Source organism: Triticum urartu, chromosome 7A (assembly GCF_056163025.1).
Source record: "Triticum urartu cultivar PI428250 chromosome 7A, HENAU_Tu73, whole genome shotgun sequence".
Classification (NCBI taxonomy): domain Eukaryota; kingdom Viridiplantae; phylum Streptophyta; class Magnoliopsida; order Poales; family Poaceae; genus Triticum; species Triticum urartu.
The window spans coordinates 736741013-736812478 of NC_141879.1; the positions used below are offsets into that span (position 1 = coordinate 736741013).

A 71466-nucleotide genomic window follows, 5' to 3' on the forward strand; every position below is an offset into this window, starting at 1 on the left:
TTTGGATCTCAATACAAAGTTCTCCTCGATCTTCTTGGAGATCTATTCGATGTAATCTTCTTTTGCGGTGTGTTTGTCGAGATTCGATGAATTGTGGGTTTATGATCTAGTTTATCTATGAACCATATTTGATTCTCCTCTGAATTCTTTTATGTATGATTGGTTTATCTTTGCAGGTCTCTTCGAATTATAGGTTTGGTTTGGCCTACTAGATTGATCTTTCTTGCAATGGGAGAAGTGCTTAGCTTTGGGTTCAATCTTGCGGTGCTCGATCCCAGTAACAGAAAGGGAAACAACACGTATTGTATTGTTGCCATCGAGGATAAAAAGATGGGGTTTATATCATATTGCATGAGTTTATCCCTCTACATCATGTCATCTTACTTAAAGCATTACTCTATTCTTATGAACTTAATACTCTAGATGCATGCTGGATAGCGGTCGATGTGTGGAGTAATAGTAGTAGATGCAGAATCATTTCGGTCTACTTGTCATGGACATGATGCCTATATACATGACCATACCTAGATATTCTCATAACTATGCTCAATTCTATCAATAGCTCAACAGTAATTTGTTTACCCACCGTAATACTTATGCTCTTGAAAGAAGCCACTAGTGAAACCTATGGCCCCCGGGTCTATCTTCCATCATATTAATCTTCCAACACTTAGTTATTTCCTTTGCCGTTTATTTTACTTTGCTTCTTTATTTCTATTTATCATAAAAATACCAAAAATATTATCTTATCATATCTTTCAAATCTCACTCTCGTAAGTGACCGTGAAGGGCTTGACAACCCCTTTATCGCGTTGGTTGCGAGGTTCTTATTTGTTTGTGTAGGTGCGTGGGACTTGAGCGTGATCTCCTACTGGATTGATACCTTGGTTCTCAAAAACTGAGAGAAATACTTACGCTACTTTGCTGCATCACCCTTTCCTCTTCAAGGGAAAACCAACGCAGTGCTCAAGAGGTAGCAAGAAGGATTTCTGGCGCCGTTGCCGGGGAGATTCACGCCAAGTCAAGTCAAGATTTGACTCCCAACAACGAGTCATTTCTGGCGCCATTACCAAGTCAAGACATACCAAGTACCCATCACAAACTCTTATCCGTCGCATTACATTATTTGCCATTTGCCTCTCATTTTCCTCTCCCCCACTTCACCCTTGCCGTTTTATTCGCCCTCTCTCTCTCTGTTCCCCTTCTCTTTCCCTATTTGCCTCTTTTGCCCGTTTCTTGTTTGCTTGTGTGTTGGATTGCTTGCTTGTCACGATGGCTCAAGATAATACTAAATTGTGTGACTTTGCCAATACCAACAACAATGATTTTCTTAGCACTCCAATTGCTCCTCTTATCGATGTTGAATCTTGTGAAATTAATGTTACTTTGTTGAATCTTGTCATGAAAGATCAATTCGCCGGCCTTCCTAGTGAAGATGCCACTACCCATCTAAACAACTTTGTTGATTTGTGTGATATGCAAAAGAAGAAAGATGTGGATAATGATATTGTTAAATTAAAGCTATTTCCGTTTTCGCTTAGAGATCGTGCTAAATCTTGGTTTTCGTCTTTTCCTAAAAATAATATTGATTCATGGAATAAGTGCAAAGATGCTTTTATCTCTAATTATTTTCCTCCCGCTAAGATCATCTCTCTTAGAAACGATATTATGAATTTTAAGCAACTTGATCATGAACATGTTGCACAATCTTGGGAGAGGATGAAATTAATGATATGTAATTGCCCTACCCATGGTTCGATTTTGTGGATGATTATACAAAAGTTTTATGCCGAATTGAATTTTGCTTCTAGAAATCTTTTATATTCGGCCGCGGGAGGCACTTTTATGGAAATCACTTTAGGAGATGCTAATAAACTCCTAGATAATATTATGGTTAATTATTCTCAATGGCATACTGAAAGATCTTCTAATAAAAAAGTGCATGCGATAGAAGAAATCAATGGTTTGAGTGGAAAGATGGATGAACTTATGAAATTATTTGCTACTAAGAGTGTTTGTTCTGATCCTAATGATATGCCTTTGTCTACTTTGATTGAGAATAACAATGAATCTATGGATGTGAATTTTGTTGGTAGGAACAATTTTGGTAATAACGCGTATAGAGGTAATTTTAATTCTAGGCCGTTTCCTAGTAATTCCTCTAATAATTTTGGTAATTACTACAACAATTCCTATGGAAATTATAATAAGATGCCCTCTGATTTTGAATCTAGTATTAAAGAATTTATTACTTCACAAAAGAGTTTCAATGCTTTGATTGAAGAAAAATTGCTTAAGATTGATGAGTTGGCTAGGAACGTTGATAGAATTTCTCTTGATGTTGATTCTTTGAAACTTAGATCTATTCCACCTAAGCATGATATCAATGAGTGTCTCAAAGCCATGAGAATTTCCATTGATGAGTGCAAAGAAAGAACCGCTAGGATGCGTGCTATGAAAGATTGCTTTGTGAAAGCGTAGACTTCTAGTTTTCATGATAATAAAGATGGAGATCTAAAAGTTATTGATGTTTCTACTATTAAATCTTTGTTTTGCAATATGAATCTTGATAATGATGGGACTGAAGATGAGCCACCTTTACCTACAAGGCGTTCCAAAAATTCGGAGTTTTTAGATCTTGATGCAAAAATTGTTAAAAGTGGGATTGAAGAGGTCAAAACTTTAAATATCAATGAACCCACTATTTTGGACTTCAAGGAATTTAATTATGATAATTTCTCTTTGATAGATTGTATTTCCTTGTTGCAATTCGTGCTAAATTCTCCTCATGCTTATAGTCAAAATAAAGCTTTTACTAAACATATCATTGGTGCTTTGATGCAATCTTATGAAGAAAAACTTGAGTTGGAAGTTTCTATCCCTAGAAAACTTTATGATGAGTGGGAACCTACAATAAAAATTAAAATTAAAGATCATGAGTGCTATGCTTTGTGTGATTTGGGTGCTAGTGTTTCCACGATTCCAAAAACTTTGTGTGATTTGCTAGGTTTCCATGATTTTGATGATTGTTCTTTAAACTTGCACCTTGCGGATTCCACTATTAAGAAACCTATGGGAAGAATTAATGATGTTCTTATTGTTGCAAATAGGAACTATGTGCCCATAGATTTCATTGTTCTTGATATAGATTGCAATCCTTCATGTCCTATTATTCTTGGTAGACCTTTCCTTAGAACGATTGGTGCAATTATTGATATGAAGGAAGGGAATATTAGATTCCAATTTACGCTAAGGAAAGGCATGGAACACTTCCCTAGAAAGAAAATTAAATTACCATATGAATCTATTATGAGAGCCACTTATGGACTGCCTACCAAAGATGGCAATACCTAGATCTATCTTCGCTTTTATGCTTAGCTAGGGGCGTTAAAGGCAGACCAATTTTATTTTTATTCCTTGATTTTTGCTCATGTTTAATAATAAATAATTTATCTAGCCTCTTTTTTGGTTGTGTTTTTTGTGTTTAATTTGTGTTTGTGCCAAGTAGAACCGTTGGGAAGACTTGGGGAAAGTCTTTTTGATCTTGCTGTAAAAAAACAGAAACTTTAGCGCTCACGAGAATCGCTGCCATTTTTATTTGGAAAGTGATATTTAGTTAATTATTTTTGAAGATGATTAATAGATAAATTCCTCACGTCTAGTAATTTATTTTAGAATTTTTGGGGTTCCAGAAGTTGCGTTAGCTACAGATTACTACAGACTGTTCTGTTTTTGACAGATTCTGTTTTTCTTGTGTTGTTTGCTTATTTTGATGAATCTATGGCTAGTAAAAGAGTTTATAAACCATAGAGAAGTTGGAATACAGTAGCTTTAACACCAATATAAATTAAGAATGAGCTAATTACGGTACCTTGAAGTGGTGTTTTGTTTTCTTTCGCTAACGGAGCTCACAAGATTTTCTATTTTGAGTTTTGTGTTGTGAAGTTTTCAAGTTTTGGGTAAAGATTTGATGGATTATGGAACAAAGATTGGAAAGAGCCTAAGCTTGGGGATGACCATGGAACCCCAAGGTAAAATTCAAGGACACCAAAAAGCCTAAGCTTGGGAATGCCCCGGAAGGCATCCCCTCTTTTGTCTTCATCTATCGGTAACTTTACTTGGAGCTATATTTTTATTCACCACATGATATGTGTTTTGCTTGGAGCGTCTTGTATGATTAGAGTCTTTGCTTTTTAGTTTACCACAATCCTCCTTTCTGTACACATCTTTTGAGAGAGACTCACATGATTTGAAATTTATTAGAATACTCTATGTGCTTCACTTATATCTTTTGAGCTATATAGTTTTTGCTCTAGTGCTTCACTTATATCTTTTAGAGCACGGTGGTGGATTTGTTTTATAGAAACTATTGTTCTCTCATGCTTCACTTATATTATTTTGATAGTCCTTTAGAACAACATGGAAATTTGCTATAATATAAAAACTTCCATAGAAGTGCATTGAATACTATGAGAAGTTTGATACTTGATAATTGTTTTGAGATATGGAGATGGTGATATTAGAGTCATGCTAGTTCGGTAGTTGTGAATTTGAGAAATACTTGTGTTGAAGTTTGTGATTCCTGTAGCATGCACGTATGGTGAACAATTATGTGATGAAGTCGGAGCATGATTTATTTATTGATTATCTTCCTTATGAGTGGCGGTCGGGGACGAGCGATGGTCTTTTCCTACCAATCTATCCCCTAAGGAGCATGTGCGTAATACTTTGTTTGATAACTAATAGATTTTTGCAATAAGTATGTGAGTTCTTTATGACTAATGTTGATTCCATGGATTATACGCACTCTCACCCTTCCACCATTGCTAGCCTCTCTAGTATCGCGCAACTTTCACCGGTACCATAAACCCACCATATACCTTCCTCAAAATAGCCACCATACCTACCTATTATGGCATTTCCATAGCCATTACGAGATATATTGCCATGCAACTTTCCATCGTTCCATTATTATGACACGCTTCATCATTGTCATATTGCTGGCATGATCATGTAGTTGACATCGTATTTGTGGCAAAGCCACCGTTCATAATTCTTCATACATGTCACTCATGCATCATTGCACATCCCGGTACACCGCCGGAGGCATTCACATAGAGTCATATTTTGTTCTAAGTATTGAGTTGTAATTCTTGAGTTGTAAGTAAATAAAGTGTGATGATCATCATTATTAGAGCATTGTCCCAAGTGAGGAAAGGATGATGGAGACTATGATTCCCCCATAAGTCGGGATGAGACTCCGGACGAAAAAAAGGCCAAAAAGAAAAAAAGGCCCAAATAAAAAATGAGAGAAAAAGATAGAAGGGACAATGCTACTATCCTTTTTCCACACTTGTGCTTCAAAGTAGCACCATGTTCTTCATATAGATAGTCTCCTATGATATCACTTTCATATACTAGTGGGAATTTTTCATTATAGAACTTGGCTTGTATATTCCAATGATGGGCTTCCTCAAAATGCCCTAGGTCTTCGCGAGCAAGCAAGTTGGATGCACACCCACTTAGTTTCTTTTGTTGAGCTTTCATATACTTATAGCTCTAGTGCATCCGTTGCATGGCAATCCCTACTCACTCACATTGATATCTATTAATGGGCATCTCCATAGCTCGTTGATATGCCTAGTTGATGTGAGACTATCTTCTCCTTTTTGTCTTCTCCACAACCACCATTCTATTCCACCGTAGTGCTATATCCATGGCTCACGCTCATATATTGCGTGAAGATTGAAAAACTTTGAGAACATCAAAAGTACGAAACAATTGCTTGGCTTGTCATCGGGGTTGTGCATGATTTAAATATTTTGTGTGGTGAAGATAGAGCATAGCCAGACTATATGATTCTGTAGGGATAACTTTCTTTGCCATGTTATTTTGAGAAGACATAATTGCTTAGTTAGTATGCTTGAAGTATTACTATTTTTATGTCAATATTAAAATTTTATCTTGAATCTTTTGGATCTGAACAATCATACCACAATAAAGAAAAATTACATTGAGAAATATGTTACAATGCATTCCACATCAAGAATTCTTCTTTTATCATTTACCTACTCGAGGACGAGCAGGAATTAAGCTTGGGGATGCTTGATACGTCTCCAACGTATCTATAATTTTTTATTGCTCCATGCTATTATATTATCTATTTTGGATGTCAATGGGCTTTATTTTACACTTTTATATCATTTTTGGGACTAACCTACTAACCGGAGGCCCAGCCCAAATTGCTGTTTTTTTGCCTATTTATTAGGGTTTCGAAGAAAAGGAATATCAAACGGAGTCCAAATGGAATGAAACCTTTGGGAACGTGATTTTGTCAACAAACATGATCCAGGAGACTTGGAGTGGGCGTCAAGAAACAACGGAGGAAGCCACGAGGCAGGGGGTGCGCCTACCCCCCTGGGCGCGCCCTCCACCCTCGTGGGACCCCCGTTGCTCCACCGACATACTTCTTCCTCCTATATATATCCACGTATCCCCCAAACATCCAGGAGCTCCACGAAAACCTAATTCCACCGCAACCTTCTGTACCCGAGAGATCCCATCTTGGGGCCTTTTCCGGAGCTCCGCCGGAGGGGGCATTGATCACGGAGGGCCTCTACATCAACTCCATGGACTCTCCGGTGATGTGTGAGTAGTTTACTTCAGACCTATGGGTCCATAGTTATTAGCTAGATGGCTTCTTCTCTCTCTTTGGATCTCAATACAAATTTCTCCTCGATCTTCTTGGAGATCTATTCGATGTAATCTTCTTTTGCGGTGTGTTTGTTGAGATCTGATGAATTGTGGGTTTATGATCCAGTTTATCTATGAACAATATTTGATTCTCCTCTGAATTCTTTTATGTATGATTGGTTTATCTTTGCAAGTCTCTTCGAATTATCAGTTTGGTTTGACCTACTAGATTGATCTTTCTTGCAATGGGAGAAGTGCTTAGCTTTGGGTTCAATCTTGCGGTGCTCGATCCCAGTGACAGAAAGGGAAACGACACGTATTGTATTGTTGCCATCGAGGATAAAACGATGGGATTTATATCTTATTGCATTTGTTTATCCCTCTACAGCATGTCATCTTACTTAAAGCATTACTCTGTTCTTATGAACTTAATACTCTAGATGCATGCTGGATAGCGGTCGATGTGTGGAGTAATAGTAGTAGATGAAGAATCGTTTCGGTCTACTTGTCGTGGACGTGATGCCTATATACATGATCATACCTAGATATTCTCATAACTATGCTCAATTCTATCAATTGCTCAACAGTAATTCGTTTACCCACCGTAATACTTATGCTCTTGAGAGAAGCCACTAGTGAAACCTATGGCCCTTGAGTCTATCTTCCATCATATTAATCTTCCAACACTTAGTTATTTCCTTTGACGTTTATTTTACTTTGCATCTTTATTTCTCTTTATCATAAAAATACCAAAAATATATCTTATCATATCTATCAGATCTCACTCTCATTAGTGACCGTGAAGGGCTTGACAACCCCTTTATCGCGTTGGTCGTGAGGTTCTTATTTGTTTGTGTAGGTGCGTGGGACTTGAGCGTGACCTCCTACTGGATTGATACCTTGGTTCTCAAAAACTGACGGAAATACTTACGCTACTTTGCTGCATCACCCTTTCCTCTTCAAGGGAAAACCAACAAAGTGCTCAAGAGGTAGCAATGGTCGAGACGTAAAGATTGATATATTGGAAGGCTATATTCAGACATCGAAAAGGTTCCGAGTGATTCGAGTATTTTTCGGAGTACCAGAGAGTTACGATAATTCGTCGGGGGAAGTAGTGGGCCATCATGGGCCTTGTGAGAGAGAGAGGAGAGGGCCCTAGGGCTGGCCGCGCACCCCCCTTGAGGAGTCCGAATTGGACTAGGAGGGGCGGCACCCCCTCCCTTTCCTTATCCCTCTCTCCGTCTCCTTCCTTCCCCCTCTATTCCCTTGTTGGAAACCTACTAGGAATAGAATTCCTATTCCTAGTAGGAATCCTACTTGGGGCGCACCCTATGAGGGCCGGCCGGCCTCCCCCCTTGCTCCTTTATATACGGGGGTAAGGGCACCCTAGGACACACAAGTTGACAGTTGTCTTAGCCGTGTGCGGTGCCCCCCTCCACAGATTTCCACCTCGGTCATATTGTTGTAGAGCTTAGGCGAAGCCCTGCGTCAGTAACTTCATCATCACCGTCACCACGCCGTCATGCTGACGAAAATCTCCCTCGGCCTCAGCTGGATCAAGAGTACAAGGGACGTCATCGAGCTGAACGTGTGCAGACAGCGGAGGTGCCGTGTGTTCGGTACATGGATCGGTTGGATCGCGAAGACGTTCGACTACATCAACCGCGTTACTAAACGCTTCCGCTTTCATTCTACGAGGGTACGTGGACACACTCTCCCTGCTCGTTGCTGTGATTCTCCTAGATAGATCTTGCGTGATCGTAGGCAAAAAATTTGAAATACTATGTTCCCCAACAGTCGTCATGCGGGGGTGTCAGTTCTGAAGTTCGATGGTGTAAGGGCATATTTATCCCTGGGTAGTTTTGGTGATTAATGACAATGCCTTTGCGGACTAATCATGTGCATTGAGCATTTCAGACATATCATGACTAGGCACAAGACGATTTGGTGCCTTTCCTTTGGCTCTTTGGAGCATCCTCCGTTTTTCCGTGTCTTTGCAATATGAAGGATTCCTAGTGTTGCTGATCTGGGGCATGCGGTAGTACTGCTCTCCCGAGCGGTAGTACCGCAGAGCCTTGCGGTAGTACCGGTCGTATGCGCGATAGTACCACAGGTACTCATGGTAGTACCGCTCCTCAGGAGCGGTAGTACTGTGGCCTCGGGCCAGGCTCAGCCGCTTGAGCACTTGTAGGGGCGGATGTAATTTTTTACATGCGCGCCCTACGCGGTAGTACCGCCCCATGGGCGTGGTAGTGCCGTGAGCCCTGGCCTAGCATAGCGACATGAGTGGAAGTAGGGGCGGATGTAATTTTTTACATCCGCACCCTACGCGGTAGTACCGCTTGCAAGGTGCAGTACTACCGTGTCGGATTTTTGCACCGATCCCAACTCAGCGGAAGTTTCCACGGATGTATTTTTATATGTCTGTGCCTTCCCAAACCTGGTCTATCCCTGCCTTGCGGTCGTACCGCAAGGGGGGCGGTAGTACCGCGCCAACGGTTCTACCGCCCTCTGCTTCATCGCATCAGGGCTGCTTTGGATTCTGCTGCATGGGCGGTAGTACCGCAGTGCATTGCGGTAGTACAGTGTGCCCTAGCAGTAGTACCACGTCTCCGGTGCGGTAGTACCGCGCGTCGCAGGCTGAGTTGGTGGATAACGGTTGGATTTGTTCTCTTACTATAGAAGGGGAGTCTTCTTCTCTGAGTTAACCACCTCTTCCACCCCCAAGCTCCATTGTTGCTCTAAGCTCCATTTTCACCCGATCTCTCTCCCTAGCCGATCAAACTTGTTGATCTCCTAGGGATCGGTTAAGAAGACCTAGATCTACACATCCACCAAGAGATATTTGATTCCCCCCACTAATCCCTCACAGATCTTGTTACTCTTGGGTGTTTGAGCACCCTAGACGGTTGAGGTCATCACGGAGCCATACTCCATTGTGGTGAAGATTCGTGGTGTTGTTGGGAGCCTCCAATTAAGTTGGGGAGATTTCCCCAACCTTGTTTGTAAAGGTTCGGTCGCTGCCTTCAAGGGCACCAATAGTGGAATCACGACATCTCGCATTGTGTGAGGGCGTGAGGAGAATACGGTGGCCCTAGTGGCTTCTTGGGGAGCATTGTGCCTCCACACCGCTCCAACGGAGACGTACTTCCCCTCAAAGGGAAGGAACTTCGGTACCACATCCTCATCATCACCGACTCCACTCTTGGTTATATCCCAACTCAGCGGAAGTTGCCAACACTGTCGGATTTTTGCATATATCCCAACTCAGCGGAAGTTGCCATGGATGTATTTTTATAGGTCTGTGCCTTCCCAAAATCTGGACTATCCCTGCCTTGCGGTAGTACCGCAAGGGGGAGCGGTAGTACCGCGCCAGCGGTTCTATCGCCCTCTGCTTCACTGCATCTGGGCTGTTCTGGTTTCTGCTGCACGGGCGGTAGTACCGGGGTGCCCTGCGGTAGTACCGTGTGCCCTTGCGGTAGTACCGCGTCCCCGGCATGGTAGTACCATGCTACGCAGGCTGAGTTGGTGGGTAACGGTTGGATTTGTTCTTCCACTATATAAGGGGTATCTTCTTCTCTGAGTTGACCACCTCTTCCATCCCCAAGCTCCATTTTTGCTCCAAGTTCCATTTTCGCTCGATCTCTCTCCCTAGCCAATCAAACTTGTTGATTTTCTAGGGATTGGTTGAGAAGGCCCCGATCTACACTTCCACCAAGAGAAATGTGATTCCCCCCACTAATCCCTTGCGGATCTTGTTACTCTTGGGTGTTTGAGCACCCTAGATGGTTGAGGTCACCGTGGAGCCATATTACATTGTGGTGAAGCTTCATGGTGTCGTTGGGAGACTCCAATTAAGTTGTGGAGATTGCCGCAACCTTCTTTGTAAAGGTCCGGTCGCCGCCTCCAAGGGCACCAATAGTGGAATCACGGCATCTCGCATTGTGTGAGGGTGTGAGGAGAATACGGTGGCCCTAGTGGCTTCTTGGGGAGCATTGTGCCTCCACACCGCTCCAACGGAGATGTACTTCCCCTCAAAAGGAAGGAACTTCGGTAACACATCCTCGTCTTCACCGGCTCCACTCTTGGTTATCTCGTGCCTTTACTTGTGCAAGCTTATTTGTGTTATATCCCTTGCTTGCTTGTGTGCTTGTTGTTGTTGCATCATATAGGTTGCTCACCTAGTTGCATATCTAGACAACCTACTTTGATGCAAAGTTTAAATTGGTAAAGAAAAGCTAAAAATTGTTAGTTGCCTATTCACCCCCCCCACTAGTCAACTATATCGATCCTTTCAATTGGTATCAGAGCCTCGTCTCTTTATTAAGGACTTTATCGTCCAGAGAGTATGGTTGACACCATAGACGTTGAGGAGGAGCACCCTGGTGTTATTCCGTCCTCGTCTGCGGCCAACGGGGGAACCTTGGTCTCACGTGAGGAGTTCAATGTGGCTTTGGACACATTGAAAACTTCCATGACGACCGAGGTCAAAGGCATGCTTAAGAATTTTCTTGATGGCCTTAAATTGTCCACGGCACCGTTGGAAGTGGTCGATCCCACTAACAAGGTGACGGATGCTAACTCCGACAAGGGGGAAGCTTATAGTGATAAAGTTCCTTTGTCTAGTGGCAAAAGTGGTAATGGCATCTTTGCCCATGTGGAACCTCCACTTACCTATGGAGGACCTATTCCCTCCACTCATATAAATCATGTCGGTTCTCCACCTAAGATTGTGAAAAATGAGGATTTTGACGCTTGGGTCTATCACTTTAAGCGTCATTTAAATCATGTTAATACTAACCTTTGGAGAATCATTGAGCAAGGTTTCTATCCGCATGACCCAAGCAACTTCACCCCAAGAGAAGTCGCGGATCATCAATTCAATGAGAATGCTATCTTCATCATCCAAGATGCAATTCCTTCTGAAGACATTGCGCATCTCCGACCGTTCACCATGGCAAAGGAAGCATGGCACCATGTTGTATCCCTTTACAAGGGAAGCACAAGCATTCAATGCTCCAACTATGAAGTGGTGCAAGATGAAGCCGATGAATTTGCAATGAATGAGGGTGAAGAACCTCGTGAGCTCTACTGGAGACTAACCACACTCGCAGTCTCACTCCGAGATCATGGGAGCAAGGATACAAATGACAATTGGATCAAGTGGAAGTTTCTCTAAGCCATTATGCCTTACCATAAGGCCATGTCCTCCGTCATCCGTCAAAGGCCGGACTTCCACACCTCGTCCTCAAGTGAAGTGTTGGATGAGTTTGTGGCAATGAGTATATTGGACAAGACCGCTGACAATGCGGTGTTACGTTCTCAAAGAGCAAAGAATCCCAACCTTGACTTGAAAGCCAAGGATAGTGTGGAAGAAGAGGAGGAAGAGGAACAAGAAGAGAGCAACCCCGAGGATACAAAATATGATTATGATGAGCACGTGGCTCTCGCTTCAAGACAATTTTGGAGCAAGAAGAACTCAAGGTCCAACTTCAACAAGAGCAACTCAAGTGGCGCCAAGAGCAAGAAATGTGTAAGGACTTGCTACAATTGTGGCAATGTGGGCCACTTTGTTGCGGAGTGCCCCTATGAGAAGAGAGAAGACAATGGTGGCAAGCTCATCCGGAAGGACAAGGCCAAGTCTTTCCCCAACAAGAACCAATTCACCAAGAAGGCTCCTCCCAAGGGATTGGTGGCACAAGAAGAGTACAATGAGGATGATGATGATGAAGACAGTGAGACGGTTGCAATGGCCTTCGTGGCCATTGCAACAACCCCACGGGCGTCCCTCTTTGATTCACCCAATGAGAACTTCACCGCCAAGTGTCTCATGGCTAAGGCCACCAACAAGGTAACCCCCAACATCAAAACTACCATCATTACTCATCCTTCTTTGACGGATTGCATTGATGAAAGTGGGGGGTCCAACATGGAGGAAAATGAGTTTGAGTCTTTTATGAGTAAGCTTAAGGGTAAATCCAAGAAGCACTTCATTGCTCTCTTGGAACAACTTGGTGAAGCCAATGACATGATCGAGGCTCACGAAGACACCATCTCTGAGATGGAGGCGCAGAGTCGTGACTATGCCGATGAGATATCGGATCTCTCTAACGCTCTTGAGGAAGAGCTTGGTCATCGTTTGGCTCTTGAGGATTCATACAACGATGATCATGCTAAATTAAAGAAAGATCTTGATCATGCTCTTGTTGTGTCTTGTGTGCTAAATTCCGAGAAGGCCAAACTTGGTGTTGATCTTGCTAGACTCAAAGAGGAGTTTGATACCCTTGACAAGGCTCACAAGGCCTTGAAGAGTACTCATGCTACTCTTAAAGAGTCTCATGATCAACTCCAAGTGAGGCTAACCAAGGAGAAAGCCACTTTTCCTCATATGGTTTTAATTGATAATGCAAATGCTACTGACCCTTGTTGTGAGCATGTGCATCTTGTTGAGGAGAATGAAAAGTTGAAGGAGCAACTTGAGAAAGGCCTTGTGCCGTGCATACAAGGTGATAAGAACCTCAACGATCTTTTGAGCAATCAAAAGGAAGTTGTGGCCAAGGAAGGGATTAGGTTTGCACCCAAGTCCAAGAACAAGAAGAAGAATGACAAGGCCAAACGACCTCCTCCTCTCATGCAAACTTTTGTCAAAGAGGGAGAGGGTGCCTCTAAGGAGAAGAAGAACAATGTGAAGGGTGGTGGTGTCAAGAAGGGCAATGTCGCCCCTTCCAACAACGTCGGTGACTTTAACCCTTCCTATGTGTTATGCCGTGCTAGTGATGGGCATGCTTATGCTAAATTTGTTGGTTCTCCTTATGAGTACATTGAATGGTCTATTTGGGTTCCTAAGACCCTTATCACTAACATCAAAGGACCCATTACAAAATGGGTACCTAAAACCAAGCATTGATCTCTTGTAGGTGTTTGCTTCCGGTGGGGGATCATGGTTGCTCGATAGTGGAGCCACTAATCATATGACCGGAAGCAAGGACTTGGTGGTGGACGTGCAAAAGATTCCATCTATGCCCACCAATGTCGAGTGGGGTGATGCCTCGTCCTCTAAGGTATTGGGTCTTGGCAAGGTTGTCATTTCTCATGATCTCACCATCGAGAAGGTCATGCTTGTTGAGTCCCTTGCATACAATTTACTTTCCGTTCGTCAACTTGCAATCATGGGCTTTGACACCTTATTTGATATTGATACTGTGGCCCTCTTGTGGAGCAAGACTCTTAAAGTAGCCTTTGTTGGGCATGTCTAGAACAGTCTCTATGTGATTAACTTTTCGGAGCGACCCACTAAGACCGCGACATGCCTAATGGCTAAAGTTGACGTGGGATGGCTTTGGCATCGCCATTTAGCCCATGTCAATATGAGATCTTTGCAAAGTCTTCTCAATGGGGACCATGTCCGTGGACAAACAAATGTCAGTTTTGCCAAAGATCGTGCTTGCATTGAAGGAAAGCTACATGAGAAGGCTCACCCTCCCACGACTATCATTTACTCAAAGAGGCCTTTGGAGCTCGTTCACTTGGATCTCTTTGGGCCTCAATCCTTTGATAGTCTTGGGGGTAGAAAGTATTGCTTGGTGATTGTAGATGACTATTCAAGATACACTTGGGTGTACTTCTTCAAGAGGAAGAGTGAGACCCAACAAACCGGCATTGACTTTGCAAATGGAGCTCAACGTCAACACAATGCAAAGATCTTGACAATAAGAAGTGACAACGGCACCGAGTTCAAGAACTACACCTTGGATGACTTCCTTAGTGATGAGGGGATCAAACATCAATATTCTGCACCTTACACCCCTCAACAAAATGGTGTAGCGGAGAGGAAGAACCGGACGTTGATGGATGCGGCAAGAACCATGATGGTGGAGTTCAAGTCTCCATACAAATTTTGGGCCGAAGCCATCAACACCGCGTGTCATGCATCCAATCAGCTTTACCTCCGCAAAGGCTTGAACAAGACTCCATATGAGATACTCACCGGTAACAAGCCCAACCTCAAGTACTTCTGGGTATTCGGGTGTAAGTGTTTCATTCTCAAGAAAGGTGTTCATTTGTCTAAATTTGAGGCTAGAGCTCATGAGGGCATATTTGTTGGTTATGCTACAAACTCTCATGCTTACCGTGTCCTCAGTAAGTCAACGGGACTTATTGAGGAGACGTGTAACGTGGAGTTTGATGAGAATAATGGCTCCCAAGTGGAGCAAAGTGGTACTTGTGATGTAGGTGATGAAATTCCTCCCCAAGCCATAAGAAGAATGGGTGTTGGCTTTATCCTACACATTGAGGAACCCCTTGTGGTCGAAGGAGAAGGACAATGTTCCACTCAAATGGAACCATCGCCAACTCAAGACCCACACGCCTCCGAAGAAAAAAGTGAAGGACTTCAACCAAATGAACAAGATCAAGGGAAAGATCAACTTCAAGATGGTGGTGAATCACCAAGTGATGCCCAAGATCAAGTTCTCTCCTCCGAGCTAGTTCCAGATCAAGAACAAGCTCAAGACGACGCTCAAGATGATCAAGTTTCCTCTCCTCAACTCACTCCCGAGGAGGAATTGGAGCGTCGTGCCGCTAAGATTGCATCCAAGCTATCCACCAAAGATCACCTCATGACAAATGTGCTTCAAAGCTTAAGAAAGGGGGTAAGCACTCGTAGACAATTAGCAAACTATTGTGAACATCACGCGTTTGTCTCTTGTGTTGAACCCCAAAAGGTCTATGAGGTGCTCGAAGATCCGGATTGGCTTAATGCTATGCATGAAGAACTCAACAACTTCGAGCACAACAAGGTGTGGAGATTGGTGCCAAGGCCAACGGGGAACCATAATGTCATTGGAACCAAGTGGATATTCAAGAACAAGCAAGATGCTCATGGAATTATTGGCCGCAACAAGGCTCGCTTGGTAGCTCAAGGCTACTCCCAAGACGAGGGTATCGACTACGGTGAAACCTTTTCTCCCGTTGCTCGCCTTTAATCTATTCGTCTGTTGATTGCTTTTGCTTCTCATCATAACTTCAAGTTGCAACAAATGGATGTGAAGAGTGCTTTTCTTAATGGTCCTATTAATGAGTTGGTGTATGTCAAACAACCCCCCGGGTTCGAGGATCCATATTTCCCCGATCATGTGTACCAACTCAATAAGGCACTCTATGGCCTTAAACAAGCCCCACGTGCATGGTATGACCACCTTACCGAGTTGTTGCAAGATCGTGGGTTTGAAATTGGGAAAATTGACCCCACTCTTTTTACTAAGAAGGTCAAAGGGGAGTTCTTTGTGTGCCAACTATATGTTGATGACATTATCTTTGGTTCTCCTAACAAAACTTTCAATGAGGAATTTTCCGCTCTCATGACCTCGAAGTTCAAGATGTCCATGATGGGAGAGTTGAAGTTTTTTACCGGGTTCAAAATCAAGCAATGAAGAGAAGGAACCTTCATCAACCAAGCCAAATACACTCAAGACATGCTCAAGATATTCAATCTAAGTGAAGTCAAGTCAGCTTCCACTCCAATGCCCGTCAAATGCCAACTTGACATAGATCCCAATGGTAAAGCGGTGGATCAAAAGGTATATCACTCCATGATTGGCTCCTTGTTTTACCTTTGTGCATCTAGACCGGATATCATGTTGAGTGCGGGAATTTGTGCACGGTTTCAAGCCGCACCTAAGGAAAGTCACTTTGTGGCGGTCAAGTGAATCTTTTGATATTTGACTCATACCCCAAACTTTGGCTTATGGTACCCAAGAGGATCAAACTTCAACCTTGTAGGATATTCGGACTCAGATTGGGCGGGAGACAAAGTGGATAGGAAGTCCACTTCCGGAGGGTGCCAATTCCTTGGTTGCTCTTTGGTGAGTTGGTCTTCCAAGAAGCAAAGTTGTGTGTCTCTCTCGTCTACCGAAGCGGAGTATGTGGCCGCCGGTAGTTGTTGTGCACAACTTCTATGGATGAGGCAAACTTTAAAGGATTACGGTGTCATATGTGACAAAGTGCCTCATTGGTATGACAATGAAAGTGCCATCGAGATTTCTCTCAACCCGGTTCAACACTTCAAGACGAAGCATATTGAGATTCGTTATCACTTCATCCGGGATCATATTAGGCGAGGGGAGATCGACCTCAACTATGTCAACACTCATGATAACCTTGTAGATATGTTCACGAAGCCCTTGGATGAAGCAAGATTTCGCGAGTTAAGGCATGAGCTAAATATCATTGATTCAAGCAATGTTGCTTGAACCCTTGCACACCCCGCCATACTCAACTTGTTATCTTGTCTAGGTGTAGGCATGGACATAGGGGGAGTGTTGTTCTCTCAATGAACTCTCCCTCCCCCCATTATGCATAAATTGATCAACTCTTTCACATCAACCATTGTTGATGGTACTTGTGCTTCAAAGACGAGTTTTGGTCATGGGCCCAAGGATAATTTTTCGTGGTGCCATACCAATTGACTCAAACATAGGTGGCTCCGGCCACCACCCTCTCTTTGGAGAGGTTCTGTTGCGTGTTTAGTCCTTGTTGTCTCTTGCCTTCCTTTCTTTGTGTCGAGCTTGCGTGTGTTGTCTCGTGAATTAGCTCTTTGGTGTGTCCGTTCGCTTGAAGGTTTTATTGCAAAGGATGTTTTTATCTTTTCTGAAACTTGCATTTTTCTTGGGTCTGCGGTACTACCGTGGTGTGCCACGGTACTACCGCTGGAGTTGCGCACGGTACTACCGCATTTTTGCATGGCAGTATTTTTTTACTGCCGCTGGACGAGCGGTACTACCGCCCAGTGTGCGGTACTTCCACCCGGGCGGGACTACCGCGGTACTACCGCGCAGATGCGAGCGCGTGGGGGTTAAGAGCGAGCAGGGGGAGTTCCAACTCCCCCATACCCATTCAACTCTTTTTCCCCACGAAGTTCTCTCTCTCTCTTTCCTTCCCAAGACCGGCACTGGAGAACATCGTTGGATCTCCGTCTCCGGCCGCTCTCCTCGCATTCCGTCTGGTGGGATCGTTCCCCACCACGCCCTCTTGCCATGGAACAAGGTTTCTCCCCAAATCCCTCTCTTTTTGGTTCATTCTTTCGTATCTAGGTTTTTGGGGAGATGCATGTTGTTCTTGAGATTTTAGGCCAAATCTTCGCAAGAGTAGGATGTAGGAGAGTACTAGTGTGGAGAGATGATATTTGGTATGTTGCCCCATGGTAGATTTGATCAACCGTAGTACCGCGTTGTCACTGCTGTGCTCAGATCCATTCGTGCTTCGGATCCGACCTCATGCGGTACTACCGCTCCTTAGGAGCGGTACTACCGTGCGAGGTGCGGCAGTAAAATTTTACTTTCGCTCCCACTGCGGTGCTACCGTGACATCCTGGCGCGGTACTACCGTGACTGGAGCAACACTAAAACTTAGTTCCGTGCATCCGTGCGGCACTACCGTTGGTGTCAAATCTTACATGTGGCAACTACCCAATGCTATTTCTACTTGTTTCACTTGTTTTGCTGTGGCCTTTGCATTGATCATTCTCGTTTCTCTTGCGTGTTCGTGTGTTTTGTGTCATAGGTGGTGGCTCTGGTTCCAATGTCCTCCGTTCCAATCCCAGCCGTGACACGGGTTCCAAGTGTCTGTGCAACCAAGGTGAAGCTCCAGAGGGCTCCAATGCCCCCCAACGCAGAACCAAGACCACCGCCACCAAGAACAAGGAGCCCTCCATGGGCATGGATGAGATACCACTTGCTGAGTTTGTCACCCGAAGGAAGATCAACCCCTATGTGAATCCCCGTGCAAACTTCAGAGGGAATGACATGTTCTGGACCAAGCAGCAGAATCTTATCTATCTGGATGTGATCAAGGCCAAGCAGAACATCTACGTGGATGTGCACTGGATTGACATGAATCATATGAGGGATGACAAGCACCGTGACTATTTTGGTGAGGCTTTGGACCTGGTGGAGCAGTTTGGGGTTGAGGACTTGATCATGTTCCACCTGGACTTTGACCCTGAGATTGTGGCTCAGTTATTTGCCTCGGTCCACTTCCACTCTAATGAGGAACGGAGTTTGACATGGATGACAAATGGACAACAGTTGACCGCCAAGTGGAAGGACTTCATGGATATGCTACATGTTCGTTATGAGGGGCTCGACAAGCCCGTTGGTGTTCGCCCTCATGCCAACTCCGAGTCTGCTAACAAAAACAAGCTCCAGCCATACTATGTTGAGAAGAAGCTTCCCAGTGGCAAGAAGACCTGGGCACTGAACCCATTCCTTGACATCATGTATCGGATCTTCCGCAACACCCTCTTCCCACGTATTGGTGACAAGGATAAGGTACATGCCTATCTCGTGGATATGATGCTCATTTGTGAGGAGGCGCGTCGTGTTCAGATGTAACCACTTGATGTCTCACATATCATGTGGTGTGAGCTTAGGTTTGCGGTGTTCAACCATAAGGTACCCATCTATGGTCCTTACCTGTTTCACCTGATCTCGAAGACTTGGGAGAAGCTCTATCCCAATGTTGAGTTTGAGGCCCCCGACTGGACCCGTCACGAGCCCGTCAAGCTCCGCGTCAAGCCTAAGTGGGCTAACACCACTACCCGTGCTGAGGCGGCAGCTGCTCAGATGGATGTTGGTGAGGATGAGCTTGAGGAGGAGGAAGCGGATGAGGATAGCTCTGCTAGGTATGCTCCTCCCTTTACTGAGCCCTCATGGGCTAAGAAGCTGAAGGCCAAGATGAAGACCTTGTTCTGTATGCAAGCCAAGGGGCAGTACAGGACCCATGTTGCTTCCAAGGAGAGTCGCCGGCGCGACAAGAGGATCTTGAGGACGTTTGGCGAGGACGTCTCCAGCGGGTCCGAGAAGCACATCACCCCAGAGGCAGCTTGGATGGCAAAGCAGAGCTATAAGTGGACTGATTCTGAGGAGGAGCGGGAGGAGACCATTCCCACTGCCGAGACCAACGAGGAGCGCGACTAGTGATCGTCTCTGCCTGAGCTACCACCTGTGTAGTAGGTGTCCTCTCTGCCTTTTGGTGTCTCGATGCCAAAGGGGGAGAGAGTGTAGGGATTTGCAAGTCGTGTGTCGTGTTTGCTTTTTGTTGGACCTCATTTTCTTTGGTTTGATTTGTCGTGAGTCGTGTTCCATATCATATGGTGTAAGACATATGCACTCTAGCGTATCCTATTGTCTTTCATGCTTAGTATCCCGTGAGCGTATACTATCTTGTGCCAGTTACTTTATGCTCATAGTTTTATCTTGCCTACTTGCTTAGTGTTAGGTTCATTATTGCAAGATATGCCTTGTCTATAAAATATAGGAGGAGTGTTGATCCTAGCATGTGTGTCATGCAGTCCAAAGCACTTCTCTAATATGCACACATCTAGGGGGAGCCCGTCTATATTTTATAGATGGTGGGATTGCCGTTGTTTCTCTTTATATCCCTTTGTGCAAATCCCGTATTGTCATCAATCCACCAAAAAGGGGGGATTGTAAGGGCATATTTATCCCTGAGTAGTTTTGGTGATTGATGACAATGCCTTTGCGGACTAATTGTGTGCATTGAGCATTTCAGACATATCATTAAGTCATACTATTAAGAGGGGGTCCGCGTTGGAAAGGTTTGGGTGGAATCAACACGTACACATCTGTTTCCTTTGCACCACCTTTCCTTTGGCTCTTTGGAGCATCCTCCGTTTTTTCCTTGTCTTTGCAAAATGAAGGATTCCTAGTGTTGTTGATCTGGGGCATGCGGTAGTACTGCTCTCCCGAGTGATAGTACCGCAGAGCCTTGCGGTAGTACCGGCCGTAGGGGCGGTAGTACCGCAGGTACTCACAGTAGTACCGCTCCTCAGGAGCGGTACCGTGGCCTCTGGCCAGGCTCAGCCGCTTGAGCGGTTGTAGGGGCGGATGTAATTTTTTACATTCGCGCCCTATGCGGTAGTACCACCCCATGGGCGTGGTAGTACCGTGAGCCCTGGCCTAGCACAGCGACATGAGCGGAAGTAGGGGCGGATGTAATTTTTTACATCCGCGCCCTACGTGGTAGTATCGCTTGCAAGGTGCAGTACTACCGTGTCGGATTTTTGCACCGATCCCAACTCAGCGGATTGCCATGGATGTATTTTTATATTTCCGTGCCTTCCCAAAACTGGCCTATCCCTGCCTTGCGGTAGTACTGCGCCAGCGGTTCTACCGCCCTCTACTTCACCGCATCAAGGCTGCTTTGGATTCTGCTACATGGGCGGTAGTACCGCAGTGCGTTGTGGTAGTACCGTGTGCCCTAGCGGTAGTACCGCGTCTCCGGTGCGGTAGTACCGTGTGTCGCAGGCTGAGTTGGTGGATAACGGTTGGATTTGTTCTCTTACTATAAAAGGGGAGTCTTCTTCTCCGAGTTGACCACCTCTTCCACCCCCAAGCTCCATTGTTGCTCCAAGCTCCATTTTAGCCCGATATCTCTCCCTGGCCGATCAAACTTGTTGATCTCCTAGGGATCGGTTGAGAAGGCCTAGATCTACACATCCACCAAGAGATACTTGATTCCCCCCACTAATCCCTCGCGGATCTTGTTACTCTTGGGTGTTTGAGCACCCTAGACGGTTGAGGTCATCATGGAGCCATACTCCATTATGGTGAAGCTTCGTGGTGTTGTTGGGAGCCTCCAATTAAGTTGTGGAGATTGCCCCAATCTTGTTTGTAAAGGTTCGGCCGCCGCCTTCCAGGGCACCAATAGTGGAATCACGACATCTCGCGTTGTGTGAGGGCGTGAGGAGAATACGGTGGCCCTAGTGGCTTCTTGGGAAGCATTGTGCCTCCACACCGCTCCAACGGAGACGTACTTCCCCTCAAAGGGAAGGAACTTTGGTAACACATCCTCGTCTTCACCGACTCCACTCTTGGTTATCTCATCCATTTACTCGTGCAAGCTTATCTTGTGTTGCATCCCTTGCTTGCTTGTTTACTTATTGTTGTTGCATCATATAGGTTGCTCACCTAGTTGCATATCTAGACAACCTACTTTGATGCAAAGTTTAAATTGGTAAAGAAAAGCTAAAAATTGTTAGTTGCCTATTCACCCCCCCCCCCCCCCCATCTAGTCAACTATATCGATCCTTTGAGATGGTGTGTCCAGGGACATGTTGCCCCGGTCTGATTCTTTCAACGGCTATGGTTTTGCTTCTAGCAAACTACTTTGGAGGTCTATAAAGCTGCTGATCAACGATGGAGCCGTATCGAGCTTGGGTGAAGAGGTGATCTGTCTTTTTATCCTTTGGTGGCCGCTTCGGTGGTGTCGAAGGAAAGGGACAGGTTCTGGTATTCTGCATAGGATTTTCCTATCTTTTCAGTTATGTATGGTCGGTGCTTACGTGCCTTGTAACTTAATCTTTATTCTATATAAATGAGACACATATTACCATGCAAAAAAATGGAAAGCATATGAGGGAAAGCAAGTAGGGAGGATGCATCTGTCAAGATTTATAGGGAGTAGATATTCAACTGAAATTGACTTTGTGCCCCGCTTTCTGTGGCAGATTGTCATGACGCTCACGCTAGATTTGCTCTTGAACGGGATTATTATGCCCCTGCTCCACCTCCCCTTTTCACCCCGGGAAAATATCTAGTACTCCCATCCTTGGAGTACTTCGGATGCCCCAAGTTCAAAAACAAATCTTAAATGTTTTCAATTTTTTTTTAAAAAAAATGAACATTCGCAAGGAATGTGACTACAACCCCTAGAAATTTCAGGTCCAAACTTATTTTTGAGGGTCCAAACTTGAAATGTACATTGACAAACAAAAATGTGAAATCCAGATATGAATAATCTCGATGTTGATTTTGTCTTTTTTTAACACTATTCATGCCAGATTTCACATTTTTGTTTCTTATTGTCATTTCAAGTTTGGACCTGAAATTTTTAGGGGTTGTAGTCACATTCATTGTGAACATTCATACTTTTCCGGAATTTTTTGAAACATTTATGAATAGCTTTTTTAAACTTGGAGCACCGGGAGTACCCCAAGGATAGGAGTACCTGATACTTTCCCTTTCACCCCCTTTTGCTCACCCTGAGCTTCAAGGTTTTAAATCACATTTTTCACAGCTTCACGTGAGGATCGAGCTAGCTACGTTAGGGCGTCTCCAACACTGACCCACAAATGGCTTTGGCCTCTGTCCGAGGACAGGGGATTAGTCTGCAAACACTGATGTCGAAGGCCGCCATCTAATGCTGCTCGCACACATTTCAGCCACTGATCAAACCAAAAGGACAAAACTCATGCAAACATGGCGGATTTTCATATAAACCTGACTGGATTCGATACATTTTGGACATATTTCATAAACCGGATGAAATTCATTATATTTTGGATAATTTTTTACTAAACCGTATTTTTTTGGACATTATATTTTGGAAGAGGCCTGCAAATCACCGGCGGAGGAAGCGTGCAAGTCGCCGGCGGAGGAGATGTAGCCCCTTTCCGTGGGCGGCTATGTCTCACTGGCCGCGGGCGAGCTCACGTCGGCACGATCCAGTGGCAGACGGAGCATCCAGTCGTCCCTGGACGAGGGCATGCCAGAGGCGCGCCATCAGGCCGCTATCGCGGGAGGCTTGGCATGGCTGGGTGTGGTCGCGGTCAAGGGCGCCAGCCTCCTGACTTGAAGACGGAGACGCCGCCTGTGGTGGCTATGGCGATGCTGGAGACATGGGGCATGGCGCAGAGGATGGCGAAGCTCACACACGTGACCCCATGCATGGTGAGAAACTTGCCCAGCACTGGCGGACAATTCTATTTGGTTGTTTGATTCAATTAGAGTTAATGAAAATCGTTAGTGAAAATTTGTTTTTACAAACTTTAGTTTTGTTTGTTTAGATTTCGTTAGGAAATTCAGTTTGTTAATGAAAACTAGTTGAATTACGCTCATTAGATTATGTTAGAATCTCATGCAATTATAGTCCATTAAATTTTGTGGCATTTTCTCATTTTGTTATAAAGTTCAATTCTGTTTAGAAAAATAAAATTGCCAAAGATCATAAAGTGTGTTCATTAGGTTTTTGTTGTTGTAAAGGTTAATTCGGTTATGCAAATTTCATTATTGATCAAGTAGGCGCTTCTAGTCATAAAGACCATGGCGCGGGTGATGAGGGTAACGGAGGTGCGGAAGGTGACCATAATGGTGAGCTCATAATTTCAGTTCTATCCGAGCACTCATTTTTCGTGACATGGCAGCATATTTTGCTCATTTTGTGTGACATGGTAGAGATTATTGTACCTCTGCGACCAACCACCCTTCCTCAAATAACAATAGGATCGCTTATATGGCATACATCAGACTATTTATTCCTTGTTAATTGCATCAGGTTTGTTTTGAGTCACGTCCTACTAATTAATCCTTCTATCTCCCATGTCTGATCCTCGGTTACAGTTGCTCCAAGGCGGGTGGACAGTGCAAATTCTTGCGCAGCTAGCCAACTGTCTGATCATCGGTTCTGTCAACAGCAAAAATATTATAAATGATGATTTTTTATACGAAACAGGAGAATTGCATTCCATGGACATCCGTCCTTGAACACCCTGCGTCATCTATATACATATCAACGTAAATTCCACATGCATGTATACAAGCACACGGTCGCTCTCGATCAAGTCACCAGACTCGATCGGATCTAAGCCTCCGGCAATTATTATTTTTTAACTAAGCCTCCGAGAAAGAAGGCAGTAAGGAGGAGACAAATCTGCTACCTAGTTCTTTCAGCGAGAAAGATATATAAATACATGCACTCCCATGGCTTCAGACACAGAAACACCACTACAACTGTAAGTGCAACGCTACAGTTGCCACGGCATACAATGAGACCGCTCGCAGTGGTAGCAGTGCTAGCCACGGCGGCCATGGTTATCGCATGTGCACGCGCTGTGCAGTGCGGCTCGCAGGCTGGCGGGGCGACATGCCCAAACTGCCTCTGTTGTAGCCACTTCGGCTGGTGCGGCTCCACACCGGAATACTGTGGCGATGGTTGCCAGAGCCATTGCTCTGGCTGCGGCAGCACGCCTGTCACACCCTACCCCTTCGGTGGTGTGTCCTCCATCGTCTCCCGCTCCCTTTTCAACCAAATTCTCCTCCACCGTAATGACCCAGCATGCCAGGCCAAGGGCTTCTACACATATGACGCCTTCATCGCTGCCGCCGCTGCCTTCCCTGGCTTTGGTACCACTGGTGGCATCGCCACCCGGAAGCGCGAGATAGCTGCCTTCCTAGCGCAGACCTCCCATGAGACCACTGGCGGATGGCCCACAGCCCCGAATGGGCCCTACACATGGGGCTACTGCTACAAGCACGAGCGCACCACCTCCAGCTACTGCACCCCAAGCGAGCAGTGGCCATGTGCCCCTCGAAGGCGCTACTATGGCCGCGGGCCCATCCAGCTAACTCACAACTACAACTACGGGCAGGCAGGACGGGCCATTGGGGCTGACCTGTTGGGCAACCCGAACTTGGTGGTCGTGAATCCAACCGTGTCTTTTGAGACGGCGATGTGGTTCTGGATGGCGGAGCAACCGCCCAAGCCATCGAGCCATGCAGTGATCACAGGACAATGGAACCCGTCGGCGACGGACCGTGCTGCGGGGCGGGTGCCTGGGTTCGGCGTGATCACCAACATCATCAATGGCGGGATCGAGTGCTTTCACGGGTATGATGAACGTGTTGAGGATCGAATCGGATTTTACAAACGCTACTGCAACATCTTTGGTATCGGCTACGGTGACAACCTGGACTGCTACAAACAGAGGCCCTTTGCCTAATAATCCGCTCCATATATGTACTTGTGTACTTTTTTAAAAATGTTATTTTTCATTATAAAAATCTCAAAAATCTATAACTACTAATAAAGAGAGGTGCATTTCTCCTTTTTTTTTGTCCGTTTATCTATATTATATTTTGTATCCAAGTTGTCCTTATTTTTTGTGCGCCCGTCGTTGCACCTACGCGTTGCTAGAAAATTGAGCTGCTCACCTGTGCTTGAAGCTTGCCCTAAAAAAGCCTGGCTGCCTAGCCATAAGTATTAGCTTTCGCTTGTGCTCGGTCCGTCCGTCCCCGCCGCCTTTTTTTGGGCCAAAAAATGTGACTGAGTGAGATAATTAATTTCGCCTTGCCTCTTACACAAATTCTCGCCAATTTAAATGCTTCCGTGAGTTGCCTCCAAAAGCAAGGAGCCTCCTCGAGAATCAATAAACAAGGATGTGAATAAATAAATTGGATGAACAAAAGATCGGGCACAGGTAAAAGAAGTAATTTAAATTAAAAGAAGGACTAAATGTGGCTATTACGAACCTGTAGGAAGGAAAGGAATAAATTCCGCTTTAGTAAGCACAGGAAAGAAAAGAATTATATGGCTGCATGGGTCGATGGCAGAGAGAGGAACCTGATTAAATGAATGGGCTCAAATAGAATTGAAATTAAAAGAATGAATAAATGGACGTGGTAATTAATCTAAATGCGCATGTGTCTGCATTATGATTTGAGGGTGCGGCGTGTGGCGTGCATAAACATATTGACGTAAAATTGGTTAGCAATATAACATGCACGGTGGAGGAGCACGGCAACTGACCAAACTCGCCGCTTTGAAATTGTTCTTCGTTTTCTTTTGAATCCCCAGTTATAAATTGTTCTTAGCGATATTTACATTATACTCTGTGCATGCTAGAATGTGACGATAGTACAAAGAGGAAAAGTGCCAAGCTCACCAGGGGTGTGGCATACTTTGTTTCTCCCATGACAACGCACATGCATGTTTGCTAGTATAATCTTAAAACAAGATTTGACAACACATGGAGTCATGGTGCGTCAGTTGCGAGTAGACACGATGAATTTCATGTTGTTGTGTTGTCCAAAACGACGTGCGTCTATGGTGGCCAATGCAAACGATTAGGCCAAGTCTCATCTTCCGATCGCGACGTCGCCACGCTCCACCATGGCGGGCAGCACGCTGAGCCACAATTTTATATATAGTATATTTTATAACATATATATTCATAATATTTCAAAGCATAAACAAAAGTAGAACAAATAAACATGAAGAAGAAACAGAAAAATCAAGGTTGTGGCCTCCCAGGAGCTGGGCCGACCGAGTCCCTCGCTTCTGCCCTACGTCTTACTCCAAGGGAGACATAGGCGCGCCCGTAGGTCTTCCCCCCCCCCCCCCCTCCACACCCACACCCACAAAATAGTGTGGTAGGTGTGAGGAGTGTAACAATAGGTCACCATCCTTTCAAAAAGGAAGTATAGGTCGCCATCCAAATCAATATATATATATATATATATATATATATATATATATATATCCCCTATGAGAAGAGAGAAGACAATGGTGGCAAGCTCATCCGGAAGGACAAGGCCAAGTCTTTCCCCAACAAGAACCAATTCACCAAGAAGGCTCCTCCCAAGGGATTGGTGGCACAAGAAGAGTACAATGAGGATGATGATGATGAAGACAGTGAGACGGTTGCAATGGCCTTCGTGGCCATTGCAACAACCCCATGGGCGTCCCTCTTTGATTCACCCAATGAGAACTTCACCGCCAAGTGTCTCATGGCTAAGGCCACCAACAAGGTAACCCCCAACATCAAAACTACCATCATTACTCATCCTTCTTTGACGGATTGCATTGATGAAAGTGGGGGGTCCAACATGGAGGAAAATGAGTTTGAGTCTTTTATGAGTAAGCTTAAGGGTAAATCCAAGAAGCACTTCATTGCTCTCTTGGAACAACTTGGTGAAGCCAATGACATGATCGAGGCTCACGAAGACACCATCTCTGAGATGGAGGCGCAGAGTCGTGACTATGCCGATGAGATATCGGATCTCTCTAACGCTCTTGAGGAAGAGCTTGGTCATCGTTTGGCTCTTGAGGATTCATACAACGATGATCATGCTAAATTAAAGAAAGATCTTGATCATGCTCTTGTTGTGTCTTGTGTGCTAAATTCCGAGAAGGCCAAACTTGGTGTTGATCTTGCTAGACTCAAAGAGGAGTTTGATACCCTTGACAAGGCTCACAAGGCCTTGAAGAGTACTCATGCTACTCTTAAAGAGTCTCATGATCAACTCCAAGTGAGGCTAACCAAGGAGAAAGCCACTTTTCCTCATATGGTTTTAATTGATAATGCAAATGCTACTGACCCTTGTTGTGAGCATGTGCATCTTGTTGAGGAGAATGAAAAGTTGAAGGAGCAACTTGAGAAAGGCCTTGTGCCGTGCATACAAGGTGATAAGAACCTCAACGATCTTTTGAGCAATCAAAAGGAAGTTGTGGCCAAGGAAGGGATTAGGTTTGCACCCAAGTCCAAGAACAAGAAGAAGAATGACAAGGCCAAACGACCTCCTCCTCTCATGCAAACTTTTGTCAAAGAGGGAGAGGGTGCCTCTAAGGAGAAGAAGAACAATGTGAAGGGTGGTGGTGTCAAGAAGGGCAATGTCGCCCCTTCCAACAACGTCGGTGACTTTAACCCTTCCTATGTGTTATGCCGTGCTAGTGATGGGCATGCTTATGCTAAATTTGTTGGTTCTCCTTATGAGTACATTGAATGGTCTATTTGGGTTCCTAAGACCCTTATCACTAACATCAAAGGACCCATTACAAAATGGGTACCTAAAACCAAGCATTGATCTCTTGTAGGTGTTTGCTTCCGGTGGGGGATCATGGTTGCTCGATAGTGGAGCCACTAATCATATGACCGGAAGCAAGGACTTGGTGGTGGACGTGCAAAAGATTCCATCTATGCCCACCAATGTCGAGTGGGGTGATGCCTCGTCCTCTAAGGTATTGGGTCTTGGCAAGGTTGTCATTTCTCATGATCTCACCATCGAGAAGGTCATGCTTGTTGAGTCCCTTGCATACAATTTACTTTCCGTTCGTCAACTTGCAATCATGGGCTTTGACACCTTATTTGATATTGATACTGTGGCCCTCTTGTGGAGCAAGACTCTTAAAGTAGCCTTTGTTGGGCATGTCTAGAACAGTCTCTATGTGATTAACTTTTCGGAGCGACCCACTAAGACCGCGACATGCCTAATGGCTAAAGTTGACGTGGGATGGCTTTGGCATCGCCATTTAGCCCATGTCAATATGAGATCTTTGCAAAGTCTTCTCAATGGGGACCATGTCCGTGGACAAACAAATGTCAGTTTTGCCAAAGATCGTGCTTGCATTGAAGGAAAGCTACATGAGAAGGCTCACCCTCCCACGACTATCATTTACTCAAAGAGGCCTTTGGAGCTCGTTCACTTGGATCTCTTTGGGCCTCAATCCTTTGATAGTCTTGGGGGTAGAAAGTATTGCTTGGTGATTGTAGATGACTATTCAAGATACACTTGGGTGTACTTCTTCAAGAGGAAGAGTGAGACCCAACAAACCGGCATTGACTTTGCAAATGGAGCTCAACGTCAACACAATGCAAAGATCTTGACAATAAGAAGTGACAACGGCACCGAGTTCAAGAACTACACCTTGGATGACTTCCTTAGTGATGAGGGGATCAAACATCAATATTCTGCACCTTACACCCCTCAACAAAATGGTGTAGCGGAGAGGAAGAACCGGACGTTGATGGATGCGGCAAGAACCATGATGGTGGAGTTCAAGTCTCCATACAAATTTTGGGCCGAAGCCATCAACACCGCGTGTCATGCATCCAATCAGCTTTACCTCCGCAAAGGCTTGAACAAGACTCCATATGAGATACTCACCGGTAACAAGCCCAACCTCAAGTACTTCTGGGTATTCGGGTGTAAGTGTTTCATTCTCAAGAAAGGTGTTCATTTGTCTAAATTTGAGGCTAGAGCTCATGAGGGCATATTTGTTGGTTATGCTACAAACTCTCATGCTTACCGTGTCCTCAGTAAGTCAACGGGACTTATTGAGGAGACGTGTAACGTGGAGTTTGATGAGAATAATGGCTCCCAAGTGGAGCAAAGTGGTACTTGTGATGTAGGTGATGAAATTCCTCCCCAAGCCATAAGAAGAATGGGTGTTGGCTTTATCCTACACATTGAGGAACCCCTTGTGGTCGAAGGAGAAGGACAATGTTCCACTCAAATGGAACCATCGCCAACTCAAGACCCACACGCCTCCGAAGAAAAAAGTGAAGGACTTCAACCAAATGAACAAGATCAAGGGAAAGATCAACTTCAAGATGGTGGTGAATCACCAAGTGATGCCCAAGATCAAGTTCTCTCCTCCGAGCTAGTTCCAGATCAAGAACAAGCTCAAGACGACGCTCAAGATGATCAAGTTTCCTCTCCTCAACTCACTCCCGAGGAGGAATTGGAGCGTCGTGCCGCTAAGATTGCATCCAAGCTATCCACCAAAGATCACCTCATGACAAATGTGCTTCAAAGCTTAAGAAAGGGGGTAAGCACTCGTAGACAATTAGCAAACTATTGTGAACATCACGCGTTTGTCTCTTGTGTTGAACCCCAAAAGGTCTATGAGGTGCTCGAAGATCCGGATTGGCTTAATGCTATGCATGAAGAACTCAACAACTTCGAGCACAACAAGGTGTGGAGATTGGTGCCAAGGCCAACGGGGAACCATAATGTCATTGGAACCAAGTGGATATTCAAGAACAAGCAAGATGCTCATGGAATTATTGGCCGCAACAAGGCTCGCTTGGTAGCTCAAGGCTACTCCCAAGACGAGGGTATCGACTACGGTGAAACCTTTTCTCCCGTTGCTCGCCTTTAATCTATTCGTCTGTTGATTGCTTTTGCTTCTCATCATAACTTCAAGTTGCAACAAATGGATGTGAAGAGTGCTTTTCTTAATGGTCCTATTAATGAGTTGGTGTATGTCAAACAACCCCCCGGGTTCGAGGATCCATATTTCCCCGATCATGTGTACCAACTCAATAAGGCACTCTATGGCCTTAAACAAGCCCCACGTGCATGGTATGACCACCTTACCGAGTTGTTGCAAGATCGTGGGTTTGAAATTGGGAAAATTGACCCCACTCTTTTTACTAAGAAGGTCAAAGGGGAGTTCTTTGTGTGCCAACTATATGTTGATGACATTATCTTTGGTTCTCCTAACAAAACTTTCAATGAGGAATTTTCCGCTCTCATGACCTCGAAGTTCAAGATGTCCATGATGGGAGAGTTGAAGTTTTTTACCGGGTTCAAAATCAAGCAATGAAGAGAAGGAACCTTCATCAACCAAGCCAAATACACTCAAGACATGCTCAAGATATTCAATCTAAGTGAAGTCAAGTCAGCTTCCACTCCAATGCCCGTCAAATGCCAACTTGACATAGATCCCAATGGTAAAGCGGTGGATCAAAAGGTATATCACTCCATGATTGGCTCCTTGTTTTACCTTTGTGCATCTAGACCGGATATCATGTTGAGTGCGGGAATTTGTGCACGGTTTCAAGCCGCACCTAAGGAAAGTCACTTTGTGGCGGTCAAGTGAATCTTTTGATATTTGACTCATACCCCAAACTTTGGCTTATGGTACCCAAGAGGATCAAACTTCAACCTTGTAGGATATTCGGACTCAGATTGGGCGGGAGACAAAGTGGATAGGAAGTCCACTTCCGGAGGGTGCCAATTCCTTGGTTGCTCTTTGGTGAGTTGGTCTTCCAAGAAGCAAAGTTGTGTGTCTCTCTCGTCTACCGAAGCGGAGTATGTGGCCGCCGGTAGTTGTTGTGCACAACTTCTATGGATGAGGCAAACTTTAAAGGATTACGGTGTCATATGTGACAAAGTGCCTCATTGGTATGACAATGAAAGTGCCATCGAGATTTCTCTCAACCCGGTTCAACACTTCAAGACGAAGCATATTGAGATTCGTTATCACTTCATCCGGGATCATATTAGGCGAGGGGAGATCGACCTCAACTATGTCAACACTCATGATAACCTTGTAGATATGTTCACGAAGCCCTTGGATGAAGCAAGATTTCGCGAGTTAAGGCATGAGCTAAATATCATTGATTCAAGCAATGTTGCTTGAACCCTTGCACACCCCGCCATACTCAACTTGTTATCTTGTCTAGGTGTAGGCATGGACATAGGGGGAGTGTTGTTCTCTCAATGAACTCTCCCTCCCCCCATTATGCATAAATTGATCAACTCTTTCACATCAACCATTGTTGATGGTACTTGTGCTTCAAAGACGAGTTTTGGTCATGGGCCCAAGGATAATTTTTCGTGGTGCCATACCAATTGACTCAAACATAGGTGGCTCCGGCCACCACCCTCTCTTTGGAGAGGTTCTGTTGCGTGTTTAGTCCTTGTTGTCTCTTGCCTTCCTTTCTTTGTGTCGAGCTTGCGTGTGTTGTCTCGTGAATTAGCTCTTTGGTGTGTCCGTTCGCTTGAAGGTTTTATTGCAAAGGATGTTTTTATCTTTTCTGAAACTTGCATTTTTCTTGGGTCTGCGGTACTACCGTGGTGTGCCACGGTACTACCGCTGGAGTTGCGCACGGTACTACCGCATTTTTGCATGGCAGTATTTTTTTACTGCCGCTGGACGAGCGGTACTACCGCCCAGTGTGCGGTACTTCCACCCGGGCGGGACTACCGCGGTACTACCGCGCAGATGCGAGCGCGTGGGGGTTAAGAGCGAGCAGGGGGAGTTCCAACTCCCCCATACCCATTCAACTCTTTTTCCCCACGAAGTTCTCTCTCTCTCTTTCCTTCCCAAGACCGGCACTGGAGAACATCGTTGGATCTCCGTCTCCGGCCGCTCTCCTCGCATTCCATCTGGTGGGATCGTTCCCCACCACGCCCTCTTGCCATGGAACAAGGTTTCTCCCCAAATCCCTCTCTTTTTGGTTCATTCTTTCGTATCTAGGTTTTTGGGGAGATGCATGTTGTTCTTGAGATTTTAGGCCAAATCTTCGCAAGAGTAGGATGTAGGAGAGTACTAGTGTGGAGAGATGATATTTGGTATGTTGCCCCATGGTAGATTTGATCAACCGTAGTACCGCGTTGTCACTGCTGTGCTCAGATCCATTCGTGCTTCGGATCCGACCTCATGCGGTACTACCGCTCCTTAGGAGCGGTACTACCGTGCGAGGTGCGGCAGTAAAATTTTACTTTCGCTCCCACTGCGGTGCTACCGTGACATCCTGGCGCGGTACTACCGTGACTGGAGCAACACTAAAACTTAGTTCCGTGCATCCGTGCGGCACTACCGTTGGTGTCAAATCTTACATGTGGCAACTACCCAATGCTATTTCTACTTGTTTCACTTGTTTTGCTGTGGCCTTTGCATTGATCATTCTCGTTTCTCTTGCGTGTTCGTGTGTTTTGTGTCATAGGTGGTGGCTCTGGTTCCAATGTCCTCCGTTCCAATCCCAGCCGTGACACGGGTTCCAAGTGTCTGTGCAACCAAGGTGAAGCTCCAGAGGGCTCCAATGCCCCCCAACGCAGAACCAAGACCACCGCCACCAAGAACAAGGAGCCCTCCATGGGCATGGATGAGATACCACTTGCTGAGTTTGTCACCCGAAGGAAGATCAACCCCTATGTGAATCCCCGTGCAAACTTCAGAGGGAATGACATGTTCTGGACCAAGCAGCAGAATCTTATCTATCTGGATGTGATCAAGGCCAAGCAGAACATCTACGTGGATGTGCACTGGATTGACATGAATCATATGAGGGATGACAAGCACCGTGACTATTTTGGTGAGGCTTTGGACCTGGTGGAGCAGTTTGGGGTTGAGGACTTGATCATGTTCCACCTGGACTTTGACCCTGAGATTGTGGCTCAGTTATTTGCCTCGGTCCACTTCCACTCTAATGAGGAACGGAGTTTGACATGGATGACAAATGGACAACAGTTGACCGCCAAGTGGAAGGACTTCATGGATATGCTACATGTTCGTTATGAGGGGCTCGACAAGCCCGTTGGTGTTCGCCCTCATGCCAACTCCGAGTCTGCTAACAAAAACAAGCTCCAGCCATACTATGTTGAGAAGAAGCTTCCCAGTGGCAAGAAGACCTGGGCACTGAACCCATTCCTTGACATCATGTATCGGATCTTCCGCAACACCCTCTTCCCACGTATTGGTGACAAGGATAAGGTACATGCCTATCTCGTGGATATGATGCTCATTTGTGAGGAGGCGCGTCGTGTTCAGATGTAACCACTTGATGTCTCACATATCATGTGGTGTGAGCTTAGGTTTGCGGTGTTCAACCATAAGGTACCCATCTATGGTCCTTACCTGTTTCACCTGATCTCGAAGACTTGGGAGAAGCTCTATCCCAATGTTGAGTTTGAGGCCCCCGACTGGACCCGTCACGAGCCCGTCAAGCTCCGCGTCAAGCCTAAGTGGGCTAACACCACTACCCGTGCTGAGGCGGCAGCTGCTCAGATGGATGTTGGTGAGGATGAGCTTGAGGAGGAGGAAGCGGATGAGGATAGCTCTGCTAGGTATGCTCCTCCCTTTACTGAGCCCTCATGGGCTAAGAAGCTGAAGGCCAAGATGAAGACCTTGTTCTGTATGCAAGCCAAGGGGCAGTACAGGACCCATGTTGCTTCCAAGGAGAGTCGCCGGCGCGACAAGAGGATCTTGAGGACGTTTGGCGAGGACGTCTCCAGCGGGTCCGAGAAGCACATCACCCCAGAGGCAGCTTGGATGGCAAAGCAGAGCTATAAGTGGACTGATTCTGAGGAGGAGCGGGAGGAGACCATTCCCACTGCCGAGACCAACGAGGAGCGCGACTAGTGATCGTCTCTGCCTGAGCTACCACCTGTGTAGTAGGTGTCCTCTCTGCCTTTTGGTGTCTCGATGCCAAAGGGGGAGAGAGTGTAGGGATTTGCAAGTCGTGTGTCGTGTTTGCTTTTTGTTGGACCTCATTTTCTTTGGTTTGATTTGTCGTGAGTCGTGTTCCATATCATATGGTGTAAGACATATGCACTCTAGCGTATCCTATTGTCTTTCATGCTTAGTATCCCGTGAGCGTATACTATCTTGTGCCAGTTACTTTATGCTCATAGTTTTATCTTGCCTACTTGCTTAGTGTTAGGTTCATTATTGCAAGATATGCCTTGTCTATAAAATATAGGAGGAGTGTTGATCCTAGCATGTGTGTCATGCAGTCCAAAGCACTTCTCTAATATGCACACATCTAGGGGGAGCCCGTCTATATTTTATAGATGGTGGGATTGCCGTTGTTTCTCTTTATATCCCTTTGTGCAAATCCCGTATTGTCATCAATCCACCAAAAAGGGGGGATTGTAAGGGCATATTTATCCCTGAGTAGTTTTGGTGATTGATGACAATGCCTTTGCGGACTAATTGTGTGCATTGAGCATTTCAGACATATCATTAAGTCATACTATTAAGAGGGGGTCCGCGTTGGAAAGGTTTGGGTGGAATCAACACGTACACATCTGTTTCCTTTGCACCACCTTTCCTTTGGCTCTTTGGAGCATCCTCCGTTTTTTCCTTGTCTTTGCAAAATGAAGGATTCCTAGTGTTGTTGATCTGGGGCATGCGGTAGTACTGCTCTCCCGAGTGATAGTACCGCAGAGCCTTGCGGTAGTACCGGCCGTAGGGGCGGTAGTACCGCAGGTACTCACAGTAGTACCGCTCCTCAGGAGCGGTACCGTGGCCTCTGGCCAGGCTCAGCCGCTTGAGCGGTTGTAGGGGCGGATGTAATTTTTTACATTCGCGCCCTATGCGGTAGTACCACCCCATGGGCGTGGTAGTACCGTGAGCCCTGGCCTAGCACAGCGACATGAGCGGAAGTAGGGGCGGATGTAATTTTTTACATCCGCGCCCTACGTGGTAGTATCGCTTGCAAGGTGCAGTACTACCGTGTCGGATTTTTGCACCGATCCCAACTCAGCGGATTGCCATGGATGTATTTTTATATTTCCGTGCCTTCCCAAAACTGGCCTATCCCTGCCTTGCGGTAGTACTGCGCCAGCGGTTCTACCGCCCTCTACTTCACCGCATCAAGGCTGCTTTGGATTCTGCTACATGGGCGGTAGTACCGCAGTGCGTTGTGGTAGTACCGTGTGCCCTAGCGGTAGTACCGCGTCTCCGGTGCGGTAGTACCGTGTGTCGCAGGCTGAGTTGGTGGATAACGGTTGGATTTGTTCTCTTACTATAAAAGGGGAGTCTTCTTCTCCGAGTTGACCACCTCTTCCACCCCCAAGCTCCATTGTTGCTCCAAGCTCCATTTTAGCCCGATATCTCTCCCTGGCCGATCAAACTTGTTGATCTCCTAGGGATCGGTTGAGAAGGCCTAGATCTACACATCCACCAAGAGATACTTGATTCCCCCCACTAATCCCTCGCGGATCTTGTTACTCTTGGGTGTTTGAGCACCCTAGACGGTTGAGGTCATCATGGAGCCATACTCCATTATGGTGAAGCTTCGTGGTGTTGTTGGGAGCCTCCAATTAAGTTGTGGAGATTGCCCCAATCTTGTTTGTAAAGGTTCGGCCGCCGCCTTCCAGGGCACCAATAGTGGAATCACGACATCTCGCGTTGTGTGAGGGCGTGAGGAGAATACGGTGGCCCTAGTGGCTTCTTGGGAAGCATTGTGCCTCCACACCGCTCCAACGGAGACGTACTTCCCCTCAAAGGGAAGGAACTTTGGTAACACATCCTCGTCTTCACCGACTCCACTCTTGGTTATCTCATCCATTTACTCGTGCAAGCTTATCTTGTGTTGCATCCCTTGCTTGCTTGTTTACTTATTGTTGTTGCATCATATAGGTTGCTCACCTAGTTGCATATCTAGACAACCTACTTTGATGCAAAGTTTAAATTGGTAAAGAAAAGCTAAAAATTGTTAGTTGCCTATTCACCCCCCCCCCCCCCATCTAGTCAACTATATCGATCCTTTGAGATGGTGTGTCCAGGGACATGTTGCCCCGGTCTGATTCTTTCAACGGCTATGGTTTTGCTTCTAGCAAACTACTTTGGAGGTCTATAAAGCTGCTGATCAACGATGGAGCCGTATCGAGCTTGGGTGAAGAGGTGATCTGTCTTTTTATCCTTTGGTGGCCGCTTCGGTGGTGTCGAAGGAAAGGGACAGGTTCTGGTATTCTGCATAGGATTTTCCTATCTTTTCAGTTATGTATGGTCGGTGCTTACGTGCCTTGTAACTTAATCTTTATTCTATATAAATGAGACACATATTACCATGCAAAAAAATGGAAAGCATATGAGGGAAAGCAAGTAGGGAGGATGCATCTGTCAAGATTTATAGGGAGTAGATATTCAACTGAAATTGACTTTGTGCCCCGCTTTCTGTGGCAGATTGTCATGACGCTCACGCTAGATTTGCTCTTGAACGGGATTATTATGCCCCTGCTCCACCTCCCCTTTTCACCCCGGGAAAATATCTAGTACTCCCATCCTTGGAGTACTTCGGATGCCCCAAGTTCAAAAACAAATCTTAAATGTTTTCAATTTTTTTAAAAAAAAAATGAACATTCGCAAGGAATGTGACTACAACCCCTAGAAATTTCAGGTCCAAACTTATTTTTGAGGGTCCAAACTTGAAATGTACATTGACAAACAAAAATGTGAAATCCAGATATGAATAATCTCGATGTTGATTTTGTCTTTTTTTAACACTATTCATGCCAGATTTCACATTTTTGTTTCTTATTGTCATTTCAAGTTTGGACCTGAAATTTTTAGGGGTTGTAGTCACATTCATTGTGAACATTCATACTTTTCCGGAATTTTTTGAAACATTTATGAATAGCTTTTTTAAACTTGGAGCACCGGGAGTACCCCAAGGATAGGAGTACCTGATACTTTCCCTTTCACCCCCTTTTGCTCACCCTGAGCTTCAAGGTTTTAAATCACATTTTTCACAGCTTCACGTGAGGATCGAGCTAGCTACGTTAGGGCGTCTCCAACACTGACCCACAAATGGCTTTGGCCTCTGTCCGAGGACAGGGGATTAGTCTGCAAACACTGATGTCGAAGGCCGCCATCTAATGCTGCTCGCACACATTTCAGCCACTGATCAAACCAAAAGGACAAAACTCATGCAAACATGGCGGATTTTCATATAAACCTGACTGGATTCGATACATTTTGGACATATTTCATAAACCGGATGAAATTCATTATATTTTGGATAATTTTTTACTAAACCGTATTTTTTTGGACATTATATTTTGGAAGAGGCCTGCAAATCACCGGCGGAGGAAGCGTGCAAGTCGCCGGCGGAGGAGATGTAGCCCCTTTCCGTGGGCGGCTATGTCTCACTGGCCGCGGGCGAGCTCACGTCGGCACGATCCAGTGGCAGACGGAGCATCCAGTCGTCCCTGGACGAGGGCATGCCAGAGGCGCGCCATCAGGCCGCTATCGCGGGAGGCTTGGCATGGCTGGGTGTGGTCGCGGTCAAGGGCGCCAGCCTCCTGACTTGAAGACGGAGACGCCGCCTGTGGTGGCTATGGCGATGCTGGAGACATGGGGCATGGCGCAGAGGATGGCGAAGCTCACACACGTGACCCCATGCATGGTGAGAAACTTGCCCAGCACTGGCGGACAATTCTATTTGGTTGTTTGATTCAATTAGAGTTAATGAAAATCGTTAGTGAAAATTTGTTTTTACAAACTTTAGTTTTGTTTGTTTAGATTTCGTTAGGAAATTCAGTTTGTTAATGAAAACTAGTTGAATTACGCTCATTAGATTATGTTAGAATCTCATGCAATTATAGTCCATTAAATTTTGTGGCATTTTCTCATTTTGTTATAAAGTTCAATTCTGTTTAGAAAAATAAAATTGCCAAAGATCATAAAGTGTGTTCATTAGGTTTTTGTTGTTGTAAAGGTTAATTCGGTTATGCAAATTTCATTATTGATCAAGTAGGCGCTTCTAGTCATAAAGACCATGGCGCGGGTGATGAGGGTAACGGAGGTGCGGAAGGTGACCATAATGGTGAGCTCATAATTTCAGTTCTATCCGAGCACTCATTTTTCGTGACATGGCAGCATATTTTGCTCATTTTGTGTGACATGGTAGAGATTATTGTACCTCTGCGACCAACCACCCTTCCTCAAATAACAATAGGATCGCTTATATGGCATACATCAGACTATTTATTCCTTGTTAATTGCATCAGGTTTGTTTTGAGTCACGTCCTACTAATTAATCCTTCTATCTCCCATGTCTGATCCTCGGTTACAGTTGCTCCAAGGCGGGTGGACAGTGCAAATTCTTGCGCAGCTAGCCAACTGTCTGATCATCGGTTCTGTCAACAGCAAAAATATTATAAATGATGATTTTTTATACGAAACAGGAGAATTGCATTCCATGGACATCCGTCCTTGAACACCCTGCGTCATCTATATACATATCAACGTAAATTCCACATGCATGTATACAAGCACACGGTCGCTCTCGATCAAGTCACCAGACTCGATCGGATCTAAGCCTCCGGCAATTATTATTTTTTAACTAAGCCTCCGAGAAAGAAGGCAGTAAGGAGGAGACAAATCTGCTACCTAGTTCTTTCAGCGAGAAAGATATATAAATACATGCACTCCCATGGCTTCAGACACAGAAACACCACTACAACTGTAAGTGCAACGCTACAGTTGCCACGGCATACAATGAGACCGCTCGCAGTGGTAGCAGTGCTAGCCACGGCGGCCATGGTTATCGCATGTGCACGCGCTGTGCAGTGCGGCTCGCAGGCTGGCGGGGCGACATGCCCAAACTGCCTCTGTTGTAGCCACTTCGGCTGGTGCGGCTCCACACCGGAATACTGTGGCGATGGTTGCCAGAGCCATTGCTCTGGCTGCGGCAGCACGCCTGTCACACCCTACCCCTTCGGTGGTGTGTCCTCCATCGTCTCCCGCTCCCTTTTCAACCAAATTCTCCTCCACCGTAATGACCCAGCATGCCAGGCCAAGGGCTTCTACACATATGACGCCTTCATCGCTGCCGCCGCTGCCTTCCCTGGCTTTGGTACCACTGGTGGCATCGCCACCCGGAAGCGCGAGATAGCTGCCTTCCTAGCGCAGACCTCCCATGAGACCACTGGCGGATGGCCCACAGCCCCGAATGGGCCCTACACATGGGGCTACTGCTACAAGCACGAGCGCACCACCTCCAGCTACTGCACCCCAAGCGAGCAGTGGCCATGTGCCCCTCGAAGGCGCTACTATGGCCGCGGGCCCATCCAGCTAACTCACAACTACAACTACGGGCAGGCAGGACGGGCCATTGGGGCTGACCTGTTGGGCAACCCGAACTTGGTGGTCGTGAATCCAACCGTGTCTTTTGAGACGGCGATGTGGTTCTGGATGGCGGAGCAACCGCCCAAGCCATCGAGCCATGCAGTGATCACAGGACAATGGAACCCGTCGGCGACGGACCGTGCTGCGGGGCGGGTGCCTGGGTTCGGCGTGATCACCAACATCATCAATGGCGGGATCGAGTGCTTTCACGGGTATGATGAACGTGTTGAGGATCGAATCGGATTTTACAAACGCTACTGCAACATCTTTGGTATCGGCTACGGTGACAACCTGGACTGCTACAAACAGAGGCCCTTTGCCTAATAATCCGCTCCATATATGTACTTGTGTACTTTTTTAAAAATGTTATTTTTCATTATAAAAATCTCAAAAATCTATAACTACTAATAAAGAGAGGTGCATTTCTCCTTTTTTTTTGTCCGTTTATCTATATTATATTTTGTATCCAAGTTGTCCTTATTTTTTGTGCGCCCGTCGTTGCACCTACGCGTTGCTAGAAAATTGAGCTGCTCACCTGTGCTTGAAGCTTGCCCTAAAAAAGCCTGGCTGCCTAGCCATAAGTATTAGCTTTCGCTTGTGCTCGGTCCGTCCGTCCCCGCCGCCTTTTTTTGGGCCAAAAAATGTGACTGAGTGAGATAATTAATTTCGCCTTGCCTCTTACACAAATTCTCGCCAATTTAAATGCTTCCGTGAGTTGCCTCCAAAAGCAAGGAGCCTCCTCGAGAATCAATAAACAAGGATGTGAATAAATAAATTGGATGAACAAAAGATCGGGCACAGGTAAAAGAAGTAATTTAAATTAAAAGAAGGACTAAATGTGGCTATTACGAACCTGTAGGAAGGAAAGGAATAAATTCCGCTTTAGTAAGCACAGGAAAGAAAAGAATTATATGGCTGCATGGGTCGATGGCAGAGAGAGGAACCTGATTAAATGAATGGGCTCAAATAGAATTGAAATTAAAAGAATGAATAAATGGACGTGGTAATTAATCTAAATGCGCATGTGTCTGCATTATGATTTGAGGGTGCGGCGTGTGGCGTGCATAAACATATTGACGTAAAATTGGTTAGCAATATAACATGCACGGTGGAGGAGCACGGCAACTGACCAAACTCGCCGCTTTGAAATTGTTCTTCGTTTTCTTTTGAATCCCCAGTTATAAATTGTTCTTAGCGATATTTACATTATACTCTGTGCATGCTAGAATGTGACGATAGTACAAAGAGGAAAAGTGCCAAGCTCACCAGGGGTGTGGCATACTTTGTTTCTCCCATGACAACGCACATGCATGTTTGCTAGTATAATCTTAAAACAAGATTTGACAACACATGGAGTCATGGTGCGTCAGTTGCGAGTAGACACGATGAATTTCATGTTGTTGTGTTGTCCAAAACGACGTGCGTCTATGGTGGCCAATGCAAACGATTAGGCCAAGTCTCATCTTCCGATCGCGACGTCGCCACGCTCCACCATGGCGGGCAGCACGCTGAGCCACAATTTTATATATAGTATATTTTATAACATATATATTCATAATATTTCAAAGCATAAACAAAAGTAGAACAAATAAACATGAAGAAGAAACAGAAAAATCAAGGTTGTGGCCTCCCAGGAGCTGGGCCGACCGAGTCCCTCGCTTCTGCCCTACGTCTTACTCCAAGGGAGACATAGGCGCGCCCGTAGGTCTTCCCCCCCCCCCCCCCCCCTCCACACCCACACACACAAAATAGTGTGGTAGGTGTGAGGAGTGTAACAATAGGTCACCATCCTTTCAAAAAGGAAGTATAGGTCGCCATCCAAATCAATATATATAAGGAAGATAATCAATAAATAAATCATGCTCCGACTTCATCACATAATTGTTCACCATACGTGCATGCTACAGGAATCACAAACTTCAACACAAGTATTTCTCAAATTCACAACTACCGAACTAGCATGACTCTAATATCACCATCTCCATATCTCAAAACAATTATCAAGTATCAAACTTCTCATAGTATTCAATGCACTTCTATGGAAGTTTTTATATTATAGCAAATTTCCATGTTGTTCTAAAGGACTATCAAAATAATATAAGTGAAGCATGAGAGAACAATAGTTTCTATAAAACAAATCCACCACCGTGCTCTAAAAGATATAAGTGAAGCACTAGAGCAAAAACTATATAGCTCAAAAGATATAAGTGAAGCACATAGAGTATTCTAATAAATTTCAAATCATGTGAGTCTCTCTCAAAAGATGTGTACAGAAAGGAGGATTGTGGTAAACTAAAAAGCAAAGACTCTAATCATACAAGACGCTCCAAGCAAAACACATATCATGTGGTGAATAAAAATATAGCTCCAAGTAAAGTTACCGATAGATGAAGACAAAAGAGGGGATGCCTTCCGGGGATTGTTTCCCCTATGAGAAGAGAGAAGACAATGGTGGCAAGCTCATCCGGAAGGACAAGGCCAAGTCTTTCCCCAACAAGAACCAATTCACCAAGAAGGCTCCTCCCAAGGGATTGGTGGCACAAGAAGAGTACAATGAGGATGATGATGATGAAGACAGTGAGACGGTTGCAATGGCCTTCGTGGCCATTGCAACAACCCCATGGGCGTCCCTCTTTGATTCACCCAATGAGAACTTCACCGCCAAGTGTCTCATGGCTAAGGCCACCAACAAGGTAACCCCCAACATCAAAACTACCATCATTACTCATCCTTCTTTGACGGATTGCATTGATGAAAGTGGGGGGTCCAACATGGAGGAAAATGAGTTTGAGTCTTTTATGAGTAAGCTTAAGGGTAAATCCAAGAAGCACTTCATTGCTCTCTTGGAACAACTTGGTGAAGCCAATGACATGATCGAGGCTCACGAAGACACCATCTCTGAGATGGAGGCGCAGAGTCGTGACTATGCCGATGAGATATCGGATCTCTCTAACGCTCTTGAGGAAGAGCTTGGTCATCGTTTGGCTCTTGAGGATTCATACAACGATGATCATGCTAAATTAAAGAAAGATCTTGATCATGCTCTTGTTGTGTCTTGTGTGCTAAATTCCGAGAAGGCCAAACTTGGTGTTGATCTTGCTAGACTCAAAGAGGAGTTTGATACCCTTGACAAGGCTCACAAGGCCTTGAAGAGTACTCATGCTACTCTTAAAGAGTCTCATGATCAACTCCAAGTGAGGCTAACCAAGGAGAAAGCCACTTTTCCTCATATGGTTTTAATTGATAATGCAAATGCTACTGACCCTTGTTGTGAGCATGTGCATCTTGTTGAGGAGAATGAAAAGTTGAAGGAGCAACTTGAGAAAGGCCTTGTGCCGTGCATACAAGGTGATAAGAACCTCAACGATCTTTTGAGCAATCAAAAGGAAGTTGTGGCCAAGGAAGGGATTAGGTTTGCACCCAAGTCCAAGAACAAGAAGAAGAATGACAAGGCCAAACGACCTCCTCCTCTCATGCAAACTTTTGTCAAAGAGGGAGAGGGTGCCTCTAAGGAGAAGAAGAACAATGTGAAGGGTGGTGGTGTCAAGAAGGGCAATGTCGCCCCTTCCAACAACGTCGGTGACTTTAACCCTTCCTATGTGTTATGCCGTGCTAGTGATGGGCATGCTTATGCTAAATTTGTTGGTTCTCCTTATGAGTACATTGAATGGTCTATTTGGGTTCCTAAGACCCTTATCACTAACATCAAAGGACCCATTACAAAATGGGTACCTAAAACCAAGCATTGATCTCTTGTAGGTGTTTGCTTCCGGTGGGGGATCATGGTTGCTCGATAGTGGAGCCACTAATCATATGACCGGAAGCAAGGACTTGGTGGTGGACGTGCAAAAGATTCCATCTATGCCCACCAATGTCGAGTGGGGTGATGCCTCGTCCTCTAAGGTATTGGGTCTTGGCAAGGTTGTCATTTCTCATGATCTCACCATCGAGAAGGTCATGCTTGTTGAGTCCCTTGCATACAATTTACTTTCCGTTCGTCAACTTGCAATCATGGGCTTTGACACCTTATTTGATATTGATACTGTGGCCCTCTTGTGGAGCAAGACTCTTAAAGTAGCCTTTGTTGGGCATGTCTAGAACAGTCTCTATGTGATTAACTTTTCGGAGCGACCCACTAAGACCGCGACATGCCTAATGGCTAAAGTTGACGTGGGATGGCTTTGGCATCGCCATTTAGCCCATGTCAATATGAGATCTTTGCAAAGTCTTCTCAATGGGGACCATGTCCGTGGACAAACAAATGTCAGTTTTGCCAAAGATCGTGCTTGCATTGAAGGAAAGCTACATGAGAAGGCTCACCCTCCCACGACTATCATTTACTCAAAGAGGCCTTTGGAGCTCGTTCACTTGGATCTCTTTGGGCCTCAATCCTTTGATAGTCTTGGGGGTAGAAAGTATTGCTTGGTGATTGTAGATGACTATTCAAGATACACTTGGGTGTACTTCTTCAAGAGGAAGAGTGAGACCCAACAAACCGGCATTGACTTTGCAAATGGAGCTCAACGTCAACACAATGCAAAGATCTTGACAATAAGAAGTGACAACGGCACCGAGTTCAAGAACTACACCTTGGATGACTTCCTTAGTGATGAGGGGATCAAACATCAATATTCTGCACCTTACACCCCTCAACAAAATGGTGTAGCGGAGAGGAAGAACCGGACGTTGATGGATGCGGCAAGAACCATGATGGTGGAGTTCAAGTCTCCATACAAATTTTGGGCCGAAGCCATCAACACCGCGTGTCATGCATCCAATCAGCTTTACCTCCGCAAAGGCTTGAACAAGACTCCATATGAGATACTCACCGGTAACAAGCCCAACCTCAAGTACTTCTGGGTATTCGGGTGTAAGTGTTTCATTCTCAAGAAAGGTGTTCATTTGTCTAAATTTGAGGCTAGAGCTCATGAGGGCATATTTGTTGGTTATGCTACAAACTCTCATGCTTACCGTGTCCTCAGTAAGTCAACGGGACTTATTGAGGAGACGTGTAACGTGGAGTTTGATGAGAATAATGGCTCCCAAGTGGAGCAAAGTGGTACTTGTGATGTAGGTGATGAAATTCCTCCCCAAGCCATAAGAAGAATGGGTGTTGGCTTTATCCTACACATTGAGGAACCCCTTGTGGTCGAAGGAGAAGGACAATGTTCCACTCAAATGGAACCATCGCCAACTCAAGACCCACACGCCTCCGAAGAAAAAAGTGAAGGACTTCAACCAAATGAACAAGATCAAGGGAAAGATCAACTTCAAGATGGTGGTGAATCACCAAGTGATGCCCAAGATCAAGTTCTCTCCTCCGAGCTAGTTCCAGATCAAGAACAAGCTCAAGACGACGCTCAAGATGATCAAGTTTCCTCTCCTCAACTCACTCCCGAGGAGGAATTGGAGCGTCGTGCCGCTAAGATTGCATCCAAGCTATCCACCAAAGATCACCTCATGACAAATGTGCTTCAAAGCTTAAGAAAGGGGGTAAGCACTCGTAGACAATTAGCAAACTATTGTGAACATCACGCGTTTGTCTCTTGTGTTGAACCCCAAAAGGTCTATGAGGTGCTCGAAGATCCGGATTGGCTTAATGCTATGCATGAAGAACTCAACAACTTCGAGCACAACAAGGTGTGGAGATTGGTGCCAAGGCCAACGGGGAACCATAATGTCATTGGAACCAAGTGGATATTCAAGAACAAGCAAGATGCTCATGGAATTATTGGCCGCAACAAGGCTCGCTTGGTAGCTCAAGGCTACTCCCAAGACGAGGGTATCGACTACGGTGAAACCTTTTCTCCCGTTGCTCGCCTTTAATCTATTCGTCTGTTGATTGCTTTTGCTTCTCATCATAACTTCAAGTTGCAACAAATGGATGTGAAGAGTGCTTTTCTTAATGGTCCTATTAATGAGTTGGTGTATGTCAAACAACCCCCCGGGTTCGAGGATCCATATTTCCCCGATCATGTGTACCAACTCAATAAGGCACTCTATGGCCTTAAACAAGCCCCACGTGCATGGTATGACCACCTTACCGAGTTGTTGCAAGATCGTGGGTTTGAAATTGGGAAAATTGACCCCACTCTTTTTACTAAGAAGGTCAAAGGGGAGTTCTTTGTGTGCCAACTATATGTTGATGACATTATCTTTGGTTCTCCTAACAAAACTTTCAATGAGGAATTTTCCGCTCTCATGACCTCGAAGTTCAAGATGTCCATGATGGGAGAGTTGAAGTTTTTTACCGGGTTCAAAATCAAGCAATGAAGAGAAGGAACCTTCATCAACCAAGCCAAATACACTCAAGACATGCTCAAGATATTCAATCTAAGTGAAGTCAAGTCAGCTTCCACTCCAATGCCCGTCAAATGCCAACTTGACATAGATCCCAATGGTAAAGCGGTGGATCAAAAGGTATATCACTCCATGATTGGCTCCTTGTTTTACCTTTGTGCATCTAGACCGGATATCATGTTGAGTGCGGGAATTTGTGCACGGTTTCAAGCCGCACCTAAGGAAAGTCACTTTGTGGCGGTCAAGTGAATCTTTTGATATTTGACTCATACCCCAAACTTTGGCTTATGGTACCCAAGAGGATCAAACTTCAACCTTGTAGGATATTCGGACTCAGATTGGGCGGGAGACAAAGTGGATAGGAAGTCCACTTCCGGAGGGTGCCAATTCCTTGGTTGCTCTTTGGTGAGTTGGTCTTCCAAGAAGCAAAGTTGTGTGTCTCTCTCGTCTACCGAAGCGGAGTATGTGGCCGCCGGTAGTTGTTGTGCACAACTTCTATGGATGAGGCAAACTTTAAAGGATTACGGTGTCATATGTGACAAAGTGCCTCATTGGTATGACAATGAAAGTGCCATCGAGATTTCTCTCAACCCGGTTCAACACTTCAAGACGAAGCATATTGAGATTCGTTATCACTTCATCCGGGATCATATTAGGCGAGGGGAGATCGACCTCAACTATGTCAACACTCATGATAACCTTGTAGATATGTTCACGAAGCCCTTGGATGAAGCAAGATTTCGCGAGTTAAGGCATGAGCTAAATATCATTGATTCAAGCAATGTTGCTTGAACCCTTGCACACCCCGCCATACTCAACTTGTTATCTTGTCTAGGTGTAGGCATGGACATAGGGGGAGTGTTGTTCTCTCAATGAACTCTCCCTCCCCCCATTATGCATAAATTGATCAACTCTTTCACATCAACCATTGTTGATGGTACTTGTGCTTCAAAGACGAGTTTTGGTCATGGGCCCAAGGATAATTTTTCGTGGTGCCATACCAATTGACTCAAACATAGGTGGCTCCGGCCACCACCCTCTCTTTGGAGAGGTTCTGTTGCGTGTTTAGTCCTTGTTGTCTCTTGCCTTCCTTTCTTTGTGTCGAGCTTGCGTGTGTTGTCTCGTGAATTAGCTCTTTGGTGTGTCCGTTCGCTTGAAGGTTTTATTGCAAAGGATGTTTTTATCTTTTCTGAAACTTGCATTTTTCTTGGGTCTGCGGTACTACCGTGGTGTGCCACGGTACTACCGCTGGAGTTGCGCACGGTACTACCGCATTTTTGCATGGCAGTATTTTTTTACTGCCGCTGGACGAGCGGTACTACCGCCCAGTGTGCGGTACTTCCACCCGGGCGGGACTACCGCGGTACTACCGCGCAGATGCGAGCGCGTGGGGGTTAAGAGCGAGCAGGGGGAGTTCCAACTCCCCCATACCCATTCAACTCTTTTTCCCCACGAAGTTCTCTCTCTCTCTTTCCTTCCCAAGACCGGCACTGGAGAACATCGTTGGATCTCCGTCTCCGGCCGCTCTCCTCGCATTCCGTCTGGTGGGATCGTTCCCCACCACGCCCTCTTGCCATGGAACAAGGTTTCTCCCCAAATCCCTCTCTTTTTGGTTCATTCTTTCGTATCTAGGTTTTTGGGGAGATGCATGTTGTTCTTGAGATTTTAGGCCAAATCTTCGCAAGAGTAGGATGTAGGAGAGTACTAGTGTGGAGAGATGATATTTGGTATGTTGCCCCATGGTAGATTTGATCAACCGTAGTACCGCGTTGTCACTGCTGTGCTCAGATCCATTCGTGCTTCGGATCCGACCTCATGCGGTACTACCGCTCCTTAGGAGCGGTACTACCGTGCGAGGTGCGGCAGTAAAATTTTACTTTCGCTCCCACTGCGGTGCTACCGTGACATCCTGGCGCGGTACTACCGTGACTGGAGCAACACTAAAACTTAGTTCCGTGCATCCGTGCGGCACTACCGTTGGTGTCAAATCTTACATGTGGCAACTACCCAATGCTATTTCTACTTGTTTCACTTGTTTTGCTGTGGCCTTTGCATTGATCATTCTCGTTTCTCTTGCGTGTTCGTGTGTTTTGTGTCATAGGTGGTGGCTCTGGTTCCAATGTCCTCCGTTCCAATCCCAGCCGTGACACGGGTTCCAAGTGTCTGTGCAACCAAGGTGAAGCTCCAGAGGGCTCCAATGCCCCCCAACGCAGAACCAAGACCACCGCCACCAAGAACAAGGAGCCCTCCATGGGCATGGATGAGATACCACTTGCTGAGTTTGTCACCCGAAGGAAGATCAACCCCTATGTGAATCCCCGTGCAAACTTCAGAGGGAATGACATGTTCTGGACCAAGCAGCAGAATCTTATCTATCTGGATGTGATCAAGGCCAAGCAGAACATCTACGTGGATGTGCACTGGATTGACATGAATCATATGAGGGATGACAAGCACCGTGACTATTTTGGTGAGGCTTTGGACCTGGTGGAGCAGTTTGGGGTTGAGGACTTGATCATGTTCCACCTGGACTTTGACCCTGAGATTGTGGCTCAGTTATTTGCCTCGGTCCACTTCCACTCTAATGAGGAACGGAGTTTGACATGGATGACAAATGGACAACAGTTGACCGCCAAGTGGAAGGACTTCATGGATATGCTACATGTTCGTTATGAGGGGCTCGACAAGCCCGTTGGTGTTCGCCCTCATGCCAACTCCGAGTCTGCTAACAAAAACAAGCTCCAGCCATACTATGTTGAGAAGAAGCTTCCCAGTGGCAAGAAGACCTGGGCACTGAACCCATTCCTTGACATCATGTATCGGATCTTCCGCAACACCCTCTTCCCACGTATTGGTGACAAGGATAAGGTACATGCCTATCTCGTGGATATGATGCTCATTTGTGAGGAGGCGCGTCGTGTTCAGATGTAACCACTTGATGTCTCACATATCATGTGGTGTGAGCTTAGGTTTGCGGTGTTCAACCATAAGGTACCCATCTATGGTCCTTACCTGTTTCACCTGATCTCGAAGACTTGGGAGAAGCTCTATCCCAATGTTGAGTTTGAGGCCCCCGACTGGACCCGTCACGAGCCCGTCAAGCTCCGCGTCAAGCCTAAGTGGGCTAACACCACTACCCGTGCTGAGGCGGCAGCTGCTCAGATGGATGTTGGTGAGGATGAGCTTGAGGAGGAGGAAGCGGATGAGGATAGCTCTGCTAGGTATGCTCCTCCCTTTACTGAGCCCTCATGGGCTAAGAAGCTGAAGGCCAAGATGAAGACCTTGTTCTGTATGCAAGCCAAGGGGCAGTACAGGACCCATGTTGCTTCCAAGGAGAGTCGCCGGCGCGACAAGAGGATCTTGAGGACGTTTGGCGAGGACGTCTCCAGCGGGTCCGAGAAGCACATCACCCCAGAGGCAGCTTGGATGGCAAAGCAGAGCTATAAGTGGACTGATTCTGAGGAGGAGCGGGAGGAGACCATTCCCACTGCCGAGACCAACGAGGAGCGCGACTAGTGATCGTCTCTGCCTGAGCTACCACCTGTGTAGTAGGTGTCCTCTCTGCCTTTTGGTGTCTCGATGCCAAAGGGGGAGAGAGTGTAGGGATTTGCAAGTCGTGTGTCGTGTTTGCTTTTTGTTGGACCTCATTTTCTTTGGTTTGATTTGTCGTGAGTCGTGTTCCATATCATATGGTGTAAGACATATGCACTCTAGCGTATCCTATTGTCTTTCATGCTTAGTATCCCGTGAGCGTATACTATCTTGTGCCAGTTACTTTATGCTCATAGTTTTATCTTGCCTACTTGCTTAGTGTTAGGTTCATTATTGCAAGATATGCCTTGTCTATAAAATATAGGAGGAGTGTTGATCCTAGCATGTGTGTCATGCAGTCCAAAGCACTTCTCTAATATGCACACATCTAGGGGGAGCCCGTCTATATTTTATAGATGGTGGGATTGCCGTTGTTTCTCTTTATATCCCTTTGTGCAAATCCCGTATTGTCATCAATCCACCAAAAAGGGGGGATTGTAAGGGCATATTTATCCCTGAGTAGTTTTGGTGATTGATGACAATGCCTTTGCGGACTAATTGTGTGCATTGAGCATTTCAGACATATCATTAAGTCATACTATTAAGAGGGGGTCCGCGTTGGAAAGGTTTGGGTGGAATCAACACGTACACATCTGTTTCCTTTGCACCACCTTTCCTTTGGCTCTTTGGAGCATCCTCCGTTTTTTCCTTGTCTTTGCAAAATGAAGGATTCCTAGTGTTGTTGATCTGGGGCATGCGGTAGTACTGCTCTCCCGAGTGATAGTACCGCAGAGCCTTGCGGTAGTACCGGCCGTAGGGGCGGTAGTACCGCAGGTACTCACAGTAGTACCGCTCCTCAGGAGCGGTACCGTGGCCTCTGGCCAGGCTCAGCCGCTTGAGCGGTTGTAGGGGCGGATGTAATTTTTTACATTCGCGCCCTATGCGGTAGTACCACCCCATGGGCGTGGTAGTACCGTGAGCCCTGGCCTAGCACAGCGACATGAGCGGAAGTAGGGGCGGATGTAATTTTTTACATCCGCGCCCTACGTGGTAGTATCGCTTGCAAGGTGCAGTACTACCGTGTCGGATTTTTGCACCGATCCCAACTCAGCGGATTGCCATGGATGTATTTTTATATTTCCGTGCCTTCCCAAAACTGGCCTATCCCTGCCTTGCGGTAGTACTGCGCCAGCGGTTCTACCGCCCTCTACTTCACCGCATCAAGGCTGCTTTGGATTCTGCTACATGGGCGGTAGTACCGCAGTGCGTTGTGGTAGTACCGTGTGCCCTAGCGGTAGTACCGCGTCTCCGGTGCGGTAGTACCGTGTGTCGCAGGCTGAGTTGGTGGATAACGGTTGGATTTGTTCTCTTACTATAAAAGGGGAGTCTTCTTCTCCGAGTTGACCACCTCTTCCACCCCCAAGCTCCATTGTTGCTCCAAGCTCCATTTTAGCCCGATATCTCTCCCTGGCCGATCAAACTTGTTGATCTCCTAGGGATCGGTTGAGAAGGCCTAGATCTACACATCCACCAAGAGATACTTGATTCCCCCCACTAATCCCTCGCGGATCTTGTTACTCTTGGGTGTTTGAGCACCCTAGACGGTTGAGGTCATCATGGAGCCATACTCCATTATGGTGAAGCTTCGTGGTGTTGTTGGGAGCCTCCAATTAAGTTGTGGAGATTGCCCCAATCTTGTTTGTAAAGGTTCGGCCGCCGCCTTCCAGGGCACCAATAGTGGAATCACGACATCTCGCGTTGTGTGAGGGCGTGAGGAGAATACGGTGGCCCTAGTGGCTTCTTGGGAAGCATTGTGCCTCCACACCGCTCCAACGGAGACGTACTTCCCCTCAAAGGGAAGGAACTTTGGTAACACATCCTCGTCTTCACCGACTCCACTCTTGGTTATCTCATCCATTTACTCGTGCAAGCTTATCTTGTGTTGCATCCCTTGCTTGCTTGTTTACTTATTGTTGTTGCATCATATAGGTTGCTCACCTAGTTGCATATCTAGACAACCTACTTTGATGCAAAGTTTAAATTGGTAAAGAAAAGCTAAAAATTGTTAGTTGCCTATTCACCCCCCCCCCCCCCCCATCTAGTCAACTATATCGATCCTTTGAGATGGTGTGTCCAGGGACATGTTGCCCCGGTCTGATTCTTTCAACGGCTATGGTTTTGCTTCTAGCAAACTACTTTGGAGGTCTATAAAGCTGCTGATCAACGATGGAGCCGTATCGAGCTTGGGTGAAGAGGTGATCTGTCTTTTTATCCTTTGGTGGCCGCTTCGGTGGTGTCGAAGGAAAGGGACAGGTTCTGGTATTCTGCATAGGATTTTCCTATCTTTTCAGTTATGTATGGTCGGTGCTTACGTGCCTTGTAACTTAATCTTTATTCTATATAAATGAGACACATATTACCATGCAAAAAAATGGAAAGCATATGAGGGAAAGCAAGTAGGGAGGATGCATCTGTCAAGATTTATAGGGAGTAGATATTCAACTGAAATTGACTTTGTGCCCCGCTTTCTGTGGCAGATTGTCATGACGCTCACGCTAGATTTGCTCTTGAACGGGATTATTATGCCCCTGCTCCACCTCCCCTTTTCACCCCGGGAAAATATCTAGTACTCCCATCCTTGGAGTACTTCGGATGCCCCAAGTTCAAAAACAAATCTTAAATGTTTTCAATTTTTTTAAAAAAAAAATGAACATTCGCAAGGAATGTGACTACAACCCCTAGAAATTTCAGGTCCAAACTTATTTTTGAGGGTCCAAACTTGAAATGTACATTGACAAACAAAAATGTGAAATCCAGATATGAATAATCTCGATGTTGATTTTGTCTTTTTTTAACACTATTCATGCCAGATTTCACATTTTTGTTTCTTATTGTCATTTCAAGTTTGGACCTGAAATTTTTAGGGGTTGTAGTCACATTCATTGTGAACATTCATACTTTTCCGGAATTTTTTGAAACATTTATGAATAGCTTTTTTAAACTTGGAGCACCGGGAGTACCCCAAGGATAGGAGTACCTGATACTTTCCCTTTCACCCCCTTTTGCTCACCCTGAGCTTCAAGGTTTTAAATCACATTTTTCACAGCTTCACGTGAGGATCGAGCTAGCTACGTTAGGGCGTCTCCAACACTGACCCACAAATGGCTTTGGCCTCTGTCCGAGGACAGGGGATTAGTCTGCAAACACTGATGTCGAAGGCCGCCATCTAATGCTGCTCGCACACATTTCAGCCACTGATCAAACCAAAAGGACAAAACTCATGCAAACATGGCGGATTTTCATATAAACCTGACTGGATTCGATACATTTTGGACATATTTCATAAACCGGATGAAATTCATTATATTTTGGATAATTTTTTACTAAACCGTATTTTTTTGGACATTATATTTTGGAAGAGGCCTGCAAATCACCGGCGGAGGAAGCGTGCAAGTCGCCGGCGGAGGAGATGTAGCCCCTTTCCGTGGGCGGCTATGTCTCACTGGCCGCGGGCGAGCTCACGTCGGCACGATCCAGTGGCAGACGGAGCATCCAGTCGTCCCTGGACGAGGGCATGCCAGAGGCGCGCCATCAGGCCGCTATCGCGGGAGGCTTGGCATGGCTGGGTGTGGTCGCGGTCAAGGGCGCCAGCCTCCTGACTTGAAGACGGAGACGCCGCCTGTGGTGGCTATGGCGATGCTGGAGACATGGGGCATGGCGCAGAGGATGGCGAAGCTCACACACGTGACCCCATGCATGGTGAGAAACTTGCCCAGCACTGGCGGACAATTCTATTTGGTTGTTTGATTCAATTAGAGTTAATGAAAATCGTTAGTGAAAATTTGTTTTTACAAACTTTAGTTTTGTTTGTTTAGATTTCGTTAGGAAATTCAGTTTGTTAATGAAAACTAGTTGAATTACGCTCATTAGATTATGTTAGAATCTCATGCAATTATAGTCCATTAAATTTTGTGGCATTTTCTCATTTTGTTATAAAGTTCAATTCTGTTTAGAAAAATAAAATTGCCAAAGATCATAAAGTGTGTTCATTAGGTTTTTGTTGTTGTAAAGGTTAATTCGGTTATGCAAATTTCATTATTGATCAAGTAGGCGCTTCTAGTCATAAAGACCATGGCGCGGGTGATGAGGGTAACGGAGGTGCGGAAGGTGACCATAATGGTGAGCTCATAATTTCAGTTCTATCCGAGCACTCATTTTTCGTGACATGGCAGCATATTTTGCTCATTTTGTGTGACATGGTAGAGATTATTGTACCTCTGCGACCAACCACCCTTCCTCAAATAACAATAGGATCGCTTATATGGCATACATCAGACTATTTATTCCTTGTTAATTGCATCAGGTTTGTTTTGAGTCACGTCCTACTAATTAATCCTTCTATCTCCCATGTCTGATCCTCGGTTACAGTTGCTCCAAGGCGGGTGGACAGTGCAAATTCTTGCGCAGCTAGCCAACTGTCTGATCATCGGTTCTGTCAACAGCAAAAATATTATAAATGATGATTTTTTATACGAAACAGGAGAATTGCATTCCATGGACATCCGTCCTTGAACACCCTGCGTCATCTATATACATATCAACGTAAATTCCACATGCATGTATACAAGCACACGGTCGCTCTCGATCAAGTCACCAGACTCGATCGGATCTAAGCCTCCGGCAATTATTATTTTTTAACTAAGCCTCCGAGAAAGAAGGCAGTAAGGAGGAGACAAATCTGCTACCTAGTTCTTTCAGCGAGAAAGATATATAAATACATGCACTCCCATGGCTTCAGACACAGAAACACCACTACAACTGTAAGTGCAACGCTACAGTTGCCACGGCATACAATGAGACCGCTCGCAGTGGTAGCAGTGCTAGCCACGGCGGCCATGGTTATCGCATGTGCACGCGCTGTGCAGTGCGGCTCGCAGGCTGGCGGGGCGACATGCCCAAACTGCCTCTGTTGTAGCCACTTCGGCTGGTGCGGCTCCACACCGGAATACTGTGGCGATGGTTGCCAGAGCCATTGCTCTGGCTGCGGCAGCACGCCTGTCACACCCTACCCCTTCGGTGGTGTGTCCTCCATCGTCTCCCGCTCCCTTTTCAACCAAATTCTCCTCCACCGTAATGACCCAGCATGCCAGGCCAAGGGCTTCTACACATATGACGCCTTCATCGCTGCCGCCGCTGCCTTCCCTGGCTTTGGTACCACTGGTGGCATCGCCACCCGGAAGCGCGAGATAGCTGCCTTCCTAGCGCAGACCTCCCATGAGACCACTGGCGGATGGCCCACAGCCCCGAATGGGCCCTACACATGGGGCTACTGCTACAAGCACGAGCGCACCACCTCCAGCTACTGCACCCCAAGCGAGCAGTGGCCATGTGCCCCTCGAAGGCGCTACTATGGCCGCGGGCCCATCCAGCTAACTCACAACTACAACTACGGGCAGGCAGGACGGGCCATTGGGGCTGACCTGTTGGGCAACCCGAACTTGGTGGTCGTGAATCCAACCGTGTCTTTTGAGACGGCGATGTGGTTCTGGATGGCGGAGCAACCGCCCAAGCCATCGAGCCATGCAGTGATCACAGGACAATGGAACCCGTCGGCGACGGACCGTGCTGCGGGGCGGGTGCCTGGGTTCGGCGTGATCACCAACATCATCAATGGCGGGATCGAGTGCTTTCACGGGTATGATGAACGTGTTGAGGATCGAATCGGATTTTACAAACGCTACTGCAACATCTTTGGTATCGGCTACGGTGACAACCTGGACTGCTACAAACAGAGGCCCTTTGCCTAATAATCCGCTCCATATATGTACTTGTGTACTTTTTTAAAAATGTTATTTTTCATTATAAAAATCTCAAAAATCTATAACTACTAATAAAGAGAGGTGCATTTCTCCTTTTTTTTTGTCCGTTTATCTATATTATATTTTGTATCCAAGTTGTCCTTATTTTTTGTGCGCCCGTCGTTGCACCTACGCGTTGCTAGAAAATTGAGCTGCTCACCTGTGCTTGAAGCTTGCCCTAAAAAAGCCTGGCTGCCTAGCCATAAGTATTAGCTTTCGCTTGTGCTCGGTCCGTCCGTCCCCGCCGCCTTTTTTTGGGCCAAAAAATGTGACTGAGTGAGATAATTAATTTCGCCTTGCCTCTTACACAAATTCTCGCCAATTTAAATGCTTCCGTGAGTTGCCTCCAAAAGCAAGGAGCCTCCTCGAGAATCAATAAACAAGGATGTGAATAAATAAATTGGATGAACAAAAGATCGGGCACAGGTAAAAGAAGTAATTTAAATTAAAAGAAGGACTAAATGTGGCTATTACGAACCTGTAGGAAGGAAAGGAATAAATTCCGCTTTAGTAAGCACAGGAAAGAAAAGAATTATATGGCTGCATGGGTCGATGGCAGAGAGAGGAACCTGATTAAATGAATGGGCTCAAATAGAATTGAAATTAAAAGAATGAATAAATGGACGTGGTAATTAATCTAAATGCGCATGTGTCTGCATTATGATTTGAGGGTGCGGCGTGTGGCGTGCATAAACATATTGACGTAAAATTGGTTAGCAATATAACATGCACGGTGGAGGAGCACGGCAACTGACCAAACTCGCCGCTTTGAAATTGTTCTTCGTTTTCTTTTGAATCCCCAGTTATAAATTGTTCTTAGCGATATTTACATTATACTCTGTGCATGCTAGAATGTGACGATAGTACAAAGAGGAAAAGTGCCAAGCTCACCAGGGGTGTGGCATACTTTGTTTCTCCCATGACAACGCACATGCATGTTTGCTAGTATAATCTTAAAACAAGATTTGACAACACATGGAGTCATGGTGCGTCAGTTGCGAGTAGACACGATGAATTTCATGTTGTTGTGTTGTCCAAAACGACGTGCGTCTATGGTGGCCAATGCAAACGATTAGGCCAAGTCTCATCTTCCGATCGCGACGTCGCCACGCTCCACCATGGCGGGCAGCACGCTGAGCCACAATTTTATATATAGTATATTTTATAACATATATATTCATAATATTTCAAAGCATAAACAAAAGTAGAACAAATAAACATGAAGAAGAAACAGAAAAATCAAGGTTGTGGCCTCCCAGGAGCTGGGCCGACCGAGTCCCTCGCTTCTGCCCTACGTCTTACTCCAAGGGAGACATAGGCGCGCCCGTAGGTCTTCCCCCCCCCCCCCCCCCCTCCACACCCACACACACAAAATAGTGTGGTAGGTGTGAGGAGTGTAACAATAGGTCACCATCCTTTCAAAAAGGAAGTATAGGTCGCCATCCAAATCAATATATATAAGGAAGATAATCAATAAATAAATCATGCTCCGACTTCATCACATAATTGTTCACCATACGTGCATGCTACAGGAATCACAAACTTCAACACAAGTATTTCTCAAATTCACAACTACCGAACTAGCATGACTCTAATATCACCATCTCCATATCTCAAAACAATTATCAAGTATCAAACTTCTCATAGTATTCAATGCACTTCTATGGAAGTTTTTATATTATAGCAAATTTCCATGTTGTTCTAAAGGACTATCAAAATAATATAAGTGAAGCATGAGAGAACAATAGTTTCTATAAAACAAATCCACCACCGTGCTCTAAAAGATATAAGTGAAGCACTAGAGCAAAAACTATATAGCTCAAAAGATATAAGTGAAGCACATAGAGTATTCTAATAAATTTCAAATCATGTGAGTCTCTCTCAAAAGATGTGTACAGAAAGGAGGATTGTGGTAAACTAAAAAGCAAAGACTCTAATCATACAAGACGCTCCAAGCAAAACACATATCATGTGGTGAATAAAAATATAGCTCCAAGTAAAGTTACCGATAGATGAAGACAAAAGAGGGGATGCCTTCCGGGGATTGTTTCCCCTATGAGAAGAGAGAAGACAATGGTGGCAAGCTCATCCGGAAGGACAAGGCCAAGTCTTTCCCCAACAAGAACCAATTCACCAAGAAGGCTCCTCCCAAGGGATTGGTGGCACAAGAAGAGTACAATGAGGATGATGATGATGAAGACAGTGAGACGGTTGCAATGGCCTTCGTGGCCATTGCAACAACCCCACGGGCGTCCCTCTTTGATTCACCCAATGAGAACTTCACCGCCAAGTGTCTCATGGCTAAGGCCACCAACAAGGTAACCCCCAACATCAAAACTACCATCATTACTCATCCTTCTTTGACGGATTGCATTGATGAAAGTGGGGGGTCCAACATGGAGGAAAATGAGTTTGAGTCTTTTATGAGTAAGCTTAAGGGTAAATCCAAGAAGCACTTCATTGCTCTCTTGGAACAACTTGGTGAAGCCAATGACATGATCGAGGCTCACGAAGACACCATCTCTGAGATGGAGGCGCAGAGTCGTGACTATGCCGATGAGATATCGGATCTCTCTAACGCTCTTGAGGAAGAGCTTGGTCATCGTTTGGCTCTTGAGGATTCATACAACGATGATCATGCTAAATTAAAGAAAGATCTTGATCATGCTCTTGTTGTGTCTTGTGTGCTAAATTCCGAGAAGGCCAAACTTGGTGTTGATCTTGCTAGACTCAAAGAGGAGTTTGATACCCTTGACAAGGCTCACAAGGCCTTGAAGAGTACTCATGCTACTCTTAAAGAGTCTCATGATCAACTCCAAGTGAGGCTAACCAAGGAGAAAGCCACTTTTCCTCATATGGTTTTAATTGATAATGCAAATGCTACTGACCCTTGTTGTGAGCATGTGCATCTTGTTGAGGAGAATGAAAAGTTGAAGGAGCAACTTGAGAAAGGCCTTGTGCCGTGCATACAAGGTGATAAGAACCTCAACGATCTTTTGAGCAATCAAAAGGAAGTTGTGGCCAAGGAAGGGATTAGGTTTGCACCCAAGTCCAAGAACAAGAAGAAGAATGACAAGGCCAAACGACCTCCTCCTCTCATGCAAACTTTTGTCAAAGAGGGAGAGGGTGCCTCTAAGGAGAAGAAGAACAATGTGAAGGGTGGTGGTGTCAAGAAGGGCAATGTCGCCCCTTCCAACAACGTCGGTGACTTTAACCCTTCCTATGTGTTATGCCGTGCTAGTGATGGGCATGCTTATGCTAAATTTGTTGGTTCTCCTTATGAGTACATTGAATGGTCTATTTGGGTTCCTAAGACCCTTATCACTAACATCAAAGGACCCATTACAAAATGGGTACCTAAAACCAAGCATTGATCTCTTGTAGGTGTTTGCTTCCGGTGGGGGATCATGGTTGCTCGATAGTGGAGCCACTAATCATATGACCGGAAGCAAGGACTTGGTGGTGGACGTGCAAAAGATTCCATCTATGCCCACCAATGTCGAGTGGGGTGATGCCTCGTCCTCTAAGGTATTGGGTCTTGGCAAGGTTGTCATTTCTCATGATCTCACCATCGAGAAGGTCATGCTTGTTGAGTCCCTTGCATACAATTTACTTTCCGTTCGTCAACTTGCAATCATGGGCTTTGACACCTTATTTGATATTGATACTGTGGCCCTCTTGTGGAGCAAGACTCTTAAAGTAGCCTTTGTTGGGCATGTCTAGAACAGTCTCTATGTGATTAACTTTTCGGAGCGACCCACTAAGACCGCGACATGCCTAATGGCTAAAGTTGACGTGGGATGGCTTTGGCATCGCCATTTAGCCCATGTCAATATGAGATCTTTGCAAAGTCTTCTCAATGGGGACCATGTCCGTGGACAAACAAATGTCAGTTTTGCCAAAGATCGTGCTTGCATTGAAGGAAAGCTACATGAGAAGGCTCACCCTCCCACGACTATCATTTACTCAAAGAGGCCTTTGGAGCTCGTTCACTTGGATCTCTTTGGGCCTCAATCCTTTGATAGTCTTGGGGGTAGAAAGTATTGCTTGGTGATTGTAGATGACTATTCAAGATACACTTGGGTGTACTTCTTCAAGAGGAAGAGTGAGACCCAACAAACCGGCATTGACTTTGCAAATGGAGCTCAACGTCAACACAATGCAAAGATCTTGACAATAAGAAGTGACAACGGCACCGAGTTCAAGAACTACACCTTGGATGACTTCCTTAGTGATGAGGGGATCAAACATCAATATTCTGCACCTTACACCCCTCAACAAAATGGTGTAGCGGAGAGGAAGAACCGGACGTTGATGGATGCGGCAAGAACCATGATGGTGGAGTTCAAGTCTCCATACAAATTTTGGGCCGAAGCCATCAACACCGCGTGTCATGCATCCAATCAGCTTTACCTCCGCAAAGGCTTGAACAAGACTCCATATGAGATACTCACCGGTAACAAGCCCAACCTCAAGTACTTCTGGGTATTCGGGTGTAAGTGTTTCATTCTCAAGAAAGGTGTTCATTTGTCTAAATTTGAGGCTAGAGCTCATGAGGGCATATTTGTTGGTTATGCTACAAACTCTCATGCTTACCGTGTCCTCAGTAAGTCAACGGGACTTATTGAGGAGACGTGTAACGTGGAGTTTGATGAGAATAATGGCTCCCAAGTGGAGCAAAGTGGTACTTGTGATGTAGGTGATGAAATTCCTCCCCAAGCCATAAGAAGAATGGGTGTTGGCTTTATCCTACACATTGAGGAACCCCTTGTGGTCGAAGGAGAAGGACAATGTTCCACTCAAATGGAACCATCGCCAACTCAAGACCCACACGCCTCCGAAGAAAAAAGTGAAGGACTTCAACCAAATGAACAAGATCAAGGGAAAGATCAACTTCAAGATGGTGGTGAATCACCAAGTGATGCCCAAGATCAAGTTCTCTCCTCCGAGCTAGTTCCAGATCAAGAACAAGCTCAAGACGACGCTCAAGATGATCAAGTTTCCTCTCCTCAACTCACTCCCGAGGAGGAATTGGAGCGTCGTGCCGCTAAGATTGCATCCAAGCTATCCACCAAAGATCACCTCATGACAAATGTGCTTCAAAGCTTAAGAAAGGGGGTAAGCACTCGTAGACAATTAGCAAACTATTGTGAACATCACGCGTTTGTCTCTTGTGTTGAACCCCAAAAGGTCTATGAGGTGCTCGAAGATCCGGATTGGCTTAATGCTATGCATGAAGAACTCAACAACTTCGAGCACAACAAGGTGTGGAGATTGGTGCCAAGGCCAACGGGGAACCATAATGTCATTGGAACCAAGTGGATATTCAAGAACAAGCAAGATGCTCATGGAATTATTGGCCGCAACAAGGCTCGCTTGGTAGCTCAAGGCTACTCCCAAGACGAGGGTATCGACTACGGTGAAACCTTTTCTCCCGTTGCTCGCCTTTAATCTATTCGTCTGTTGATTGCTTTTGCTTCTCATCATAACTTCAAGTTGCAACAAATGGATGTGAAGAGTGCTTTTCTTAATGGTCCTATTAATGAGTTGGTGTATGTCAAACAACCCCCCGGGTTCGAGGATCCATATTTCCCCGATCATGTGTACCAACTCAATAAGGCACTCTATGGCCTTAAACAAGCCCCACGTGCATGGTATGACCACCTTACCGAGTTGTTGCAAGATCGTGGGTTTGAAATTGGGAAAATTGACCCCACTCTTTTTACTAAGAAGGTCAAAGGGGAGTTCTTTGTGTGCCAACTATATGTTGATGACATTATCTTTGGTTCTCCTAACAAAACTTTCAATGAGGAATTTTCCGCTCTCATGACCTCGAAGTTCAAGATGTCCATGATGGGAGAGTTGAAGTTTTTTACCGGGTTCAAAATCAAGCAATGAAGAGAAGGAACCTTCATCAACCAAGCCAAATACACTCAAGACATGCTCAAGATATTCAATCTAAGTGAAGTCAAGTCAGCTTCCACTCCAATGCCCGTCAAATGCCAACTTGACATAGATCCCAATGGTAAAGCGGTGGATCAAAAGGTATATCACTCCATGATTGGCTCCTTGTTTTACCTTTGTGCATCTAGACCGGATATCATGTTGAGTGCGGGAATTTGTGCACGGTTTCAAGCCGCACCTAAGGAAAGTCACTTTGTGGCGGTCAAGTGAATCTTTTGATATTTGACTCATACCCCAAACTTTGGCTTATGGTACCCAAGAGGATCAAACTTCAACCTTGTAGGATATTCGGACTCAGATTGGGCGGGAGACAAAGTGGATAGGAAGTCCACTTCCGGAGGGTGCCAATTCCTTGGTTGCTCTTTGGTGAGTTGGTCTTCCAAGAAGCAAAGTTGTGTGTCTCTCTCGTCTACCGAAGCGGAGTATGTGGCCGCCGGTAGTTGTTGTGCACAACTTCTATGGATGAGGCAAACTTTAAAGGATTACGGTGTCATATGTGACAAAGTGCCTCATTGGTATGACAATGAAAGTGCCATCGAGATTTCTCTCAACCCGGTTCAACACTTCAAGACGAAGCATATTGAGATTCGTTATCACTTCATCCGGGATCATATTAGGCGAGGGGAGATCGACCTCAACTATGTCAACACTCATGATAACCTTGTAGATATGTTCACGAAGCCCTTGGATGAAGCAAGATTTCGCGAGTTAAGGCATGAGCTAAATATCATTGATTCAAGCAATGTTGCTTGAACCCTTGCACACCCCGCCATACTCAACTTGTTATCTTGTCTAGGTGTAGGCATGGACATAGGGGGAGTGTTGTTCTCTCAATGAACTCTCCCTCCCCCCATTATGCATAAATTGATCAACTCTTTCACATCAACCATTGTTGATGGTACTTGTGCTTCAAAGACGAGTTTTGGTCATGGGCCCAAGGATAATTTTTCGTGGTGCCATACCAATTGACTCAAACATAGGTGGCTCCGGCCACCACCCTCTCTTTGGAGAGGTTCTGTTGCGTGTTTAGTCCTTGTTGTCTCTTGCCTTCCTTTCTTTGTGTCGAGCTTGCGTGTGTTGTCTCGTGAATTAGCTCTTTGGTGTGTCCGTTCGCTTGAAGGTTTTATTGCAAAGGATGTTTTTATCTTTTCTGAAACTTGCATTTTTCTTGGGTCTGCGGTACTACCGTGGTGTGCCACGGTACTACCGCTGGAGTTGCGCACGGTACTACCGCATTTTTGCATGGCAGTATTTTTTTACTGCCGCTGGACGAGCGGTACTACCGCCCAGTGTGCGGTACTTCCACCCGGGCGGGACTACCGCGGTACTACCGCGCAGATGCGAGCGCGTGGGGGTTAAGAGCGAGCAGGGGGAGTTCCAACTCCCCCATACCCATTCAACTCTTTTTCCCCACGAAGTTCTCTCTCTCTCTTTCCTTCCCAAGACCGGCACTGGAGAACATCGTTGGATCTCCGTCTCCGGCCGCTCTCCTCGCATTCCGTCTGGTGGGATCGTTCCCCACCACGCCCTCTTGCCATGGAACAAGGTTTCTCCCCAAATCCCTCTCTTTTTGGTTCATTCTTTCGTATCTAGGTTTTTGGGGAGATGCATGTTGTTCTTGAGATTTTAGGCCAAATCTTCGCAAGAGTAGGATGTAGGAGAGTACTAGTGTGGAGAGATGATATTTGGTATGTTGCCCCATGGTAGATTTGATCAACCGTAGTACCGCGTTGTCACTGCTGTGCTCAGATCCATTCGTGCTTCGGATCCGACCTCATGCGGTACTACCGCTCCTTAGGAGCGGTACTACCGTGCGAGGTGCGGCAGTAAAATTTTACTTTCGCTCCCACTGCGGTGCTACCGTGACATCCTGGCGCGGTACTACCGTGACTGGAGCAACACTAAAACTTAGTTCCGTGCATCCGTGCGGCACTACCGTTGGTGTCAAATCTTACATGTGGCAACTACCCAATGCTATTTCTACTTGTTTCACTTGTTTTGCTGTGGCCTTTGCATTGATCATTCTCGTTTCTCTTGCGTGTTCGTGTGTTTTGTGTCATAGGTGGTGGCTCTGGTTCCAATGTCCTCCGTTCCAATCCCAGCCGTGACACGGGTTCCAAGTGTCTGTGCAACCAAGGTGAAGCTCCAGAGGGCTCCAATGCCCCCCAACGCAGAACCAAGACCACCGCCACCAAGAACAAGGAGCCCTCCATGGGCATGGATGAGATACCACTTGCTGAGTTTGTCACCCGAAGGAAGATCAACCCCTATGTGAATCCCCGTGCAAACTTCAGAGGGAATGACATGTTCTGGACCAAGCAGCAGAATCTTATCTATCTGGATGTGATCAAGGCCAAGCAGAACATCTACGTGGATGTGCACTGGATTGACATGAATCATATGAGGGATGACAAGCACCGTGACTATTTTGGTGAGGCTTTGGACCTGGTGGAGCAGTTTGGGGTTGAGGACTTGATCATGTTCCACCTGGACTTTGACCCTGAGATTGTGGCTCAGTTATTTGCCTCGGTCCACTTCCACTCTAATGAGGAACGGAGTTTGACATGGATGACAAATGGACAACAGTTGACCGCCAAGTGGAAGGACTTCATGGATATGCTACATGTTCGTTATGAGGGGCTCGACAAGCCCGTTGGTGTTCGCCCTCATGCCAACTCCGAGTCTGCTAACAAAAACAAGCTCCAGCCATACTATGTTGAGAAGAAGCTTCCCAGTGGCAAGAAGACCTGGGCACTGAACCCATTCCTTGACATCATGTATCGGATCTTCCGCAACACCCTCTTCCCACGTATTGGTGACAAGGATAAGGTACATGCCTATCTCGTGGATATGATGCTCATTTGTGAGGAGGCGCGTCGTGTTCAGATGTAACCACTTGATGTCTCACATATCATGTGGTGTGAGCTTAGGTTTGCGGTGTTCAACCATAAGGTACCCATCTATGGTCCTTACCTGTTTCACCTGATCTCGAAGACTTGGGAGAAGCTCTATCCCAATGTTGAGTTTGAGGCCCCCGACTGGACCCGTCACGAGCCCGTCAAGCTCCGCGTCAAGCCTAAGTGGGCTAACACCACTACCCGTGCTGAGGCGGCAGCTGCTCAGATGGATGTTGGTGAGGATGAGCTTGAGGAGGAGGAAGCGGATGAGGATAGCTCTGCTAGGTATGCTCCTCCCTTTACTGAGCCCTCATGGGCTAAGAAGCTGAAGGCCAAGATGAAGACCTTGTTCTGTATGCAAGCCAAGGGGCAGTACAGGACCCATGTTGCTTCCAAGGAGAGTCGCCGGCGCGACAAGAGGATCTTGAGGACGTTTGGCGAGGACGTCTCCAGCGGGTCCGAGAAGCACATCACCCCAGAGGCAGCTTGGATGGCAAAGCAGAGCTATAAGTGGACTGATTCTGAGGAGGAGCGGGAGGAGACCATTCCCACTGCCGAGACCAACGAGGAGCGCGACTAGTGATCGTCTCTGCCTGAGCTACCACCTGTGTAGTAGGTGTCCTCTCTGCCTTTTGGTGTCTCGATGCCAAAGGGGGAGAGAGTGTAGGGATTTGCAAGTCGTGTGTCGTGTTTGCTTTTTGTTGGACCTCATTTTCTTTGGTTTGATTTGTCGTGAGTCGTGTTCCATATCATATGGTGTAAGACATATGCACTCTAGCGTATCCTATTGTCTTTCATGCTTAGTATCCCGTGAGCGTATACTATCTTGTGCCAGTTACTTTATGCTCATAGTTTTATCTTGCCTACTTGCTTAGTGTTAGGTTCATTATTGCAAGATATGCCTTGTCTATAAAATATAGGAGGAGTGTTGATCCTAGCATGTGTGTCATGCAGTCCAAAGCACTTCTCTAATATGCACACATCTAGGGGGAGCCCGTCTATATTTTATAGATGGTGGGATTGCCGTTGTTTCTCTTTATATCCCTTTGTGCAAATCCCGTATTGTCATCAATCCACCAAAAAGGGGGGATTGTAAGGGCATATTTATCCCTGAGTAGTTTTGGTGATTGATGACAATGCCTTTGCGGACTAATTGTGTGCATTGAGCATTTCAGGCATATCATTAAGTCATACTATTAAGAGGGGGTCCGCGTTGGAAAGGTTTGGGTGGAATCAACACGTACACATCTGTTTCCTTTGCACCACCTTTCCTTTGGCTCTTTGGAGCATCCTCCGTTTTTTCCTTGTCTTTGCAAAATGAAGGATTCCTAGTGTTGTTGATCTGGGGCATGCGGTAGTACTGCTCTCCCGAGTGATAGTACCGCAGAGCCTTGCGGTAGTACCGGCCGTAGGGGCGGTAGTACCGCAGGTACTCACAGTAGTACCGCTCCTCAGGAGCGGTACCGTGGCCTCTGGCCAGGCTCAGCCGCTTGAGCGGTTGTAGGGGCGGATGTAATTTTTTACATTCGCGCCCTATGCGGTAGTACCACCCCATGGGCGTGGTAGTACCGTGAGCCCTGGCCTAGCACAGCGACATGAGCGGAAGTAGGGGCGGATGTAATTTTTTACATCCGCGCCCTACGTGGTAGTATCGCTTGCAAGGTGCAGTACTACCGTGTCGGATTTTTGCACCGATCCCAACTCAGCGGATTGCCATGGATGTATTTTTATATTTCCGTGCCTTCCCAAAACTGGCCTATCCCTGCCTTGCGGTAGTACTGCGCCAGCGGTTCTACCGCCCTCTACTTCACCGCATCAAGGCTGCTTTGGATTCTGCTACATGGGCGGTAGTACCGCAGTGCGTTGTGGTAGTACCGTGTGCCCTAGCGGTAGTACCGCGTCTCCGGTGCGGTAGTACCGTGTGTCGCAGGCTGAGTTGGTGGATAACGGTTGGATTTGTTCTCTTACTATAAAAGGGGAGTCTTCTTCTCCGAGTTGACCACCTCTTCCACCCCCAAGCTCCATTGTTGCTCCAAGCTCCATTTTAGCCCGATATCTCTCCCTGGCCGATCAAACTTGTTGATCTCCTAGGGATCGGTTGAGAAGGCCTAGATCTACACATCCACCAAGAGATACTTGATTCCCCCCACTAATCCCTCGCGGATCTTGTTACTCTTGGGTGTTTGAGCACCCTAGACGGTTGAGGTCATCATGGAGCCATACTCCATTATGGTGAAGCTTCGTGGTGTTGTTGGGAGCCTCCAATTAAGTTGTGGAGATTGCCCCAATCTTGTTTGTAAAGGTTCGGCCGCCGCCTTCCAGGGCACCAATAGTGGAATCACGACATCTCGCGTTGTGTGAGGGCGTGAGGAGAATACGGTGGCCCTAGTGGCTTCTTGGGAAGCATTGTGCCTCCACACCGCTCCAACGGAGACGTACTTCCCCTCAAAGGGAAGGAACTTTGGTAACACATCCTCGTCTTCACCGACTCCACTCTTGGTTATCTCATCCATTTACTCGTGCAAGCTTATCTTGTGTTGCATCCCTTGCTTGCTTGTTTACTTATTGTTGTTGCATCATATAGGTTGCTCACCTAGTTGCATATCTAGACAACCTACTTTGATGCAAAGTTTAAATTGGTAAAGAAAAGCTAAAAATTGTTAGTTGCCTATTCACCCCCCCCCCCCCATCTAGTCAACTATATCGATCCTTTGAGATGGTGTGTCCAGGGACATGTTGCCCCGGTCTGATTCTTTCAACGGCTATGGTTTTGCTTCTAGCAAACTACTTTGGAGGTCTATAAAGCTGCTGATCAACGATGGAGCCGTATCGAGCTTGGGTGAAGAGGTGATCTGTCTTTTTATCCTTTGGTGGCCGCTTCGGTGGTGTCGAAGGAAAGGGACAGGTTCTGGTATTCTGCATAGGATTTTCCTATCTTTTCAGTTATGTATGGTCGGTGCTTACGTGCCTTGTAACTTAATCTTTATTCTATATAAATGAGACACATATTACCATGCAAAAAAATGGAAAGCATATGAGGGAAAGCAAGTAGGGAGGATGCATCTGTCAAGATTTATAGGGAGTAGATATTCAACTGAAATTGACTTTGTGCCCCGCTTTCTGTGGCAGATTGTCATGACGCTCACGCTAGATTTGCTCTTGAACGGGATTATTATGCCCCTGCTCCACCTCCCCTTTTCACCCCGGGAAAATATCTAGTACTCCCATCCTTGGAGTACTTCGGATGCCCCAAGTTCAAAAACAAATCTTAAATGTTTTCAATTTTTTTAAAAAAAAAATGAACATTCGCAAGGAATGTGACTACAACCCCTAGAAATTTCAGGTCCAAACTTATTTTTGAGGGTCCAAACTTGAAATGTACATTGACAAACAAAAATGTGAAATCCAGATATGAATAATCTCGATGTTGATTTTGTCTTTTTTTAACACTATTCATGCCAGATTTCACATTTTTGTTTCTTATTGTCATTTCAAGTTTGGACCTGAAATTTTTAGGGGTTGTAGTCACATTCATTGTGAACATTCATACTTTTCCGGAATTTTTTGAAACATTTATGAATAGCTTTTTTAAACTTGGAGCACCGGGAGTACCCCAAGGATAGGAGTACCTGATACTTTCCCTTTCACCCCCTTTTGCTCACCCTGAGCTTCAAGGTTTTAAATCACATTTTTCACAGCTTCACGTGAGGATCGAGCTAGCTACGTTAGGGCGTCTCCAACACTGACCCACAAATGGCTTTGGCCTCTGTCCGAGGACAGGGGATTAGTCTGCAAACACTGATGTCGAAGGCCGCCATCTAATGCTGCTCGCACACATTTCAGCCACTGATCAAACCAAAAGGACAAAACTCATGCAAACATGGCGGATTTTCATATAAACCTGACTGGATTCGATACATTTTGGACATATTTCATAAACCGGATGAAATTCATTATATTTTGGATAATTTTTTACTAAACCGTATTTTTTTGGACATTATATTTTGGAAGAGGCCTGCAAATCACCGGCGGAGGAAGCGTGCAAGTCGCCGGCGGAGGAGATGTAGCCCCTTTCCGTGGGCGGCTATGTCTCACTGGCCGCGGGCGAGCTCACGTCGGCACGATCCAGTGGCAGACGGAGCATCCAGTCGTCCCTGGACGAGGGCATGCCAGAGGCGCGCCATCAGGCCGCTATCGCGGGAGGCTTGGCATGGCTGGGTGTGGTCGCGGTCAAGGGCGCCAGCCTCCTGACTTGAAGACGGAGACGCCGCCTGTGGTGGCTATGGCGATGCTGGAGACATGGGGCATGGCGCAGAGGATGGCGAAGCTCACACACGTGACCCCATGCATGGTGAGAAACTTGCCCAGCACTGGCGGACAATTCTATTTGGTTGTTTGATTCAATTAGAGTTAATGAAAATCGTTAGTGAAAATTTGTTTTTACAAACTTTAGTTTTGTTTGTTTAGATTTCGTTAGGAAATTCAGTTTGTTAATGAAAACTAGTTGAATTACGCTCATTAGATTATGTTAGAATCTCATGCAATTATAGTCCATTAAATTTTGTGGCATTTTCTCATTTTGTTATAAAGTTCAATTCTGTTTAGAAAAATAAAATTGCCAAAGATCATAAAGTGTGTTCATTAGGTTTTTGTTGTTGTAAAGGTTAATTCGGTTATGCAAATTTCATTATTGATCAAGTAGGCGCTTCTAGTCATAAAGACCATGGCGCGGGTGATGAGGGTAACGGAGGTGCGGAAGGTGACCATAATGGTGAGCTCATAATTTCAGTTCTATCCGAGCACTCATTTTTCGTGACATGGCAGCATATTTTGCTCATTTTGTGTGACATGGTAGAGATTATTGTACCTCTGCGACCAACCACCCTTCCTCAAATAACAATAGGATCGCTTATATGGCATACATCAGACTATTTATTCCTTGTTAATTGCATCAGGTTTGTTTTGAGTCACGTCCTACTAATTAATCCTTCTATCTCCCATGTCTGATCCTCGGTTACAGTTGCTCCAAGGCGGGTGGACAGTGCAAATTCTTGCGCAGCTAGCCAACTGTCTGATCATCGGTTCTGTCAACAGCAAAAATATTATAAATGATGATTTTTTATACGAAACAGGAGAATTGCATTCCATGGACATCCGTCCTTGAACACCCTGCGTCATCTATATACATATCAACGTAAATTCCACATGCATGTATACAAGCACACGGTCGCTCTCGATCAAGTCACCAGACTCGATCGGATCTAAGCCTCCGGCAATTATTATTTTTTAACTAAGCCTCCGAGAAAGAAGGCAGTAAGGAGGAGACAAATCTGCTACCTAGTTCTTTCAGCGAGAAAGATATATAAATACATGCACTCCCATGGCTTCAGACACAGAAACACCACTACAACTGTAAGTGCAACGCTACAGTTGCCACGGCATACAATGAGACCGCTCGCAGTGGTAGCAGTGCTAGCCACGGCGGCCATGGTTATCGCATGTGCACGCGCTGTGCAGTGCGGCTCGCAGGCTGGCGGGGCGACATGCCCAAACTGCCTCTGTTGTAGCCACTTCGGCTGGTGCGGCTCCACACCGGAATACTGTGGCGATGGTTGCCAGAGCCATTGCTCTGGCTGCGGCAGCACGCCTGTCACACCCTACCCCTTCGGTGGTGTGTCCTCCATCGTCTCCCGCTCCCTTTTCAACCAAATTCTCCTCCACCGTAATGACCCAGCATGCCAGGCCAAGGGCTTCTACACATATGACGCCTTCATCGCTGCCGCCGCTGCCTTCCCTGGCTTTGGTACCACTGGTGGCATCGCCACCCGGAAGCGCGAGATAGCTGCCTTCCTAGCGCAGACCTCCCATGAGACCACTGGCGGATGGCCCACAGCCCCGAATGGGCCCTACACATGGGGCTACTGCTACAAGCACGAGCGCACCACCTCCAGCTACTGCACCCCAAGCGAGCAGTGGCCATGTGCCCCTCGAAGGCGCTACTATGGCCGCGGGCCCATCCAGCTAACTCACAACTACAACTACGGGCAGGCAGGACGGGCCATTGGGGCTGACCTGTTGGGCAACCCGAACTTGGTGGTCGTGAATCCAACCGTGTCTTTTGAGACGGCGATGTGGTTCTGGATGGCGGAGCAACCGCCCAAGCCATCGAGCCATGCAGTGATCACAGGACAATGGAACCCGTCGGCGACGGACCGTGCTGCGGGGCGGGTGCCTGGGTTCGGCGTGATCACCAACATCATCAATGGCGGGATCGAGTGCTTTCACGGGTATGATGAACGTGTTGAGGATCGAATCGGATTTTACAAACGCTACTGCAACATCTTTGGTATCGGCTACGGTGACAACCTGGACTGCTACAAACAGAGGCCCTTTGCCTAATAATCCGCTCCATATATGTACTTGTGTACTTTTTTAAAAATGTTATTTTTCATTATAAAAATCTCAAAAATCTATAACTACTAATAAAGAGAGGTGCATTTCTCCTTTTTTTTTGTCCGTTTATCTATATTATATTTTGTATCCAAGTTGTCCTTATTTTTTGTGCGCCCGTCGTTGCACCTACGCGTTGCTAGAAAATTGAGCTGCTCACCTGTGCTTGAAGCTTGCCCTAAAAAAGCCTGGCTGCCTAGCCATAAGTATTAGCTTTCGCTTGTGCTCGGTCCGTCCGTCCCCGCCGCCTTTTTTTGGGCCAAAAAATGTGACTGAGTGAGATAATTAATTTCGCCTTGCCTCTTACACAAATTCTCGCCAATTTAAATGCTTCCGTGAGTTGCCTCCAAAAGCAAGGAGCCTCCTCGAGAATCAATAAACAAGGATGTGAATAAATAAATTGGATGAACAAAAGATCGGGCACAGGTAAAAGAAGTAATTTAAATTAAAAGAAGGACTAAATGTGGCTATTACGAACCTGTAGGAAGGAAAGGAATAAATTCCGCTTTAGTAAGCACAGGAAAGAAAAGAATTATATGGCTGCATGGGTC

General features: G+C 45.9%; 4 protein-coding genes across 12 annotated transcripts; all 4 read left to right on the top strand.

Annotated features, from left to right (window-relative positions):
- The first annotated feature begins 24535 nt into the window (after positions 1–24535).
- LOC147962484 (26 kDa endochitinase 2-like) lies at positions 24536–25489 on the top strand. Of its 3 annotated transcripts, none has more exons than XM_087534026.1 (2): positions 24536–24597; positions 24757–25489. In XM_087534026.1, the coding sequence occupies exons 1-2, from the start codon at positions 24536–24538 to the stop codon at positions 25487–25489; spliced, it is 795 nt and encodes a 264-aa protein (XP_087390152.1). The 3 variants fall into 3 exon arrangements, with proteins under 3 accessions (XP_087390152.1, XP_087390151.1, XP_087390153.1); XM_087534025.1 differs by having other exon boundaries at positions 24536–24581; positions 24738–25489; XM_087534027.1 differs by having other exon boundaries at positions 24563–25489.
- Positions 25490–39285: 13796 nt separating this feature from the next.
- LOC147962485 (26 kDa endochitinase 2-like) lies at positions 39286–40239 on the top strand. 3 transcript variants are annotated; one of them, XM_087534029.1, is made up of 2 exons: positions 39286–39347; positions 39507–40239. In XM_087534029.1, the coding sequence occupies exons 1-2, from the start codon at positions 39286–39288 to the stop codon at positions 40237–40239; spliced, it is 795 nt and encodes a 264-aa protein (XP_087390155.1). The 3 variants fall into 3 exon arrangements, with proteins under 3 accessions (XP_087390155.1, XP_087390154.1, XP_087390156.1); XM_087534028.1 differs by having other exon boundaries at positions 39286–39331; positions 39488–40239; XM_087534030.1 differs by having other exon boundaries at positions 39313–40239.
- Positions 40240–54599: 14360 nt separating this feature from the next.
- On the top strand, positions 54600–55553 carry LOC147962486 (26 kDa endochitinase 2-like). 3 transcript variants are annotated; one of them, XM_087534032.1, is made up of 2 exons: positions 54600–54661; positions 54821–55553. In XM_087534032.1, exons 1-2 carry the CDS (start codon positions 54600–54602, stop codon positions 55551–55553), a joined length of 795 nt encoding a protein of 264 aa, XP_087390158.1. The 3 variants fall into 3 exon arrangements, with proteins under 3 accessions (XP_087390158.1, XP_087390157.1, XP_087390160.1); XM_087534031.1 differs by having other exon boundaries at positions 54600–54645; positions 54802–55553; XM_087534034.1 differs by having other exon boundaries at positions 54627–55553.
- A 14357-nt stretch (positions 55554–69910) lies between these two features.
- Positions 69911–70864, top strand: LOC147962487 (26 kDa endochitinase 2-like). Of its 3 annotated transcripts, none has more exons than XM_087534036.1 (2): positions 69911–69972; positions 70132–70864. In XM_087534036.1, the coding sequence occupies exons 1-2, from the start codon at positions 69911–69913 to the stop codon at positions 70862–70864; spliced, it is 795 nt and encodes a 264-aa protein (XP_087390162.1). The 3 variants fall into 3 exon arrangements, with proteins under 3 accessions (XP_087390162.1, XP_087390161.1, XP_087390163.1); XM_087534035.1 differs by having other exon boundaries at positions 69911–69956; positions 70113–70864; XM_087534037.1 differs by having other exon boundaries at positions 69938–70864.
- Positions 70865–71466: the final 602 nt, after the last annotated feature.

What these genes read in the sequence shown, in the direction of transcription:
- LOC147962487 (XM_087534037.1), top strand. Translation starts at nt 69,953, where the DNA reads ATGGTTATCGCATGTGCACGCGCTGTGCAGTGCGGCTCGCAGGCTGGC.
- LOC147962484 (XM_087534027.1), top strand. Translation starts at nt 24,578, where the DNA reads ATGGTTATCGCATGTGCACGCGCTGTGCAGTGCGGCTCGCAGGCTGGC.
- LOC147962485 (XM_087534030.1), top strand. Translation starts at nt 39,328, where the DNA reads ATGGTTATCGCATGTGCACGCGCTGTGCAGTGCGGCTCGCAGGCTGGC.
- LOC147962486 (XM_087534034.1), top strand. Translation starts at nt 54,642, where the DNA reads ATGGTTATCGCATGTGCACGCGCTGTGCAGTGCGGCTCGCAGGCTGGC.